This window comes from Ambystoma mexicanum, chromosome 8 (assembly GCF_040938575.1).
Source record: "Ambystoma mexicanum isolate Mex_15411 chromosome 8, UKY_AmexF1_1, whole genome shotgun sequence".
NCBI classification, from domain to species: Eukaryota; Metazoa; Chordata; class Amphibia; order Caudata; family Ambystomatidae; genus Ambystoma; species Ambystoma mexicanum.
The window spans coordinates 1,494,225,115-1,494,297,203 of record NC_090929.1 but is presented as its reverse complement, the minus strand read 5'-3'; the positions used below and the strand labels follow the sequence as shown (position 1 = coordinate 1,494,297,203).

The 72,089-nt window shown below is 46.9% G+C and overlaps 1 long non-coding RNA gene across 1 annotated transcript; it reads left to right on the top strand.

The window, feature by feature from the left end:
* The first annotated feature begins 26,982 nt into the window (after window positions 1-26,982).
* LOC138473803 (uncharacterized) lies at window positions 26,983-48,724 on the top strand. The gene is made up of 3 exons (XR_011268926.1): window positions 26,983-27,181; window positions 48,170-48,238; window positions 48,621-48,724. It is a non-coding gene; the product is annotated as an uncharacterized lncRNA (long non-coding RNA).
* The last annotated feature ends 23,365 nt before the right edge of the window (window positions 48,725-72,089 follow it).

The following is a 72,089-nucleotide window of genomic DNA, read 5'->3' as shown; positions in this document are numbered from 1 at the left end:
ACTGGGCCTTCTGGATTTTTCCAGCATTGAGCCAGGGTCATCCTAGCTGCCATTAATAGTTGTGTAACAAGGGCAGCGTTATTTCCTGTCCCTGCATATACTCATTCTACGACAGTTCCCAGTAGAAGTACCTTTGGATCCCATGGGAGTTGTCTCCCTGTAATTTCTTTTATATGTCCCAGTACTTCTTTCCAATACGTCACAGCCTTGGGACAGGACCGCCACATGTGGTACAAGTCTCCCCTGTACCTGCATTGTCTCCAGCAGTTGGAGGGGTATGAGGGATTCATTTTGTGGAGCCTGTGTGGGGTTAGGTACCACCTGGTGCATATCGTGTATGCCGTCTCTCTGACGGCTGTACATTGGGATGTCTTTTGTGCTCTTTTCCATATTTGTACACATTCCTCCTCTGTAATGGGGGTGCCTAAGTCCCGCTCCCACAAGTCTTTGTATGGGATGTTGTCCTCTACTTGTGCCTTATCTAGTAATCTGTACATTTTTGCTAGGGCTTTCGAGGGTACCCCTTCCTGGAGGGTGAGCTCCAGACCCACAGGGACTCTAGTGGCTGCCTTCATTACCTCTTTCTGAGAGATCCAGTGCCTTATTTGTATGTATGCATATCTCTCTTTTTCCCCAATTCCACATTTTTGCTTATGGTCTTCAAATACTAAGGGAGTTCCCTCTTGAAAGAAGTGTCCCAGATGGATCGGCTGTGCTTGTCCCCAGTTTTCCCAGAACCCGCCCTGTATGCCAGGGTGAAATCTAGGTTGTGCGCCATTGGGGTAAAGGGTCCCAGACCTGGGGTAATGTGACGCTTCTTGAGCGCTTTATCCCATACCCTCAGGGCCACTAGGGTAGCTTCCAGGAGCTGTACTTTTGCCCCCTGGCCCCGTTCGTAGTGCATGTAGTGTTCTTAGTGGAATGTTTGTCAGTCCCTGCTCTATTCCCATCCACCCAGTTAGTGTTCCCACCCATCCATTTCAGCATTGGTGCTATTTGGGTTGCGAGGATGTATCTTTCAAAGTCTGGGTTTGTGTCGCTTCTTTGTTCCGTCGGGGTTCCTCCTCTTCGATTTGTAGCAGGGACATTCCTTCATCACAGGTGGAAATCCTCTGGTGCCTGCCTTCCCACATGAACTGTAGGCCAAAGGGGTAAACCCATCTGTAAGTGATCCCTTTGTCTTTTAATGCCCTTGTGATTGGCTGCAGTAGTCTCCTTTTGTATAACGTGGAGCATGCCAGATCTTGGAACAGTTGGATCTGGTTTCCGTTAATAGTGATGGTTTGTGGTTTTTGTGCTGTTTGCAATATCTCCTGCTTCATTGAGTATGAGGTCATTGCTATCAGGACATCTCTTGGCCTGGTTCTGGGTTCATTTCTCTTGGGCCCCACTCTGTATATTCGGTCCATATGTATGTATTCTGGTGGGGTGCCATTGAGCATGCTACTGAAGCAGTGTTCAATTGTGTCCTTGAAGTCCTTATCCCCTATAGTTTCGTCCAGGCCTTTAACTCTTATATTAGACCTCTGCATCTGTTTTCGAGGGCTTCTGTTTGCAGTTCTAGATTATGAGTTGCTCTAGCAATCTGCTCAAGGAGGATACTATTCTGTTTCGCTTCTTCTGCAGTCTCCGAGAGTCCCCGTTCTGTGGTGTGCATTCTTTCCCCTAGTTCCGAGACGTCCTTCTTCACCTCCTGCAAGGAGGATCGTAGTTCCTCCTTTATTCTGCTCAGTTGATCGAGAAGGGATTCCATCCTCCTAGTTTCCATGCTTTTTAGGCATTCTAGTAATTCTTCCTTATTTAGTGTCATGTTGTGTAACAAGGGCAGCGTTATTTCCTGTCTCTGCATATACTCGAGGGCCCTCTTCCTGCTCCTACCTGCAAGGCAAAAAACCTTGGGGTTATCTTCGACTCCACACTCTCCTTCTCTCCTCATATATCTGACGTCTCTAAGAAGTCACACTACCAGCTGCACCTCCTCAGAGGTATTCTTCCCTTCCTCTCCTTCCCCCAGAAGCTCGCTGTCTCCCGAGCCCTGGTTCTCTCAAAGCTGGACTACTGTAACAGCCTCTATCTTAATCTGCCTGCCTCCACACTCCGCCCTCTGCAACTCATCCAGAACTCATCCAGAACAGAACTGCGAGACTTGTCCTTGGCCTCAAGCCCAGGGACTGTATCTCTCCAGGACTGAAATCTCTACACTGGCTCCCAGTGGCTGCGAGGATAAAGTTCAAAACCCTCTGCTTTGTCCACAAGGCCTTCTGGGGCCTGGGGCCCAAATACCTTCAACTCCCTCAGGGTCAGCCGCTTCTCGAAGCAACGAGCTGGGGGTAGATCTCTCTCCGCGGCAGGGGCCTCCCTCTGGAACAGCCTTCCTGCCCCCCTGAAACTTGAGGAGAACCATCTCCGGTTCCGGAAGCACCTCAAAACCTTCCTCTTTGCTTCTGCTTTCTCTCTCCCTCTCCCCTGCTAATTCTTCGCTGAAACTGCACTGAATCTGCAACTGGGCCACTCTCACCGACCTCAGTCCTGGGCCCAGCCACTCTCCACTTGCACTGCCTCCCTGGCAACCCCTGCACTGCGGGACTGTCTATGTATCCCTACAGCCCCCCCTTCCCAGCACTTGTTCTGCACTTACCTTGCACTTGCCACCAGCTGGCCCTTTTATTTATTATTCTATTTACCTTGTACTGCACTTCCCCCCTCCCCTTCCCCATGCACCTCTCCCTTCCCCCTACCCCTGCACTTGCGCGATCTGAATGACACCTGGCCTAGTAGGATCGTTGTCTGTCTTCCCCTTGTTCCCCCCTCCCTGCCTCGTCGCGCCTTGAAACACTTGTGTATAGGCGCGTTACAAATGCCTTATCATATCATATCATATCATGTTCGTAGTCTCTTCTGTGTCCTCTCTGCAATTCGGTTCTTCTGTATTACCCTTCTGTTGGCCACTTTCCCTGTGTTGTTTCCAGCAGAGTTCAAGTTGTCCGCCCCTTGACCTAGCTGTAGATTTGGTTCTTGCCGCACTGGCCTTGGCTTTTGCCTCTGGCATCTGTGTCCCAGGCCCGTTCAATGGGTTTCCAGATGTCCTGACTGAGTGTCTATGGGTACCTGGGGGGAGATTGTGAACCTTTATTCTCGGAGACCTCCAAGTGTGGTTGATGTGTGAGGCTCAATCAGCAGTTCTGTGAGGTCTTGTTGCTTGCGGGGCGCTTAAGGATTGTCAGTAGGCTGGGAGGCCCCAGTCCAGGATGTTCCAGTCATTTATCCAGGATACTGTGTGGTTTCAGTGCAGCAGTATATATTTCCCCTCTATGAGAAGGTTACGTTGCCTGTCCGAACACCAAGAGGGTTTTGCAGTTCAGGGCCGATGGATCGGATATATAGCACCCGGTTTCTAGGTCCGTATGACATGCTAATTCGGGGCTCTTAACGACCTTGCTTCTGAGGTGGGCCCCCTCAGGGTTCGTTATAGGGCCTGTCTGTGCCCTCAGTGCATCCGTGGGGGTCCCTTTGCTGCAGTCTCTAATTGTTCTCCATGGAGATGGTTCTTTTGCTTTTTAGCCCGCCGCTCCTAAACACCAACTTGGAGGAGGGCTTCTGCACCCTCTTACCCCAGTACCTCTATTTCAGTCGTCCGGATCCTCCAGCCGAGTTGGGGCAACGGGGGCTTCAGGGCCTCTTTGTTTCCTACTTCGGGTCAGGTGTTTTGAGTCCTGGTTCCGAGCAGTTTGGCGGGCGGTGAACCGAACCTTTAGCGCTGGAGTGCAGTCTCTTTGCAGCTTCGGTTAGTGTCCCTGATGGTTGCCGCACCTCCCGGTCGTCGCTGCGGGTCCAGATTGGGCTTCCAGATTGATGGGCGGAGGCATCGGCTTCGATTCGCAGGGCTGGTGCGGCACTGAGGCTGGATGTTCCCCCCCATCAGGTGCCGTTTCAGTCGCTGGAGTGGTTTCTCCCTTGGTTGTTCACTCTCAGGGCCAAGGTCTAAACAGTTTCGGATTTGCCCGAATTTGGCGTTTCTTCTGAACCGGAGCAGGACTGTGAAGTCTCCTGGCTGGGCGCTCCCTTTTGGAATGATTTCAGGGTTTTTTAGGCATTTGTATGCAATTTTGGGGCTCTTATCAACCTCGCTTCTCAGACGGGCCCCCTCGGGGTTCGTTTTAGGGCTTGTCTGCGCCCTCAGTGTGTCTGTGGGGGTCCCTTTGTGCAGTCTCTATTTGTTCTCCAGGGGGATGGTGCTTTTGCTTTTTAGCCCCCTCGCTCCCCAACACCGACTTGCAGGAGGGCTTCTACACCCTCGTACCACAGTACCTCTATTTCGGGTCATCCGAATCCTCCAGCTGAGTCGGGGCAGCGGGGCCTTCAGGGCCTCTATGTTTCCTACTTCGGGTCGCATGTTTTGAGTCCTGGTTCCCAGCAATTTGGCGTGCTGTTAACGGGACCTTTAGCGCTGGAGTGCAGACTCTCTCCAGCTTCGGTTAGTGTCCCTGGTGGTTGCTCCACCTCCCGGTCCTCGCTGGGGTCCAGATCAGGCTTCCAGCTTGATGGGCGGAGGCATCGGCTTCGATTCGCAAGGCTGGTGCGGTACTGCGGCTGGACATTTCAGGGCCAAGGTCTACGCAGTTTTGGGTTCACCCGAATTTGCCGTTTCTTCCAAACCGGAGCAGGACTGTGAAGTCTCCTGGCTGGGCGCTCCCTTTTGGAATGATTTCAGGGTTTTTTAGGCGTTTGTATGCAATTTTGGGGCTCTTATCAACCTCGCTTCTCAGACGGGCCCCCTCGGGGTTCGTTTTAGGGCTTGTCTGCGCCCTCAGTGTGTCTGTGGGGGTCCCTTTGTGCAGTCTCTATTTGTTCTCCAGGGGGATGGTGCTTTTGCTTTTTAGCCCCCTCGCTCCCCAACACCGACTTGCAGGAGGGCTTCTACACCCTCGTACCACAGTACCTCTATTTCGGGTCATCCGAATCCTCCAGCTGAGTCGGGGCAGCGGGGCCTTCAGGGCCTCTATGTTTCCTACTTCGGGTCGCATGTTTTGAGTCCTGGTTCCCAGCAATTTGGCGTGCTGTTAACGGGACCTTTAGCGCTGGAGTGCAGACTCTCTCCAGCTTCGGTTAGTGTCCCTGGTGGTTGCTCCACCTCCCGGTCCTCGCTGGGGTCCAGATCAGGCTTCCAGCTTGATGGGCGGAGGCATCGGCTTCGATTCGCAAGGCTGGTGCGGTACTGCGGCTGGACATTTCAGGGCCAAGGTCTACGCAGTTTTGGGTTCACCCGAATTTGCCGTTTCTTCCAAACCGGAGCAGGACTGTGAAGTCTCCTGGCTGGGCGCTCCCTTTTGGAATGATTTTGGGGGTTTTTAGGCGTTTGTATTCTATTTTATTCACCTTTTGTTGCGCTGCCTGGGCGGAGCTCGGGGTCGCGCGATTCCACTAGGCGGCGGCTTTCTTGAACCTTTAAACACCCCCTTTACACCACATGTATATGTGGGGGGGTATGGGATATTATATTAATATGGCGGTGCTGTGGTGGGGTCCCCCCCACACATATCTATGTGGTATAAAGGGGGTTTAATGAAAAATTAAAAAAAAGGCATTTTCGGCCGTCGCAATTGTGTGTGGGCGCAGTGATCACATAGATCACAGTGAAACCACCACGTCTCGTCCCCAAAAATATTCATTATCTACAAACCTCTTAAAAATTGTCTTTCTCATCTTGGTAATCATGGCCCTAGGGGTTGGTAGCTGGGGTCACTGACCAATCATTAGGTCCGCACACTGTCACAATTAGTAAGTAGCAATTTTCAGGGATAGTCCAGGCCTGACACCTGACATCGCCTTGTCCAATCAACTAACCTCTATATGGGCTCCTATAGGGGAACTACCACTGAATAGCCAACCCAGAGTGGAGTTAGGTTTTCTGGAGAAGGCCCTGAGTGTGACAAAGTTGTGACGCAATTCATCACCAAAATTGGTGTGCGAGCCAAACGTCATTGAGATGTGCCTGGACTCACCCCCGTGCCTTTGATCCCTGTGGTTTGTTGGCTGTAATAAACCCCAGTTGAACTTGCTAATTGTCTGGACCTTGCGTTCTTTTCGGATGGGAAGGAGTTAGGCCTTCCATGGGTTCAGCATCCGCAAACTCCTAGCAAACCACTCTGCTGGCCTGGGAGTTCCCTCCTAACAAGTTGGTAGCAGAGCTGATGGTTTGTGGCATCAGCCCGGCCAGAAGCTGCCTTCTTCGCAGCTGTACCTGAGGGGCTGCAGGACCTCCGTGGGTATTGTGAGACAACCTGAAAAGCGCTAACAGGAGAACGGTCATCGGGAGCCGTTTTGTGAATTAACCAGCCCACAATTGGCGGGGAGTCCAAGGCAGGCCAGAAGCGCGAGGGAGCGGGTAACGGGGAGCCAGCGGCCAAGCAGTGTCAACGAATGTGGAACGTAAGTGGTGCTCCAAAAAATCTGCAACGGAGGGGGGTCTCACATGTGCGGGAGGAGGAAGGTATTGATTGTAATATATAGTAGTGAATAGTACTCAGTGAATAACGGTAACACGTGCATGATAATAGGGACTGGAGCAGAGGTAGAAGTCCCTTTTCTATGTCCAGGGAACATTCAGTCTTCGAGGTAAAAGGTTCCTGTGATTAACCAGGACTATAGACTTGATAGGCTAGGACTATAGAAGTATGTAAATAAAGTATCCCTATGAGTTGGGCGTTTTAGTTCGGAGAATAGATGACGGTATCCCTGTAGGGGGTAGCTATTCCAAATTGCGGAAGGAGCACTATCTGGTTAAGTCTCCTGGAGAGAGCTGTTTCACATGTTTGGCGACACAACAGGTGCAGTTAGTCACGAGAAATAAAAGCATACTCTGCCGTGGAGAGGCGGGAAGACAGTTGTAAGGTTTTGTGGGGTTATTTGTGGGACAGCGCAGCTAGGCTAGAACGTGAGGACAGGGAACGGAGAAGAGCAATAGAATTAGAAGTGGAACAGCGGGAGTGGAGAAGGGATAAAGAACTGGAGATGCTAGAGAAGGTGCAGAAGGATGGAGTGGAAAGGGAACGGTGGGAGAAGAAGAGGGTAGAGTGGGAAAAGAAGGGATAAGAGGAGAAAGAGGCAGAAATGGAAGCATGTAGGAAGAAGATATTACAGCAGGAAACACGCAAGTATGAGGAGAGAAGACTGAAGCTATTGCGATTGGAAAGGATGGTAAGGGAACGGGAATGAGAGGATGAGGATGCCTGGGTGATAAAGCGGGTAAGCGAACACATCACACTAGAATTGGATAGGAAAAGACGAGATGAGGAGAGGCAAAGGGAACAAGACAGCATAAATATGCCTAAGGAAGGTTCAGCAGGAAATGGCGCAGCACACCTAGGGGTACAGGAAAGGGAGAACAAATATAAATTGACAGACATTGATCTCAATGAAGAACACAACTCCAGCCCAATCACGTGAAAACTGAATCTTTCAGAGGGGTTCTGTCGCAACATGGACAAAGGGTCTGACAATGAAGACAAACACAGTGATGATGAGAGAGGGGGGACCAGCAAACTGTATCTCACAAAGTCGGGCGGGTGAAGGAACATCATGAGAGTGTAGGTTACTGAACCACAGGGAGGGAGGACAGCCCACAGAAAAGCAAACGCAACACACTACAAACGGGGATGGTGACACCATACCATACCTTAACAGAATTAGAGACCTCCCATGGCGCAGGAGAGACGAGGCCAGATTAGCCCAATCCAGAGGACGACTGTCTAGACCACATGACCTAATACAACAGAAACAACAGAAACCTACATTAGAACCAATAGACATATGCACAGATATTGAGGACGAAAGTGGGCCTATCCAGACAATATGGGTGGACACCAGAAGAACAAGCAACATACTTGCAGATGCCCCTAGAGAGAGAAGGGACAAGACCACAGTATGTGCCTTGGACGCACACAGACAAGGAAAACGTTAAATACAGACTGCCCTCACTAAGTGCAGGGGCTGGTAAATGGATATATGAAATGGAGAAGCTAACAGCAGGACAAAGGCTAGCAGTGGGTGCCATCAAGGGACTGCTGGTCTCCATATTGGTACAGCTGACGACATTTGGAAGTGGGCGGGGTTCCCACAAGTGACCATACAAAATACAGCCCATGACGGGTTACCATTCGTTAACTGTAGAGCCACAGTATGGCAAGCATTGCAGACACAATACCCAGACACGTCAGACATAGGAGCTATTATATCACGCAAGATGCGTGATGATGAGGATGCTGTTAATTACATCCAAGAGATTCAAGAGTTTTGGCACCTTGAAACTCGAGAGCTGCGGGACAAAACAATAGCAATATTTTATCACATATTGGTGCCGGGACTACCAGAGCCGGTGCACAAACATTTGAAGAAACTGGTGGGAAGGCAAGCAAAAGCCTGGCCAGGGATACAGCTCACCATAGTACATCATTGTAGGCTGTGGGCTGTGGCAGGAGAAAGCCAAACAGAAGGCAGAAGAGAGAAAGACAGATGAGGTGAAGTTAGTGCAAAAGAAATTTTCAAAATATGCACTGGAAGGGGCACTAATAACAAGCCCCACACCACAGACACAAGCATCGACAACACAGCCACAATTCCAGCCACAGATACCGTACCACCCCATTCAGCAATATGCACCACCCATGGGAGGGGGGTACATGGGAAGGGGTGGTTATCAGCAGAATTATTGAGGGAGGGGACATTTTCAAAGGGGCTGGGGTTTCAGACCACAATCACACCAACCCCGAGGGGGTTTACGGGGGTATAACCAACAAGTTCCACAAGCACCAGGAGAATTAGGGGAGGTTTCAAGGAACAGAGCCACCCCAGTGCTGGACCTGTGGGCAGCTCGGACACATCTCTTGTGCATGCAGGAATAGGGGTGTGCAACAAGGGTGAGGAGACCAGGGGCAGCAGTGCTACCAAGGAGGGCAGGATGTCGTTTACCCCGAAGACCTGCAGCAGCAAGGACAGTCGCAGAACACTGACCAACATATACCACATCCAGTGCAGACACAGCCTCAGGCTTCACCCATAACAACACCCATGACAGCACCCCAACAAGCAGCACCACAAAGGACAGCACCACTACCCCAAGCAGCACAACAGCTAACACAAATGCAGGACTGTCACTCCCCAGAACCCAGTGACACAATGGCAACAGTACTGGTCCGAAGAGTGGGAGGGGTCAGCACAGTGGGAAAGAACCCTTACACAGGGAACAGATTATCATTGTACCCTCAATAGGACAGCCCACAGACAAACTTGTTGTGTCCCATCCTGTCAGTCACACCCAATCCTGGGGAGGAACCTCGCATAAGTGTGGCGATAGGTGACAAAATATTTCCTGTCTTGTTGACACTGGGGCGGCTAGGTCATGTATTTGGGAAGGGACATTTGCATTGTCAGGTGATGCCATGAACACTCAGGGATTCTCTGGGGCTCAAGAAGTAGTTCCTTTTACTAATAACATCTCCCTATCTATAGGAGATTGCGACTTATATTTACCCTTGCTTTACTCCAAACAAGCACCTGTGAATATATTGGGATGCAACATAATGAATAGACTAAACATGAAAATCTCATTCACAGACAAGGGCATAGTATGCTCCACACCAGGGATACACATGCTTGCTTTAAGGCAAATTGTTCAAGCATATTGTGGGAACACAGTAAAGAGGGGGGTGCCTTTCAGACCCTGAGATGTTACAGTACGGGACAGACGTGGTCCTTACATGGATGCCAGGGATAGCAGGCAATGTATGGAGAATGCCAGGCGAGTACATGTTCAGACCAGAGATACCATTGGATGAGAAGGAGGGAACAATTGTGTCTATAGACATTGAGGCAGTGTGGCAAGGGAAGGTTGGATTGCAGTCCACACACCTGATGACCAAGAGAGGGCAATAATTGCAGTAGCAGAGGGATGCAGGCTGACACATGTAACAGATAAGGAGTTGTTTTCAGAGGAAAGAGAAGAGACAGAGATGATGTTGGAGATGAGTGTGCGGTTTTGGCGACACATCACATACAGAGAGGTTGCGCAGAAAATGGCAATGGCACTAGAAGCTCTGCCACCATTCTGGGAAGAGGACTTGGCCAAAGTACCCAACAGCTTATGGACCACATGTCCCTATGATGTAGGGTGCATAAAAAGCATAGGGGGTGAAGATCAAATTAAAACCTGGAGCGATACTGCCATGGGTGAAGCAATACCACCTAACCAAAGAAGCAGATGAGGGCATTTATGAAACTATCAATGCCCTCATTGAGAGGGGCAAACTGGTACCATCAGAATCTCTGTGCAACACCGCAATGTACCCTGTATACAAGGCAAATGGGGGTCATGGTGTTTTATACAAGATTTATTCCCTCTTAATCACATTGTGGAGGCAGAGTATCCAGTAGCAGCCAACCTTGCAACAATTCTGTGTGGCATTCTGGCGGAAGTCACCTGCTTCACTGTGATCGATCTCAAAAATGCATTCTTCTCAGTACTACTACACCCAGACTCACAATATTTGACAAGCTTTATGTACCGCAACCAGATGTGGAAACACACTAGACTACCACAAGGGTACTGTGAGTCACCATCTATCTTTAACAGAGTAATCCAGGTGGATTTGGGGAACATCCAGACGGAAAGCACAGTCTTACAGAATGTAGATGATATCCTCATTTGCAGCAAGACAGAAGAAGAATGCAGGATAGACTCAGTACGCATGCTCACAGTACTCGCAGACAAAGGGTACAAGGTAGACAAGGCCAAACTCCAGTACTGTCAAAAGGAAGTACTGTACATTGGACAGCTTATATCCAAAGACGGTAGGCACATTGCCCCAAAGAGAGCCCAGACAATACACAACACACCACAACCTAAAACAGTGAGGGAGCTGCAGCAGTTCCTCTGCCTGTGCAACTATTGCAGAGCATGGGGTTTTGACTACAGCACATACACAGGTCCACTTCTAACTGCCTTAAGGAAGCACAGAGAGGAGCAAAACCACTAGTTTGGGCACGAGAAATGACTGATGCATTCACTGAGGTGAAGGAAACAATATGCATGGCACCAGGGATAGGGACCAAAGACTATAAAACAGAATTCTTCTTGTTTTCACACACCATCAGTGTAGTAATGAAAGCAGTACTGACACAGAAAACAAGTATTGGCCATAAGCCAATTGCTTACTACAGTGGACAACTTGACCCAGTAATGAAAGGACACTATCCGTGCGAACAATCATTAGCTGCCTCAGCCTTCACAGTGGAATGGGCTTCAACAATAACCATGAAGTTTACAACCACCTTTCTTTTGTGGAACACACCCTGTTTGCGAAAGTGCACAAGCCAAAGAGCACCTTGACAACACAGGGAGCATCAGGTTATGAGATAATACTGTCAAAAGCAGAATTGAAGATAATAAGATGCAAAACTGTTAATCCAGCCTTATTCATGGCAGACATCTACCAACCAGGAGATTGGGCTCATGACTGTACCAAAAACATAGAGCAATGCACTGAGACACGCTAGGTGGAGGAAGATGCACTTGAGGGGGAGAGGTACTGTACATTGATGGGTCTTCAACTATCGACCAAAGTGATGGTATCAGAAGGACTGGGACTGCTGTAGTAAGATTGAAAGAGGACTTGACAAGTGAGGTAGCGGCAGGTGTTCGGTTACCACCTCATTACTCAGCCCAAGCAGCAGAACTAGTGGCACTAATACTGGCTCTACAGCACAGTGTAGAAAAGAGAGCGACAATCTACTCCGACAGTGCCTATGTCACTTTGACAGTACATTCAGGATTGGCCAGGTGGCTAAGGAGAGAGTTCAGGAGAGCTGATGGGACTCTAAGGCAGCATTACCTATTTTTGGGAGAACTGATGGAAGCAATAACATACCCACAGAAGTTAGCCTTAGTGAAGTGCCAAGCATATACTAAAGGGGAGGACGCTATCTCCAGGGGAAATTAAGCAGCAGACTATGAGGCAAAGTGTGCATCATATTTTGGTGCGATGTGGGAATTAAAGGAGAGGAAAAATGGATGCCGTCCTGGCTGGCACTGTCAAAGAAAGAGAGAGACTAAGAAAGAAGATAGCAGAATCTGACATATTCCCACCTGCAATGAAGGTAGAGAATCCATGCAACCCAAAGAAGTACGCAGGGAAATGGGTATGGTGCAAACCCAAAGGTGGGTGCGTCTACATATACTGGTCATTCAAAGATCACATAAACTACTATGGACACCTGGCAGGGATAACAAAGGTGTGGCGTGGTGTGGCGTTTAGTAGATGACAGAAGAGATTGTGGTGGTTTGGTTGACAAGTCGACCAGAGGGGGGACTGAAGAGGGAAGATGTCCTTTCCAGGTCCGGGTTCCGGTCCCGCGAGGGAACCTCGCAATAGGGCAGAATGGGTTTAACTGGCGCCGTTAAACCCATTCCGCCTGCCTCGTAATGAGGCCCATAGTTGCATATCACAGACACATAGTTCCACATAGCACCCTGAACAGATGCATTCTGAGTTGGGTATTGATTTTATCCCAGGCCTGGGGGCTCACGGCTCAGCCAATCACAAATCATGGCCTTAGGGGTGGGTAGCTGGGGTCACTGACCAATCATTTTGTCCCCACACTGTACCAATTAGTAAGTAGCAATTTTCGGGGATGGTCCAGGCCTGACACCTGACATCGCCTTTTCCAATCCACTAACCTCTATATGGGCTCCTATAGGGGAACTACCATTCAATAGCCAACCCAGAGTGGAATTAGGTTTTCTGGAGAAGGGCCCAGAGTGTGACGAAGTTGTGACGCAATTTATCACCAAAACTGGCCTGAGAGCCAGAAGTCGTTGAGATGTGCCTGGACTCACCTCTGTGCATTTGATCCCTGCAGTTTGTTGGCTGTAATAAACCCCAGTTGAACTTGCAAATTGTCTGGATCTTGCATTCTTTTGGGATGGGAAGGAGTTAGGCCTTCCATGAAGTTGGCATCAGCAAACTCCTAGCAAACCACTCTGCTTGCCTGGTAGTTCCCTCCTAACAATAGGATGGCCTCGGTGGGTGGTCCCATCGCTAAATGAATTCAGGCAGGCCGCCACACTATACCACTATCTCATGCCAGGGTACTTACCCTCTACTGCCATCTTAATTAATATCCATATATATATTTAACGTCCTACCCCTACTTAACTTTTAAACCTGCATAACCGGCCCCCCTAATACTTAACTCAACTCTACACTTCCCCATTACCCTGCATAGCAGTAATTAAATATATACACATAACTATACATACATATATATATTTACATAAACATTTAACACACATAAAACAAAATGCCACAATGGGGCAACTGCTGCAGACAGTCGCCCCCTTCACAGTACCTTCCATGGGTCTGTGTAACGCTCACCTGATTCCCGTAGAGGCGCCGGTCTTGACTGGGCGTATACCGTATCTTCAAAGGTGATGTGTAACACACGGCTGGCTCTTTGGGCTGGACCTCTGTGCACTGTATGTCTGACTCGAAGGGTAAGATGTCTGCAGATAGAAAATATGGGATTAAGGAACTGGGTTATTGAATGTCTCTCTCTTCTTCCCTTTCTCTTCTCCTGTAGAACCCCAAAGGTTAACGCTCTCACCTTAGGTAAGTGAACGCTGTGCTCTCCATCTGCCTCGGGGCAGGGTGCTGTAACCAGTTTCTTCACTGGATAAGGGGAGCAGGCCTCTTGACTTCAGAGGACTGCTGTCCGTCGTTTACTGCACGAACGGTAAGTTTCGAGTAATTCTAATGTCTTTAAAGTCTTTAGTAATGATGTCTCTTGTTTTGCAGGGTTCCGGCGATGGCGGATGACGGGCTGAAGTGAGTTGAAGATGGAGCCTGTGTGATGAATAGAAGCGCCTGGAAGCACGTAAGTAAGCGCTTGTTGCCTGCTTCACGATGCGCTCTAACTGTCTTTTTATTTTGCAGGTACAAGTTCGGAGCGGCTGCAGGGTGCCGGAATACCCACTGGGTTAGATGTGGAAAGGAGCAATGGCACGTGAGTTTTAAAGTTCCCCAATGTCTTTAAACGCACCTTGTTTTGTCTTTCAGATGCGGGATGCAGCGCCGAAGGCCTCCGGATCGTGCGAAGAGTTGGTAAGCTTTTGTCTTTCAGATGCCGGAATGCAGTGTGAAGACCTCCGGAGCGCACGAAGAGTAGGTAAGCCTTTGTCTTTCAGATGCCGGAATGCAGTGCGAGGCGTTGGTGACAGCCGATGGACCAGGTAAGTGAAGAGCTGTCACTGAAGACCGTAATGCTAACCTGTTCTTTCTTGTCTTTATAGGTGTTGCTGAAGACTGGATTCAGGATGGTAAGCCTTTTTCCTTAGGCCCAGGATCAGATGCAGAAGACACGATGAGCGTTCTGCTGCAGAGGATGCAGAATAACGCAAAGCAAGATTCATCCATCGGGTGTGGTTTAAATAGCCTCCTGTAGTGCTTAGGTGTCTCCTTCCACAGCCACGCCTAGGTAAGAAAAGAGTTCCTGCTTTCCAGAAGAGTTCCAGTGTTCTGAATCTAGGGAGTGGCTCCTGCCCCACCCAACAGGAAAAGTAGTTCCAAACAGAAGAGGATCAGAGGCTCAACTGGCAGGCAAGTAAGCAGCATGGTCTGCTGCAGGTAAGTCCACCCAAGCATTATGAGCCCGGCGCTTCCAGCGCTGGGACTGGGCATATTTATGAGCCTGGTGCCACTGGCGCCAGGACTGGGTCCAAAAGGTCCCAATTGGGACTGGTTGGCACTCGGAACCTGGGTTATGGATCTGCTTCCAAGGGAGTTGGGAAAACCCTGACCTTTTGGAAGCAGAGATCATGACAGTACCCCCCCTCAAGGCCCCTCCCAAACCGGGCTTCTCCGGGGGTTTTGGCTTGTCAGGAAATGTTCGGTGAAATCTTTTGATTAGACGAGGAGCGTGGACATATTCAGCAGGTTCCCAGGATCTCTCTTGGGGGCCGTAGCCTTTCCAGTCAATTAGGTAAAATAGTTTAGATTTGGAGATCTTGGAGTCCAGAATGCTTTTGACTTCAAACTCGAGTTCTCCATCAACTAGGATAGGTTTTGGAGATTTAGTTAGTCGGGTTTGAGGTTGCACGGGTTTTAATAGAGAGACGTGGAAGACCGGATGTATCTTCATGTGCGGGGGCAAGTCCAACTTGACCGCTACTGGGTTTACTATGGTAGTGATGGAATAGGGACCAAGGTATCTTGGGTTGAATGTGCGTGGCCCTTTTAGAGGTAGATATTTGGTGGATAACCAAACTTGATCCCCTACTTGATATTGAGGGGCTTCCTTCCGATGTTGATCTGCTCCTTTCTTGTATTGTTCTTTAGCCCTTTGAAGGTGAGAAACAGCTTCCTTAAAGGCTTGGGTGATTGTAGAATGCAGGTAGCCTACTGCTGGTGTTTCAAGATCTTGGAGGGGATCCAACTCCGAGGTTCGAGGGTGACTGCCGTACAAAAGAAAAAACGGGGTTTTCCCAGTTCCCGAATGGACAGAGTTATTGTAGGCATATTCGGCTATCCAAAGGATGTCTTTCCAAGTTTTTTCAGTTTGTTGCAGCATGCAGCGTAAATACTGTTCCAGAGTTTGATTGGTCCTCTCGGTTTGTCCGTCGGTCTGAGGGTGGTGACTGGTCGATAGTCTCACATCAATTTGAGCCGACCGACAGCAACTTCGCCAAAAATGAGAAATAAATTGACTACCTCGATCCGAAATTAGAACCGAAGGAAAACCGTGCAGTCGGACGATGTTTTCGAGAAATTCTCGGGCCAGAGTTGCTGCTGTTGGCAAGCCTTTGAGCGGAATGAAATGCGCCATCTTGGAGAATAAGTCCACGATTACTAGAATCGTATTGTATCCAGAGCATGGAGGTAGATCGGTGATGAAGTCCATAGAAAGCGTATGCCAAGGGCGAGGTGGGATGTCAATAGGGCGTAAGAGGCCTGCTGGTCTTTCCTTTTGACTCTTGTTTTGGGCGCATACTCCACAGGACATTATAAAGTCTCTGATATCTTTTTTCCAAGACGGCCACCAGAAGTAGCGCTTGATCTTTTCTGAGGTCTTGGCCATACCGGGATGTCCTTCCATTAAAGAATCGTGATAACAAGAGATTACTTTTTTCTGTAAATCTGTGCTGGGTAGGTATAATCGTTCTTGGATATACAATAAGTTGTCCTTTACTGCAAAGTCCTTTCCCTGCAGATGCCAATTCTGTATGTCTGCTGGAGTTACAAGTTGCCTGGCTTTATCCTTAACTTCCTCTATGGATTCTGTGGCGATTACACCCAGAATTCTTTGTTCGGGAATGATTGGTACAGGTTTAGGGTTGATCAAGTGTTCTTCCACTCCCATCCGAGAAAGGGCATCAGCTTTACCGTTCTTTGTACCAGGTCGATAGGTAATTATGAAGTCAAACTCGGCAAAGAATAATGCCCAACGGAGTTGTCTAGAGGATTGGGCTTTTGCGGTTTTCAAATATTGCAGGTTTCGGTGATCCGTAATCACAGTAACGGTGTGTCGGGCCCCCAGCAGATAATGCCGCCAAGCCTTAAAGGCAGACTTGATAGCCAGAAGTTCCTTGTCAGTAATCGTGTAATTGATTTCAGGAGGCGAGAATTTGCGGGACCAAAATGCCACGGGATGCAACTGATTGGTTACCGGGTCCTTTTGTGATAGAACTGCCCCCATGGCAAGGCTTGAAGCATCAGTTTCCACGATGTAGGGGAGTTCGGGGCGAGGGTGTTTTAAGATTGGTGCAGAGATAAATTTAGTCTTCAAATCCTGGAAAGCTTGTTCCGCCTCGGTAGACCATTCAAAACTTTTGTTTTTCTTTAACAAGGCAGTGATGGGCTGGACTATTCGAGAGAATTCGGGGATAAACCTGCGGTAAAAGTTAGCGAAGCCTAACATGCTTTGCACACCTTTTACGGAGGATGGTGATGGCCATTTGAGAACTGCATCGACCTTCTTTGAATCCATACGCACTCCGCCAGGTGATAATATGAATCCCAAGAATTCAACTTCAGTCACGTTGAAAACACATTTTTCCAACTTAGCGAAAAGTTTGTGTTGACGCAATCTTTCGAGGACCATTTTCACGTGTTTCCGATGTTCAGATTCCGATGAAGAATAAACGAGGATGTCGTCAATGTAAACAACAACACACACATCTATGAGCTCTCTGAGGACATCGTTCATAAAATATTGAAAGGCGGCCGGGGCATTGCAAAGTCCGAAGGGCATGACCTGATATTCAAATAGCCCATACTTGGTGCGGAAGGCCGTCTTCCATTCATCGCCCTCTTTTACTCGTACCAAGTGGTAAGCTCCTCTAAGATCCAGCTTTGTATATATGCATGCTTTTCTGACTTGGTCCAGGAGTTCAGGGATCAAAGGTAACGGATATCTATTCTTAACGGTGATCTGGTTCAGGGAGCGATAATCTATACAAGTTCTAAGGTCTCCTTCCTTTTTTGGAACGAAGAACAAAGCTGAAGAAGCAGGGGACTTGGAAGGACGAATAAACCCATTTGCCAGGTATTGATCCAGGTATTGTCGAAGGTGAAGGGTCTCAGGTTCGGTGAGGGCCTAAATTCTACTACAAGGAGGAGTAGATCCAGGTATCAGGTCTATCTGGCAGTCATAAGACCTATGAGGAGGTAGAGAGTTAGCCTGATCCTTCCGGAAAACATCTTGGTATTCTAGGTATTCGGGAGGTAACTGGGGAGTCTCTGAAGAAATTGCTGCCAGTGCAACACCAGGTGGAGGGTGACAAGTAGAGACACATTCTGGAAACTGGACCGTTCTTGCTCGCCAATCGATCAGAGGATTGTGTTTCTCTAACCAAGGTATTCCTAGAATAATCTGAAACTGAGGGGCCTTGATCACATCGAACACGATCTTCTCATGGTGTCCATCTTGACTTACTAGCGTCACCTCTTGAGTGGTATGCGTTACTGGCCCGGAGGCTATCTCCGTACCATCCACCGTAGTAATGACGTCCTTTACAGCCTTGGGACAAAGAGTTAGATTCATCCTCAAAACCCACATAATTGCCGATGGCACCGCTGTCGACGTAAGCTTCAATTGCATGTAATCGATCCGGATTATCAGGGCTAATGAGGACCATAGGTATCACGAAATGCGAGGTCACGGAACTGGTTTTCACGCTCGGCAAGAGGACCTCTATTCTTGTCGGGCGAGGTCTTTTCCCTGCTCAGAGTTTGTAACTTTGGTAACTGCAGCTCCTACTGCCTTCTTGGCAGGTTTCACCGGACAGTCTCGAAGAAAGTGCCCTGAGTTTCCGCAATAGAGGCATAATTGCAACTGTTTTCTCCTTTCCCGCTCCTTTTGTGTTAGAGGACCTTTTAGGCCCCCTATTTGCATGGGTTCCCCGGAGTCTACTCCTTTGGAAGGAGTTGGCGGTTTGGAAAATACTCGAGCATCAAACTTGGAACGATCGGCCTTCCTGTTCTGCAGTCTGTGATCTATTTGAACGACTAAGTCTATATAGTCCGAACAATCTTGTGGGGGATTCACTACTTGGGCTAACACATCTTTGAGCTCTCCACGTAGACCTCTATAAAACAGCGTAATCCTTTTGTCCTCAGGCCATTGAGTTTCCACTATCAGTCTGTTGAAAGACGCAATATAAGCCAAAAGGTCTTGATTACCTTGTCGCAACGAAAGAAGCTCATTGTCCAAGGCCTGCCCCTGTGAATGTCTTGCGAACAGTTTTTCCATACTGAGCTGAAAAGCTTGAAAATCATGGAGGACCGGATCATCTTGATTTACTAGAGGGATCGACCAGTCTGCCACATTGCCACTAAGGTACGAAAGCACGAAAGCTACTTTAGCTTGATCAGTTGGAAAGGCTGCTGGCCGGCATAAGAAATGCAACCGGCACTGATTGATAAATACTGCAAACCTCTTTGGGTCACCAGAAAATCGTTCGGGCGGAGCCAGAGGTACATTCCCAGGTAGGTTGATCTGCACTGGATTCATAGAGGATGTAGAAGGAAGATTTCCCCCAGATGCGGGTAACGGGGTCTGTCCGGCTTGTGACTGTAGCAATTGTCTAGCGAGATCATCTGTTCGCTCCTTGGAAATAATCAGTTCCCTTCTTAGAGCGTTCGTTTCCTGACGGGCTGCATGCACTTCTGCCCTTAGTTCCCCAAGTAACTGGGCTAGCTGGTCGGTATCCGAGGTTTCCATAGCGCCTGGACGGGAGTTTTGTGGTAGGCTTTGCGTTCTGTAACGCTCACCTGATTCCCGTAGAGGCGCCGGTCTTGACTGGGCGTATACCGTATCTTCAAAGGTGATGTGTAACACACGGCTGGCTCTTTGGGCTGGACCTCTGTGCACTGTATGTCTGACTCGAAGGGTAAGATGTCTGCAGATAGAAAATATGGGATTAAGGAACTGGGTTATTGAATGTCTCTCTCTTCTTCCCTTTCTCTTCTCCTGTAGAACCCCAAAGGTTAACGCTCTCACCTTAGGTAAGTGAACGCTGTGCTCTCCGTCTGCCTCGGGGCAGGGTGCTGTAACTAGTTTCTTCACTGGATAAGGGGAGCAGGCCTCTTGACTTCAGAGGACTGCTGTCCGTCGTTTACTGCACGAACGGTAAGTTTCGAGTAATTCTAATGTCTTTAAAGTCTTTAGTAATGATGTCTCTTGTTTTGCAGGGTTCCGGCGATGGCGGATGACGGGCTGAAGTGAGTTGAAGATGGAGCCCGTGTGATGAATAGAAGCGCCTGGAAGCACGTAAGTAAGCGCTTGTTGCCTGCTTCACGATGCGCTCTAACTGTCTTTTTATTTTGCAGGTACAAGTTCGGAGCAGCTGCAGGGTGCCGGAATACCCATTGGGTTAGATGTGGAAAGGAGCAATGGCACGTGAGTATTAAAGTTCCCCAATGTCTTTAAACGCACCTTGTTTTGTCTTTCAGATGCGGGATGCAGCGCCGAAGGCCTCCGGAGCGTGCGAAGAGTTGGTAAGCTTTTGTCTTTCAGATGCCGGAATGCAGTGTGAAGACCTCCGGAGCGCACGAAGAGTAGGTAAGCCTTTGTCTTTCAGATGCCGGAATGCAGTGCGAGGCGTTGGTGACAGCCGATGGACCAGGTAAGTGAAGAGCTGTCACTGAAGACCGTAATGCTAACCTGTTCTTTCTTGTCTTTATAGGTGTTGCTGAAGACTGGATTCAGGATGGTAAGCCTTTTTCCTTAGGCCCAGGATCAGATGCAGAAGACACGATGAGCGTTCTGCTGCAGAGGATGCAGAATAACGCAAAGCAAGATTCATCCATCGGGTGTGGTTTAAATAGCCTCCTGTAGTGCTTAGGTGTCTCCTTCCACAGCCACGCCTAGGTAAGAAAAGAGTTCCTGCTTTCCAGAAGAGTTCCAGTGTTCTGAATCTAGGGAGTGGCTCCTGCCCCACCCAACAGGAAAAGTAGTTCCAAACAGAAGAGGATCAGAGGCTCAACTGGCAGGCAAGTAAGCAGCATGGTCTGCTGCAGGTAAGTCCACCCAAGCATTATGAGCCCGGCGCTTCCAGCGCTGGGACTGGGCATATTTATGAGCCTGGTGCCACTGGCGCCAGGACTGGGTCCAAAAGGTCCCAATTGGGACTGGTTGGCACTCGGAACCTGGGTTATGGATCTGCTTCCAAGGGAGTTGGGAAAACCCTGACCTTTTGGAAGCAGAGATCATGACAGTCTGTCCCTTGGTGACTCAGTAAGGATGAATTCAGAGCTGATTGCAGAGCTGGCTGTGTGCCAGCGGTAAAGCTGGTTGGATGCATGGCTGGCTGGTTGCTGTGCTGGCTGGGGCTTGTCCTCTGAGAATACATGATGGGGCCTGGCTCATCTTCTTTCTTCAGGGTGGCTCTGACCACCACATTGGGCCACCCACACTCATCGGATTGCCCACAGCATAGTGGTTACATAAAAGCACGCATATTTTCAGTAGGTTTATACGATTTATCTGCTGTGTTAAGTTTTAAGTTTTCTGATCAAGATAATTTGCTGAATAGTCAATAATTTGGGTATTGTTACTGTTCAGGTTGTGCCATTTTGGGAAAACAAGGACCCATACAGTAATATGGACTGATGCCAACATCTGAACCATCTGCGCCGATTGACAAGTGCAGGTGAGTCAGATCATGACTGGTGATGAGTCAGTGCTGAAATGAATTATATTATGAATTAACGAGAGGGGTGACACAGAATTGAGAGTGTTTTTAATTGTTTTGTAGGGACCTGGGATCACCCTACCTTAAAAAGGCAGCACATAAAAGGTCTGCTGTCGGTTCGTCCTGAAGAAGGTTGCTATATGAAGAAGACCCGAATAGTGGTTATGGGAACAACCGAAAGACGTGTAGACATTTGGAATCTGTGAGATTAACATCTACACAGATGGGTTGATTGCACAACAGACCTGAACCCAGAAAAACTATAACAGATAAACTGTCATATCTAACCAAAGAGGGTTAGAGAAAGAAGATTGGAAGTATGAATGGAATGGAGAATGAGAATGAATGAGTGGCTGTATATTTTGATAGGCGAGCTTTGTTTCTCTTAGAATTAATTTGAATTAACCTGGATGCAACACAGGCTATTTGATAAAATTGTTAAACATGTGTTTGAAAAATGTTGTAGAATGTATTTTGGTATTGTTTAAACAAAAATGTGTATGACACAATAAAACTGATTTCATTGACTGAATTAAGTGAATCATTGGTCGATATTTTTTAAAATACTGTATATTAGTACAAGAGGTCACCCCTCTCTTCGATTGGTCCAATATATAGTGTTTCACTGTTTACAGCCTGAGGGACCAGTTGCAAAATAAGGCATCCCCATTGTTTTTTTGTTTTGTTTGCCTTCTTGAGATAGTGACATATTCCAGACCTCAGAATTCCAATACCATGCCCCATCGTTGTATTGATGCACCCATTCCAGATATCACAGGGCTTTCAGTGCAACTATGCCTTGACTCATAGGGCCGGGAGAATAGCTCAGGGGAAAATTGCTCACCTTGGGAACAAGACAATGCAGTTCAACACAGGTGCAATCCCCAGTCCCGTGCCTAGAAGTTGGAAGAGTCTGGCATTAAGCGCAACCTAATTGACCAATAATAATTGGGGTATTGATGCCTCTATTACAGCCATCAGAGCAGTTTTGCCTCATTGTGGTATTAATGCACCCATTCCAGACCACAGATGGCTTTTGGTGTTGCTCTATCATGCCTCGTTTGGGTATTAATGCACCCAGTTCAGCGCACATCGCAGTTTTGGGGCACCTGTAGCTCGCTGCATTTGTGTGTTGCTCTAACCATTCTAGACCTGGAGGGTTTGTGGTGCACCAGTACCTATTCTAATCGGGGTATAGACTAATTCCATACCTCAGAGCAGTTTCTGAGTATTTATAACTTGTCTCGTTGGGGTACTGATGCGCCCGTTCCAGACCTCAGAGGGCTTTTGGTGCACTTATACCTTGCCTTATTGGGGCACTAATGCGCTCTTTCTAGACCGCAGAGTAGTTTTAGTGCACATATACCATGACTCATTGAGGTATTGATGCATCCATTTCAGAACTCAGTGCAGTTTTGAGGCAACTGTAACTTGTCTCATTGTGGTACTGATGCACCTATTCTACGCCTCAAACGGCTTTTGGTATTCCTGCACCATGCCTCATTGCAGTACTGATACACCCATTCCAGAGCTCAGGTATTGGCGCACATATGCCTTCCCTCATTGGAGTATTCACGCACCATTCCACACCTAAGAGCAGTTCACAAGCATCTATAGCTTACCTTGTTGGGGTATTGATGCACACTTTTCAGGGTTCTTTTTACTGTGAAAAAGGTGCGGGAGCTCCTCTATCGAGAACAAACATGGCTCAAATATCCTGTTCTATGCAATGTCTTCCTCTTAAGAAGGTCTACAACCACGTTTTAGCTCACTGCACCATTCACAGAGGAGAAATAAATGTACAAAAGGTGTGGCAGCCCCTCTACTGAGATGGATCATGGCCCAAATAGACTGTTCTATGGAGTTTCCTCCAATCAGGAGGGTCTACAACCACGTTTTAGCACACTGCACCCTTCACTGAGGAGAAATATCCATTTGCATATCAGTCTGGTCCCACCCACAAGAGCAGTCCAGCACCGAAATGCTAGGCAAATGTCCTCTGAACAAGAGTACCCTCATCAACCACAAACACGTGGTTCGGCCTGGTTGGACCACATCAGTGAGGTGAAACAGGGCCTCTCTAAAACGTAGTGAGCAAGCGGTCCATGTCTGGATTACCCTTAGTAATTTAGGGTAAAACCCCAAGTGTTACAACATTGAAAAGGAGTGTGGGGGCCCCTCTACTGAGAACGAACATGGGTCAAATACCCAGTTCTATGGAATTTCTTCCTTTCAGGAGGGTCTACAACCATGTTTTAGCTCATTGCACCCTTCACAAAGGAGAAATATATGCGTGTGTGTAAGTGCATCTGTGTGCATTTCTGTGTGTGTGTGTGTTTGTGTGTGTATTTGGCTATGGCATGTTTCGCTTTCTGTCTGCACTCTGCTATATTGTCTTTGCTCTGCCCTACTTTGAAATTCTACGCTCGCTTCGGTTTGGTATGCTACACTGTGCTGTTATGCTACGCCATGTCATGTTTTTAAACTGCTGGAACACGGTGTGTAATGTCTGTAATGATTTTCTTCTGCTGGGATAAATATGTTTAATTCCCAAAACTAAATACATGTTAACTTGAATCTACATGTGTTGCTTGTTCTGACTTGCATGTTTGGGTACTTATTCACCCCTTCTTTTTAAAAACTTTTTGGGGACATGATGCTGTTTCCTTTTATTGTAGCTGGTTAGGTCATATAATGCCAGGGTAGGTTATGTGATGTTTCAATATGTAATTTTGCATTGTCTTATGTTTAAGCGCCTTGAAGCAACCATAAAGCGGCAGTTAGCATTCCTCTAAACATGCAACACACAAAAGAACATGGAATGCAAGGTAGACCTGAAATCTAATCTGCAAACCAGACTCTAGACCCCTGTTGCGACTTAAGGTTTGTATGCACACCCACTATTTACTGGACACTGTAACTGCAGCCCAGGTTGAGAAGGCTATTCAAAGTCTGGATTATGCAGATTAATTCCCATAAATCCCCGCTCAGCCTAAGAGGATCCCTACCTCGCTCACTGCTGCAACCATTCCCATAAAGATCCTAGCAGGTCTTAGTACCCTCCAGGAAACCCAATCCAGGGCCTTTGCTAAATGGGCAGCCGTGGCTGAAGTGCTGCCCTTGTTTAAATGTGCCCAGATTTCCTTCTAACTTTCCTGTCTATGGAACCTGGCAGCTCGGGGCCTAGGAAGAGCAAGTACAAAGGCTTTGCCATCTGTGTTGTTTTTGGGCAGTGTTTGAACATGCTCAGGTACACCTTGTCACTGTGGAATGCACACAAGTCTAACTAGTATTGAGTCAAAGGCAGTCTTTGTGTCCTTAGGGACTTTGCAAAAACACCCAAGCCAAGCATAGGGGGTTTGTGAGAGAGACTACTGTGATAGTGACTTAGTCACATATATAATCCCTGTTGAACCCAGGACATTAATGAGGAAACTAAAGAAAAGGTTGTTCTGCTCGCTTTTCAGGGATTTGCAAAAATGGCAATTTGACATTTCTAATATAAAATCCCTCCCAAATGTTGCTATTCAAATAATTTCCCGGTGAACAAGGTGCCTGTGTCCCACTTTCTCTTGACTGCGAGTCCGTCTTGGGGCGCATCCACTTCTGTTTCATGCCCATTCTCTCCACTTTAGATGGCTGTTGGGCTGGTTTAGGGGCCCTGCTGATCGTTGGGTGCACTGGTTTTCAGCTTTGTGGGCGTGGACTGCTTCCCACCCTGCCCCTCAGTCCTGTGAGGTAGCCATGCAGTAGCAAAAAGCACTGTACGGAGGTTGGCGTAGCCTTATGCTAACAAAGCATAGTAACGTGACATGAAAGAAGGGTGCCAGTCTGTCACTGCATGCTAGTACCCTCATTCGCGTGGTGCATACCATCGGAGCCATGTGTTATTCTTTCTTGTGAAGCTTTCTGTGCATGCATGATTACCCCACGTGCTGATACATTCATCTGAGTAGATTTGGAATATGTTAAAGGTAAATCTTTGGCACAGGCAGACATAGGAAGACCATAATTGCGCATGTAATTTGCATGTTACTGTGCATGTGTTCTGCATGTAAATTATAGCTGAACCCCTAACCTTCGACAGTTTGGGGTTTATACACTGATTTATACTGGCCCACCTTCCTCCCTTTTCAGTGTAGGTGTCATATAGTCGGATATAGCAATCCACAGCAAACCTCAACACACTCTACACTTCAGCTTTTACAGCATCACTTCACTAGTCATCTCTGCTAATCATTGAACAGTTGCTTAAGTTACAATGTACTTACTATTTGCAAAGCAGTCCTCCTTATCTAAAGCCTGTTCAAGCTATGGTCTTCCGAAGGGCCATTCTATCTGCAGCACTTCAAAGCCATAACAAATGGAGGAGGCACAATACAAGTATCAAGTAGCCTCATATACAGAAGGACATGCATCGGGCCCTTCTCTCCCCACCTACCCTGTTTGGTCGCACATCCATCCCCACAATTCTTGCAGTCAAATGAACGCATTCGGCATAGGATTTGCAGGCTATATTTCATCTGTATTTTAGGGGCGGTATTAGCCTTCTGTCATGGCCTACTTCCGAGTAAGCCACAATCCTATCTCACCTTGAACTAAATGAAAGTCTAGCATGACATGACTTGGAAAACATTCTCGATTAATAATCTTTCTGACATCAGAGTGCCAGGCCTTTCCCAGTGTGACCACTCCATTCCCTTACTTGCTGTCACCAACAACATTTACCTTTATGCACAGTCTATCCTTTGGCTCTGCCACTCATGGTTTAGTCTTGGCAGTCACAGTATTAAGATTCTGGAGTTTGACCTGGGCTACACAGTATAGAGACGCCCAAGCAAATAAGCAGCCACAAATCCAGCATTGGCCGAGCACACTCTCAAGCTCCTCATGCATCCAGCATTACAGTGTGTACTGAACGTGCAGTTCCCCAAATCTGCATTAAAAACACAACCCAATTGTCACACTACGTTTGGGCTTATCTGTCTCCCTCCTTTTGCAGAATCATTGTCTACCTAACATCTCTGACTTGCACCCATGCTGCCGCAACATGTCCGTCCTCCATTACACCCCTTCCTTCCTCTCTGGGTTTATAGCATCCATTTCCTGCTTTCTCATCCTCTTATCTTCCACCCACTCATTTCCTTTCACGCAGCAGACCCAGGTCTGGATGCCCCTGGCTGGGGAGAGTATGCCACTCCACGGACTAGCTTGGGTGCTGTCAGACTACAGTGGTGGTGATTTGCTGCAGTATAAAAGCCTATTAACATACTATAAGGTTCGACACAGTACAAAAGGTGGCTAACATAACCTATCACATTTCACTTCATTGCATTGCATCCTATTGCATTCTGTTCCTTGAAAGAATCTTCGGGGCAACCCAGGTAGCTGGTCCATTGAGAGGGTGTCTTAAGTGCATTGCTCCTTCTCAGGGCCCTAGGATGCGGACACAGTGAGGTGGTGCTCTAAATCCTCTTTGTTTGATACAGCTTTATTAATTTATTTCTCTTTCAGGGGCTTTGCAACACACTGCAGTGCCTCAAACTGCTAGGAAGCTAAGGCAAGGCAGCATGTTAGCGCTGGAAATGACACAAAGCAAATACGAAATAAGAAAAAAGAAACTCCATTTATGGAAGCCAACAGTTGCGTAAAATAGTGAGCCATGACTCACTTGCAAAAAAAGCCCCAAATGCTCCTTCCTCTGGCCAGAAGAGAGATAACATGTCTTAATGAAAAGAGGAATGGCACTTCTCAATAAAAGGAAAACAGCCATGTTCCCTGGGGCAGAAGGAAGGAAGGGTGCGAGGGGTGGAGTCCTCTTTCCTTTGAGCCCAGGAACTTGGCCTACAAAAGAGCATTCCATTCACATCATGAAAGCAGGCAACCCTGCAGCAGCGGCAGCAGACTTCAAGACCAGGCACTGAGAGTCTGGAGCAGATGGTAGGGGTGGGGATGTGTGAGCGTGCATGTGTGCCTGTATGCATCTGTGTGCATGTGTGTGTGCGCATGCAAGCACTCCAATATCTGTAATATGTTAGTAGGGAAACACTAATTTTGCTGAGCTGTTTCTTGTGGGCTGCATCATTATTTGTTTGGAATGTTTAGCAATGTGTCTCCAGTATGCTATGTTCTCAATGTACTGCCCTGCTTTAAAATGCTATGCTTACTTTGGTACGCTACACTGTGTTATGTTATGTTATGCTATGCTTTGCCATGGGTTCAAGATGGAATCCGAGTGATTTGCCCGCGGCTGAAAGTACTGCGGGCAAATCGTTTGCACGAGAAAGGTGCGAACTACCAAAAGTTTGCACCTTTCTCATGCGAACACACATACATTCTCCCCCACACACAGCACACCCACAACACACCCCCCACCCACACCCTCAGCACACCCCCACCCATACCCCCAACATAAGCAAACCCCACTTACCTTCATCTTCACGCTGGTTCCTGCAGCGCCAGTTCCCTTTCGCTTCCGTGATCGGGGACCGGCGCTGCAGGGTCCTTGTCTTTTCTTTTTTTTTTTTAAACAGAAGGCTGCGGGGGTGCCCTCCGCAACCCCCACTCACTATACCATGAAGTATAGTGAGCGGGGCGATGCGGGGGACACCCCTGCGGCCACCGTTTATTTTTTCAATGCTACCACCAAAGGTTCGAACTTTTGGTGTTCGAACCTTTGGTGGTAGCATTTTTAGAACTTTTGGTCAATGAGACCATTTTTTTTTTAGATAATTTCAACCTAAACCTTCAAGATGTAGTATTATGTTTACAATGTTTTATTCTGCTGGGATCATTGTGTTTTGTTCCCAAAATTAAATGCACAATTAACTGGAATCTACTTAGTGCTGCATTTACATTCACCCCTTCTTTTTGTAACTATTTTGGAGGGCATGGTGCCGATTTCCTTTTATACTAGCTGATTAGGTCATGTTATTCCAGGTTATGTTATGTGATATTTCATTATGTCATTTTGCTTTAAATATCTCATTTTTAAGCACTTTGAAGCAGCGATAAGGCGGGAGGTAGCACATCCCAGAACACACAAAACAAAAAAATCATAGGAATGTAAGGTAAACCTGCCAATCTAATCTGGTAATCAGACTCTACATCCCTGTTATGACCAGTTTGGGACAGCTATCTATTCAAAGGCTGGATTATGCAGATTAACTCCCATCAACGCCCAGGCTGGATCATGCGGATTAACTCCCATAAACACCCAACCTCCGTCTAGGTTTTACTTCCTCACACACCCTATAACATTTCCATAAACGTCCTTGAAGGCCTCAAGAACCTTCAGGAGGACAGTCCAAGTCTTTTTCACACAGGGCAGCTGTGGTGGAAATCCTACCCTCATTTAAATAATGGGCCAATATCTCTTTCCAGCTTTTCCATCTAAAGAACCTGGCTGCTCATATCTCTTTGGGGCCTTCTGGGAGCAAGAGGCCTTCACTCTCTGTGGTTTCTTGGGCAGGGTTTCAACATGTTCTGGCTCTCCATGACACTGTGTAAGGCTTAAAAGTCTGATCACTGCTGAGCCAAAGACAACCTTTGTGTCCTTAAGCATTTTACACAAACACACACGCCTTGGGGGTTCCGGGAAAGACTACTGAGGTGGTTACCATGACATAAACGAGGAAACTAAGAAATATTTGTTTTGCTCCCTTTTCAGGGATTTGCAAACATGACAAATTTGCATTTCTGACATAACCGCTCCAAAATGATGTTGTTAAAGGGAGTTCCCGTGTGTACAATGAGGCTGTCTCACAATTTCTCTTGCCTAGGGGCACATTTGCTTTTGTTTGACACCCATTCTCTCCCCTTTGGTTCCACAGTCTTAAATGTGGATACCTACTCACCTTTCCTGACTTACACTTCATGCTGCTCATTGGAGGTGGCTGCCTAGGTTTTACAACTCCCCCCATTGGAACAATCCAATTTCTACACCTTCACAATACTGATTCTATGTTAGTTCCTATTGCAACCGCTATCTGGAGCAAAGTAGGACCTGGTGTGCTACAAAATAAAGTACATATAAATGCAGGTTTATCAACTTCAGATGCAGGAAAGGCTGAGGAACCACCCCCCCCCGTCCCTCCCCCTGCTGATCATTGCACACACTGGTATTCAGCTTTGTTGTCATGGATCACGGAGGCTTACCTCTCCGCTACTCAGTCCTGTGAGCTGGCATAACGATGGCATAAAGGGCTGTTCAGAGCATAGCAGCGCCTTATGGCAACAGTCAAAGTATAGAAACATAACATCAAAGAAGGGTGCCACTGCATGCTGGTTATCAAGGTGCTCTGGGGCTGCATGTCTGATAGGAAGACAAACTCTGTGGGTCCATGTTGGAGTCCAACAGAGTCCCAGAGGTGAATTGGAAGTGCATGGATCCGGTACAGTGCCTATAGCACAAAGGTGGTACGTGGAAGAGGCCTGCCCCTGCCTCCTTGCACCATGGAATGGTACCCTGGGATTTACATGGGGCAGGAACCGTGCTAGGGACTAGCCCGTTGCCGGGGATACCACAGATGGTATGGCTTCAAGAAGCTGGGGTTCGAGGAGACGCCAAAGAGGTCCAGTAAAAGCTGAGAGCAGCAACAGGAATGGACTAAAGGAACGAGGCAGGAGGCAAAGGCAAGATGCTTAAAGAATGGAGAATGCAGGGCAAGACGGGAACCAGGCAGAAGAACAGAGGCCAAGCAGTGCAGAAGAAGAGGGAACTCCTGAGCAGAACGGGCAGAAAGCAAGAAATCGCACGAGAGCGCTGAGACGCGCTCAGCGCAGAGTCTAATGACCTAATGTAGGCCTGAGGCAGAATGAGGCTCGGGGAACCACTGAACAGCACTCATGGCCTCCCTGGCATGCGCGCTGATTGCAAAATGGCAGCGGCCATATGAGCGGGTGCCAACGTCACGAACGGCCGTTGGGGGTGAAGGAGAACCCAACCAAGACAGCATTCACTCCTCAAAGGCGGGTGCCCTAGCGGCAATAGTACCCTCACTCAAGTGGTGCATATGATGGGGGCAATGCCTTCTTGCTCATGGCGTTTCCCCTTCCTCATACATGGCAGGTTACCTAACTTTACGTGCATGATGACCCAAGTGCTAGTCCATTTGTCTGAGTAGATCTGGAGTGTGTGAAAGGTAAGGCTCAGGCATAAACCAGCACAGGAAGACCATCATTGTGCATGTCATTTGCATGTGGTTGCATTCTGTTCATTGTGCATGCGTTCTGCATGCAAATTATAGCACAGCCCTCCTCAACGGTAGACAGTTGACCTTCGGGTTTATACAGTGACGTATACTAGACCCTTTTCATCACGCAGCGCTGCACACATAGTATGACATAGCAATCCACACTGCATGTCAACACTCTTTCAGTCTTCGGCTTCTGCAATGTGCCTTCACTAGTCATCTCTGCTAATTATTAAACAGTTGCTGTAATTACAATTGCACTATTTGCACACAAAGCAACACTCCTTTTCTCGTGTCTACTCAGGCTACTGTGTGCCGAAGGGCCATTCAATCTACAATGCTCCAAAGCCATAGCAAATGGCAGGAGGCGTTATACAAATATCAAGGAACATAGCACAGCATGTGGTGAAAATGGCAACAATGAATGAATGAATGAATGCAGATAGAGAGATCGCATGGCATGGATAGCAGCCACTGTAGATCGTTGCGGTTCCGTTTCAAAAGGGTTCAAGGGTCCAGGAATTGCAGATTGAGAGCCTGGCACAGGGTTGGGGGGAAGAGAGAGGGGGGGAGAGAACTAGAGAGCGTGAGTGAAAGCTGGGTGGTGAGCTTATAATGAGTCTACGAGCAGGAGTTGAGGAGGAGCACTCATGGAGTAAGTGAGGAAAACACTAGCAGGAGCACAGGGTGTTGGGAGAGCTTGAAAACTGAATGGAGCATATTGAAGAAGGAAGGTCTAAAACCGGTGGAAGGGCACAAAGAAAAAGGGGATCTGGTAACAAAAGGAACATGGAGAAAAGGAGAACTAGGGTTGAACTGGGAATCGAAAGTGGCCATGGAAATATGTTTCTAAAGTGACCCCATGATCCCACTGTTCAAGTTAATACAGTGAGCAAGACCAACCCTTCTAAGTAGGGTTTTCAGGGGTACACCCCCAAGAAAATCTGGAAAAATTGGGTCCAAATGTTGAATTTCAAAGAGCATGTGTCCCTATTTAAAGGTCAAATAGTAGGTAAACTTGACATACACCTGACACATAAGATGTGTCAAGGGAGGAATAACCTACTGGACATTTTATGCCAAACTCCTTGGCTGAGAAAGATGTGGGGGAGGAGAAGAGATACAAGGAAGTGGTAGTGTGGTTGGGAGGGAGGGGAAGAGGAGCAGAAAACCAATGTACCAACACAAAAGTGGTCCAGTGTACGCAAGTTACCGGGAACATTCCAGAGCTCTTGGTATACCAGCCCATCACCGAGAAGAACGTAGAAAATGTAACACAATGTACTTTTCAATATCGTTCAATGTATGATATGATATGATATGATATTTTATTTCTATCGCGCTCATACACAGGTGTTTCAGAGCACGACAAGGCTAGGGGGGAACAGGGGAGAACAAAAAACGATCTTACTAGGCCCAATGACATTGAGAACGTGCAAGTGCATCGGAGAGGGGGTGGGGGGAAGTGTATGGAGGGGTGGGAGAAATTGGAAAGTGCAGAGCAAAAGAGAAACTGGATAAATAGTAATAAAATAAATAAATAATAAAATCAGCACAAAGTGGTAGTGCAGCTAAATTTCAAGTGCTAGGTTTAAGGCACTAAGGATAAGGTGGGTCTGATAAGTGCAGGAGGTAAAAAAGGGGGGGGCTGTATGGGTACAGATACAAACCCCAGTGCATGGTGCCAAGAGAGAACAGATCAGCAGGGGAGAGGAGGGAGGGGAGGCGAAGGCAGAAGGAAAGAGGAAGGTCTTGAGGTGCTTCCGGAACCTGAGATGGTTTTCCTCATGTTTTAGAGTGGCAGGGAGGCTGTTGCAGAGGGAGGCCCCTGCTGAGGAAAGAGATCTACCCCCAGCTTGTTTCTTAGAAAAACGACTGACCCTGAGGGAGTTAGAGGAGGAGGAGCGAAGAGCTCGAGAGGGGAGGTATTTATGGAGGGATAGCTGAAGATATTTTGGACTATGTGTATTTTATAATAAAAATGCAAAAAGTTTGAGCAATGGAAGGGTTTAAATAAGGAGCAAGTCATGCTTGCCGTATTTCTTTTCTTTAGTTTGGGTAATTAGGTGACACTTGGCATATGGGGAGGGGTACCCACCTTGTAGGTGTTGTTTGGTTTATTTGCCCACCTATTCCTGCCCCTCCCTGCCAAAAACCTCCTCATGGAAACTCTTTGAGCTTCCTTTATTCAAGCCTTACCATCAAAGTTTCTCCTATCTTTTCCAACTGCTTCTCCATTGACTAGCCTTCCCTTCTCACTAAGTCTGGTAGGAAGAAGTTCAAAAAGGATATCTTGGTCTCTAACCCAGATCTTCCTATTGCCGACACCTACTCCAATGCCTCCGCCAGACAGACCCTCACCGACATCCTCTTTGTCGTTCCTTCGCCAGATCTATGGACTCCTCATATGGTCTCTGTGCTCTGCCCTATCTCCTCCTCTCCCATTAATGGTGGCACTCGCTGGGAAGTTCTCATGGCTTCCTTCGACTCCTCTAAAGTCTTCATTAATGTCTACCTAAATGGCACTGTCATGGTCCAAGGCCCTCAGGCAATCTCCTCCTCTTTGATAGGCGCTTCCCTCGCCTCATCAATTTCTTCTCATCTCCTGCTGCCCCCTCCTGTCCCCCCTTGGCTACCTTGCGCTCTCTGTCCTCCTCCTCCTCCTCTGCCCCTCCTAGGGCTCTTTCTCCTCCGCAGGGCGTACCTCTGATCTGTACCCCTCCCCGGAAGGTCTTTAAGTCTGGAAACCTTCTTCATATTGCCACTCTCAACTCTCACTCTGCTGTCAAACACTCCTCTGACATCTGCCACCTCCTTGAAGAACTAGACCTTGATGTCCTTGGTTTTACTGAGACATGGTTCAAGGCCAGCTCTGTCACGAGCTTTGACACTCTCCTCTCTGATGGCTACAAGATCCTCTCAGCACCCAGATCCTCCCGGTCCGGTGGGGGGGTAGCCCTGATCTTTCCTGAGTGGATTCCTACCTCTATCATTCCCACTCAGACCTACTCCTCTTTTGAATGCCTTGTCTGTAGGCTTTCTCTCTCGCCTACCCATTCTCTTACTGTGGTTACCATCTAGTGACCTCCTGGTCAAATCACCTAATTTCTCTCTGAGTGATCCAACCTCTCCTCCTCCCTCCTGGCCTCTACCACTCAACTCCTCCTCGGTGACCTCAATATACATTTACACTCTCCTTGCTCCTCCTCTGTATTCTTCCGTGACCTCTGCGACTCCCTCTCCCTGTCCTTCCTCCCCTCTGGCCCGACTCACTCTGCAGGGCACACACTCAATGTCTTGATCTCCTCTGACCTCTCCCTCTCCATCCCTCTGACCACTCCTCTCTCTTGGAGCGATCACTCCCTCCTCTCCTCTCATCTCTCCCTCTCTTCCCCCCAAGCCAAGCCTACCCCAACACTGCTACCTACCTTCTCAGACATCTGGCCCATGAAGCGTGTGTCAGTTGAGGCTTTTGCCGCCACTTTCTCCCCCCCCTCCACCTTTGGCTGTCTCACATCCTGACACAGCCCTGTCTCTGCTCTACTCTTCAATTTCTGATACCCTTCATGCTCTTGCCCCAGTCATGAGGATTCGTTTGAAGTCCAAAGCCAAGTGCAATTCCTGGTATGACTCTGACCTAGCTACACTTAAACTTAAGTGTAGGGCGGCTGAGAGGAAATGGAGGACTTCCTGTTCATCCTCTGACAAACTGGCCTGTCGCCTGCTACAAAGGCAATACCGACTCTTTGTCCTCACCAAGAAGAGAGTCCACATCCAAGCTTGTGTCTCTGCGGCATCTAACAACTCATCCGAACTCTTTAAAATCTGCAAGGAGCTGGCCAACCCTGCTGCACTCTCTACCCCTCCTGTTGCTTCCCAGGCTCTTTGCAATGCCCTTGCCTCTCACTTCATTTAAAAAACCCAGGACATCCTGTCCACCCTCTCCGCCCACACCCCTCCTCTCACCTCTCCATCTGTGCTTGCTGACCCTCCTTTAGCCACCCCCACCATCCTTCTCGTTCTTTCCTCTTTTCTCCTCTCACGAGGTCGCTAGACAAGTCTGATCTATGAAAGCCTCGTCAAAGCAGGTTCATCCCTGTTCCTCTAAAACCATCAAGGACCACATTGACACCCTCGCTCCACCCCTTGCTGATTTTTGCAACCACTCCTTTGCCTCGGGATTCTTCCCCTCCCCTCTGAAGCACTCCTTTGTGCATCCTCTTCTCAAGAAACCCACAGCTGATCCTTCTTGTCCATCTAACTATCGCCCAATTTCCATTACTCTCTTTCTGGGCAAACTCCTGGAAAAGTTGGCCATCTCTCAGCTTAACCTTAATTCCAATTCTGTTGGCGGTCTCCATGACCACCAGTCTGGCTTCAGAGCTGCCAGAAGCACGGAAACTGCTCTCCTGAACATCCATGAAGATCTGCTCTCCAACCTTGACTCTAACATTCCCTCTGTCCTCATCCTCTTCGATCTCTCTTCTGCCTTCGACAGGGTCAGCCATAACATCCTGCTGAACCGTCTCCGTGAAAACCTGGGTATCACTGATCAGGCTCTGGCCAGGCTGACCTCTTTCCTCTCAGACTGACCCCCCCAGGTCCAACTTGGGTCTTTCCTTTCATCTATCTTCCTCTCTACCTGTGGTGTTCCCCAGGAGTCTAACCTCTCGCCCTGGCTTTTCAACCAATACCTGGCAACTCTCGCCCACTGCATTGCCACTTTCTTCTCAAATTTCCAGTGCTACGCTGACGACACTCAACGCATTTTCAGGCTGCCCTCTGCCACCTCCTCTCCCTCTCTCATCTCTGATTGCCTAACTGCCATTCAAGATTGGTGTTCCGCCAATGATCTTTGTCTGAATGCCAGCAAGATGGAGGTCCTCCTCATCAGCACACCTTCACCGTCCTTTCCCCTCACTCTCTGACCAGCCTCCCTTGGCCCTCCTCCTAACCCCCACCTGCAAGGCTAAGAACCTCGGGCCATCTTTGATTCCACCCTTTCCTTCTCCATCCATACCTCTGAGGTCTCTAAAAAGTCACATTTCCTACTGAACCTCCTCAGAGGTACTCTGCCTTTCCTCTCCTTCCCCTAGAAGCTCATGGTATCCCAAGCTCTGGTTCTCTCTAGGTTGGACTATTGTAACAGACTCTTTCTAAATCTACCTGCCTCTACTCTCCGCCCTCTGCAACTAATCCAGAACAGGACTGCAAGACTTGTCCTTGGCCTTGAGCCCTGGGATAGTATCTCTCCAGCCTTGAAATCTCTCCATTGGCTCCCAGTGGATGCAAGGATTAAATTAAAAACCCTCTGCATTGTTAACAAGGCTTTCTGGGGCCTGGGTCCATAATACCTTCAGCTATACCTCCGCAAATACCTCCCCTCTCGAGCTCTTCACTCCTATACCTCCAATTCCCTCAGAGTCAGACGTTTTTCAAAGAAATGAGCTGGGGGTAGATCTCTGTCTTCAGCTGGGGCCTCCCTCTGGAACAGCCTCCCTGCCACTCTAAAACTTGAGGAGAACCATCTCTGGTTCCGGAAGCACCCCGAGACCTTCCTCTTTTCTTCTGCCTTCTCTCCCCCTCTCCCCTGCTGATCTGTTCTCTCTTGGCACCGTGCACCTGGCCACCCTCTGTCCTCCGGGCCCAGGTACCTGCTCACCCAGCCACCCTCCCGCACTGCCTCCGGGCCACCCCTTGCACTGGGGTCTGTATCTGTACCCTTACAGCCCACCCTTTTCTTCCTGCACTTATCAGACCTACCCTGTCTGCTGCCTTAAACCTAGCACTTGCAAATTGCTGGCTGCACTACCACTGTTTGTTGCCTTTATTATTTAGTTATTGTTATTTATCTGTTTCTCCTCTGCTTCGCACTTTCCACTTCTCCCCCCTTCCATGCACTTTTCCCCTCCCCCTCTGCCATGCACTATTGTGTTCTCAATGTCACTGGGCCTAGTAAGATGCTGTTTTGTTCTCCCCTGATCCCCTCCCTTGCCTTGTCGCGCTCTGAAACACTTCTGTATGAGCGCGATAGAAATCAAAAATAAAAGATATCAATACTCAAAGTGCCTGCTAGGGTTTCTTCAAAGAAAGTCTTCTGAGAGTTTATTACTTAATTGCAGCTGTAAACTCTCTACTGATGTAAAATAAAAATGTCATAACCAGGTCTGCCTTCAGCCACTCCATTTATAAGCACTGTGCATGTCCTTCACTGAAGTACTGTTAAAAAAAAAGCATTGGCAAAGCCAACAGCTTTGGCTTGTGTATAGGTATTAGGCATATGCCAGGCACTGCTATTACATGCCCAGGTACTCGCACCATTTTGCACCTGCTACTATCATTGCCCAGTTAATACCACTATGGCAGTGCCTGGCAGGGGCCCTTCCCATGCCTACACAAAAGCACAAACTATTGGCATTGTCAATGCTTGTTTTCTTTCTGACGGGCATTTGTGAAGTTGGAAAATTTTCTTTAAAAACCCCTGACACTTTCCGGGCCTCAGAGGGTTTTTGATGCACATGCAGTATACCAGGGGAAGAGGAAAGCTAAAGCAGGGATGGAGATAAGATGGCTGACTTTTTTTAATGTATTCCACACCATTGGTCTGTTGCTGCCACCATTTGTCTGCTGCAGATTTATGGCATACAAAAACATTAAATTAGTTTCGCTATTAGGTGGCGCTGTGCCACCAATAATCCAAAACTATTGCATTAGAGAACAGATAGGGGAAAATGGCATACAAGGAGGGACACACAGCTTGTAGGTGTTGTTTGGTTATTTGCCCACCCATTGATTGCCCATGGCCCTGCTAATCCCTATGGTCATTCCCACCCATTTCCTGCCCCTCCTGCCCAAAAACATTCCTCATGGGAACTCTTTGAGCTCTGAGAGTGGATGCCTTAATTGGAGCTGTAAACACGCTATTGGTGTAATAAAAATGTGTAAACCAACTCCATTTATGAGCACTATTCATGTTCTTCACTGAAGACCTGTTAAAAACAAGCATTGTTTCGGCTTGTGTATAAGTTTCAGGCATTTGTCAGGCAATACTATTAGGTGCCTAGCTACTCCCACCATTTTGCACTTGCTACAATCAATGGCCAGTTAATATCACTTCTGCAGTGCCTAGCAAGTGCCTTTCCCATGCCTGCGCAAAAGCCCAAACTGTTGCCATTGTCAATGCTTGTTTTTTCAACGTGAGCTGCACAGGAGCAAAAGCTGCACACAACACACAAAAGCTACAAGTGACCTGTTCTCCCGGGCAAGGTGATGTGGAAGTGTCACTTATGAAAAGATCCCTTGTCACTGAGATCTACTCATTTCCGGTCACTGGAAGCAATATCGCGTTACCTGCGTCACACCGACGAGAAAAGCCTCGCTGTGGCACAGTTACAATGCGTATTTCCTTTAAAAGAGTGTAATGACAATCTTTGAGAAATAGGATCTCGGCCATGTTTTGGTTGGGCCTGGTGATCGACAAGGTTGCTAAGCAAAGGATTTTGCGAGCACAGCCTCTTAAGGAGTTATTTCCAGTATCCCACATCACACTTTGTCTACTGTTACACGTGGGCGGGGTTGACTCATCCTTCCCATGATGGTGCCATGAGAATCAGTTTCCTCTTGGATTTGAAAGCAGCTAGCAGAGCTGTTCAGAGGATATTATGGTATGTCCCGGGACACCTGTGCTTTCAAATTGGAAATATGGGCTGGTATGTATACCTCCCGAAGGCAGTGAAAGGGTTAATATGCTTTTCAAATCATTATTTTATGTTATACTGTGGACGAACCTGAGTATAAACATGCCAATAGTGTCTTACACTTACACAACAACTGCATAGAGAGCTCTCAAGTTCCCCACTATGATAGGTGAGTAAGCCATCCAATCACTCTTTGTTCTTGGGATTCTGGAATTGGCAGTTCTACATTTAAAACGCAAAAGACGGAGCTACCAGTACCAGAATTCCAAGAAAAAACCGGACTGGAGGGCTTTCTCATGGAATCGGGTAAATTGAGAGCTCTCTCATAGCTGTGAAACAGCTGTGTTTCGCACTTATTCTTAGTTTGTTTCCTCATTGTAAATGTGGGCCTACAAATTCCAGCATACTAGCGGGACGTCATTTCACCAAAATGCCTGGAGTAGCGGAAGTGACTTCACATGACCTTTGACCCCCAATGACATCACAGGAAGTGATATAATTTGACCCCACCCACAGGTGACATCACAGGAAGTGGTGGCAAACGACCTTCAGATTTTTGTAGATGCATCTAGCACCCGTGTTTCCAGGTGCTCTTATTTCAGCCAGATATAAGAACCGAGGCACAGAGGGAGGCATGATTTGTCCACGATTACTCATTTGCGGAATGCCATTTTCCAGATTCGACGTGCAGTCTAAATGTAAAACATACATAATGCAGTGTTGCGAACAGGGTAACAGAAATCGGTTATGCAGGCTACAGCTAGTTTATGAAACATCTATAGATCAATGGACACAGAAGCACGTGTTATATGTGGCGTTGCTGTGTTAAACAAGCCAAAAAACACTGATCTGGGGATGCATGCGCTGCTGTTTAACCAGGAGAAAAATGCTGCACGAGCAAGGCCTAAAAATGTAATCAGTGACCAGGATGTAGTATCAACAAAATTCCCTGGTTATAAATGTATATATGATTCAGCTACCACTACGACAGAACAAACCTATTAGACTGGTCTGCGTGCACACAAGGGAGCGCACCTGATAATGTTATCTTTGCTGGAGTATAGTAGCTGGGAATGTTTTTTTCAAAATACCCAAGACACCCCCATAGTTTTTATTATCTAAGCGTAATGCTGGGTGCTGGAGGACATTTTAAAAAACACCATTTAATGCAATATCATTGTTGCACACATAAATTCATAGCACCAGAGTTATTTAAAATTGAACACACCCACGAGTTGCTTCTCACCCGGGGACTCACTGGCAGACTACAAGGCACACACTGCACACTACCCCTTTGTCAGACCCAGTGGTGCCCAATGGAGTAGCACAACATTTGGCAGCTCCCCTGTGAGCCATGCTGTGGGGGCCCCCCCAAGCTCTTTAGGAAAGCACAGGGCACGCCACACCCCAGGTAGGTCCGGACCACCACGTGTGCGGAATGCCCATGATGATTATGCCGCTGCAGAGGCATGCACTACTGCAAGAAAAAGAAGTAAATATGCTTTTCAATCAAAGCTTAAATCTTAAACGTAGCATAGAGAGAAGGGGGCGGTGCCTGGTCCACAAATATACCAGCCACCAGTTGTGGTGAGTTGTGTTTTTGGAGTGTGTAAATATTTTCCACAAGTATGTGATTGCGACTGAACATAGCGAGGGAGCCTGAACTAACGAAAATGAGTTGGGGGATGGGGGGCGGAGGGATTCTTCTCTCTCCCCAGAGTAAATGTTTTGAATAATGGGTTAAAATGGTGCATTACAAAGCACACTTTCTGGGAAAATTTAGGTAAAAGGCCAACAATGTGGGTAAAAGGCCAACAATTGGTTTTGTAGGGTGTGGGGTTAGTGAAAAAAAAAACAATAGATGCGAGTCACAAAAGGTGCAAAGGGCATTTCCCAATGCATTGTCATGTCGGTCCCTGCAATATATGCAAGTATAAAAAACATTTGTATGCTGGCTGTGCCCATACATTTCCATGCTGGCTCCACCAACATATGCTAGTATTCCCATATAAGACCATACTTATGTTTGGTTTAAGACTTTTTTTATAGTATTATTACTGGCACTGGGCGCAAAACTGGCTCTGCCAATATATGTCAGTACTCCTATGTAAGTACATACTCCCATTGGTTTGCCCATTAAAAGTGACATGTAACAATAGGAAAACATGTCCAAACTAGTTCCAATGAAAGCCAGTCTAGACCCATAAGAACATTTATCTTGCTTGATTCATCATAGATGGTCAGTTAATAAAAAGTCATGCCACAGTGAAGAATATACAGACCGCTACGCCAAAACATCAGTCTAGCGAGGTAACACTACTTATCATGCAGGCTTTTTTAAAGATGACGCGTAAGAAATGTCATGCCACAGTAAGCAATGGCTAGACTGACTGCACCAAAATGCCAGTCTAGCTAGGGAATGTCATCATGCATTTGCCTTTGCCCAAAAATAGCAGTACAACATGCAAAGTCAGTAAAGGATGTGGCAAAAAATGATCCAGTGATCGCCAGTGTCCCAGGGCCTTACTCACACATGCATCCCCTTTCACACACCTGGTCACTCACACTCTCTTCTCGCACTCGTTCACACTGGATTCAACACACAGGCACACACTAAACCCAATCCAGAACATTCAAACAAACACTACCACATGTATGCTCATTCACCCACCAGTCACTCACACCTTCTTTTACATACATTCTCTACACAGGCACACACCCACCCACCCAGAACATTAAAAAACATTCATACTGATTCACCCACTAGTCACTTAATTATACACCTTTCGTACCTCCACCCATTGCATTTTCTACACAGGCACCGCACACACCCACTCACCCACCCAGAACATTAAAAAACACACCATCACATTCATACTCATTCACGCACACACACATTCTCTTACATCAATTCATTGCATTCTCTAGACAGGCACACACCCATCCACTCATTGCAATCTCTACACAGGCACACACCCACCGGCCCAGAACATTCAAAAACACACATCACTTCTCATTCACCCACCATTCACATACATACATCTGACAAACACTTCACACATGCAAAATGCACATCATGTTACAACAAAAAAAGCTTTCCTACCTTTTTTTTGCAGTTTCGGTCCCTCCTTCTAGGCCCCCTCGGCTCCATCGTGCTGCTCACACACAGGAACTGGGAAGCTGCAAGTGCTTCCTGGTTCCTGTATGTGAGCTGCAAGAAACCAGCAAGGGATAAGCAGTGCACCAAGCCCTTGCGGCGTGAAGCCCAGCTGCGGAGTAAAGGGCAGTGAACTTTATGACTCCTGTGCAGTTTTGCTGCTGTGTCTCTGGTCTAGAAACGGTTGGAGCCTGCTTTGCTTATCTTTACCACGTGTTAGTGCCATAACACGCATTGTGCATGCGTGCGTCGAGCGCACTATCTATTGAACTTGGAACAGGTGCCTTTTCCATGAAGGCCATCGGAGGTGGAAGCCACGCCCCCTGAAAACCAGGAAGTGATACGCAGTGCCCCAAGCCCTTGCGGCTTGAAGCCCGCCCGCAGAGTAATGGGTGGTGCACTTTTGGACTCCTGTGCTGTTTTGCTGCTGTTTGGCTCTGGAGGCTGTGGAGACAAGGGGGCACAGGAGCACCCAGTCTCTATCATCGGATACTCCATTACAGGGGAGTGGATCCACACCACTTATGGTAAGCACACCAGATTCGTCTGGTGTTCTTAAGGCGCCGAAGGAAGGACAGAGCAGACATACTGTGCAGTAACTTTCATTGTTGAATTGGAGGTGTGTGACGGGATGCGGATTAAGAGGGTGGTTTCTAAATACAAGCAGCAGAATCTATTAGCACCAGAGAGTTGCAAAGAGGCCTCAGTGAAAACTCGGGAGACTGTTGGAGAATTTTTGCTCCTTTTGATCCCATGGGTAGTACCTCTCACGCGAAACTACACGTGTGCCACTGAGCTGCTGCAGCCGCCCCAAAAAAACATATAATAAATCCGGCGATTTCAGCCGTACTCATTGTGCAGTGCTGTGATAATCACGTGGATAACCTTCGTAGTAGCACTGTTAGTGACTGCATTTTGGCTTCCGACCTGAAGTTGCGCAGTAGTCTGTTTACAGATAAGGAGAGGGAGATGGAAGGAGATGGTTCCTACCTGCAAAAACTAGAGCAGGTGGGATCCACCTCCACCCAAGTGGTTGCTCAGACCGCATGTCTCAACAACCAATCAATAACTCATGCCCAAATCCATTCTGAGGCAAAAATTACCACACTGAAGGGCAGAGAAGGTGAACAAAATCATCAAACTACACTCTTCCAACAATGGCAACGATGCCTGGAGTATACACTAACAACTAAAAAGATCCATCAAAAGATTAAAACCCACTTTGGGAGGAAAAGACGCAAAAGCTACAACGATGCAGAGAGAGACTCTGTTATCCTATGGCCTGTGCCACAAACTTTGCAAATTCCATCCTCTAGCTCTGAAATACATTCTTCCACTGCTAATCTGGACATTGCCATGGATGCAGCATGCTTGGCAAGAGGCAGAGAATCTCCACCTCCCCTAACAAGAAATGCAAGAGAATGTAACTCTGCCAAGCCTGTCTATAGAAAAATCTGAGCCAAGTACAGATACGCTGATGGCTCTGAATTTTGTTCTGAACTCTTTAGTCTCGGTTTGTGAATTACTGAAAACAGAAGTTCATTCACAAGCGGGAACACTCCTGGAAATGACAAATGAAGTAGCATCTAGTAGATCTAAGTCTAGAAGTAGTCAAACAGAGTCTTGACATTTCCTCAATTCAGTCTATGCTAAACAATCGGAAGAAAATAGACGAGGAAAATAATAAACTGTTGGGAGAAATGACACAATATTTGAAAGAAAACATCCCATTACAAATTTCAAATGGAAAAGACAAAGCTACCCAAATTCTTCTCTTCAATGGTACACCTCTCTCAGAATCAGTGCTGGAGGAATTTCGGTGTTTGACAAGTGTAGCAGATGGGGAATTGGAAAATTCTGTGGCAACAGTGCAAACAAAAACCGCATCACAAACAGAAAAGCAGGCTGAGGCGGAGCCTGATTGGCGCCTGGCCTACTGCCAAAGGGCAAGAAGCAGAAGGAACATGAGAAAGCGCCAAGCAGGAAGGAAAAGATCAAAAACGATCCGATCAATTCTCAAGAAGAACAAGAAAAACGTGAAAAGTAAAGATGCATTAAATGCTATCACAATAGACAATCCTGCTCACCAACAGGAAACAATAACTCCTAAGCATGGAGATGATGTGCAACTGAAGGCAGTTGGACCTAGAGACAAGACCATTTACCCAGGAAAAAATGAAGACCCAGACAAAATAAGAACCAAGGGAACAATGAAAAATGGTGGGAAAAAAAATCCAAAAGCACTGTGCAAGCCATTATGGATGAGACTGTCAAAATAACGATTATAAGCATTGGTTCTCAAACAGGTCTAAGTCCAAAACAATGCAGCATCACAGGATGACCAGGACGAGAATAATACAGGAAGATTGTTAAAAGACACCAGAGCGCCAATCCCTTACCTGCAATTTGCCAAAAATCCAACCTAGTGAAAAAGGTCAAATGGTAACCTATCTTTCTACAGAAAAGCTCCCTCCTGAAGCAAGAGACTGCATCCTCAAGTGAGCTATTTCCAGCCCAAACTCAAAAAAATCTCAAGCTGGCCCCAATTTTCTTACCAGCTGAAAGAAGAAATGCGGTGGAATGCTCGGCAGCACAAACATCTTTACCAGCTGCCGTGGCTCAAGACTCATCCCAGACAAAATCTTTAATAGCTGATCGTATGTACAGTGGGAATGGGAAATCCGCGGCACTTACTATCCAATGCAATCATGAAAAACACAGGTCAGTGCTTCAGGTAGAAGCTCAAGCAAACAAGCTACAAAGACAAGAAAACTACAAGGACTATGCTATCCCAAGAGCATGGCTTAGACTCTGCAAAAAGGTGAAACAACACAAGTCATTAAGCCGCTCTGTGATCTTGGGAATAATTAAGAAAGTAAAAAATCTATATCTGTTTTCATCAGAGGATATTGAAAGTGTAACATTCCCCTTAGCACAAGATCGCAACTTAGTGGAAGTAGTATTTATGTCATCTAGCGCAAGAAATGCTATCCTGAATGATGCAGGGGAATTGGAGATACATGGTTTGGAAATCTCAATTAGCGAGTCCAAAGGGGACCCAGAAGATTGCGGGGGATCGTAGAGTCTACCATAAAAAGTCCAATAAAGGAAAGAGTGGAACAGGACCTTGGAAAAGAAGAGCACAGAAAATCAATAGATGAGCAGAATTTGCAGAGAAATGCATTATCCCTTTTGCCAGAGATCCAGCAAAAGTGGTGCAGGATGCAGCGCAAATGCTGAAATTAAACCAGAAGCTCTGCAAATTTTCTATTTCACCATTAATTAGATACTATTTGGCAAAAATAGTACCAGTCATTCTTTATAGCTTGGAGGCTAAGCCTCGACTTTGGTCCACCAATTGGGATATATTTGAAGGTCGGCTATGGAAGAGAGTACTAGGTCTCCCTGCCTGCATGCCCCGTTGGAGTCTTAGATATGAGCTCGGCCTAACATCCCTGGGTTGCATGGCGAGAAGAAATTAGGTTGCCTTTTAAAATATCTTATGAAGTCCCCAGGCAGTTCATTACGCAATAACTTCCTAAGAATCAGATTAAATCTGGTCCACTTTGGGGAAGTACTGGCAAGGCATAAGCAGGGAGACAGAGCAAAGCAACTATGCAAAATGTTCGTTAATCCAGCAAAGCAAATGCTCAGACACCTGCTTTTGTATTGTGAAGGGACACGGAGCCCACGCTTAGCACACTTCAAGTGTTTTGTGCAGCACGAAGAAAGTATTGTCTCAGACTTCTTCTGGGATAGGATAGTCTCGGGATGCAATACCACATTAACAGCAGCGGTGATATGTGTGCTAAAAACCTGTGATATCATTTTTTAGAAAACTACACGGCCTTAATGTTAGTAAAGGAAGAGAATCCAAAAACAAATGTTGGTAAATGTAGTAACATCAATTATCAAGTGAAAGGAATCAGCTATTGTGTTCTTTCTTTTTTTCTTGTTTGACTGTTATGTACTGGTGCAAAATTTTGATGTAATAACTCTACATGTTTTCATAATTTTGTAAAGACTTGCGAGTCATAAACAAATAAAAAACATGTGCCACATGTCACGGTCAGCTTCAACTGCTACTAAGTGCTTCCCCGGCCCAGCCGTCAGCCTGATGGGTGAGGACTGTGCTGTGGACCCACCAGACCTGGTGTGGCGGGTTCCCCTGTGCCGCGGGAGGGACCGCTACACCAAGAGCACCCGTTTTCTTTGGCCCAAGCAAAAAAAGTTTTAAAAAAAATGTTTTAAGGTTGGGTTCGCAAGGGAGTCCCAGGGGTTGCAACTGTGGCCCCTAGGGGTCGTAGTTGCGACAGCTGGTTACCCCCAAATGACGTTCCTTCATACCAGTAGCCTAAAGCTGATGCCATGGGGCCACTAAGCAGCTATGTAAGCGCTTTAGCATATTTGAAGGATGCAGATTGCCATGGGGTTAGAGAATGATGATGTGCAGCACCTCGCAAAGCCTCTGTATTTTCAGTGCAGTCCCATTCATCCATCTGTACATTTCCAAGTTTGAAAATCATGCCCCTCTGTGAAGCGGCATACACAGGGGTGGACTGGGTACCTAAAGTGGCCACTTGTTACACTGCCTGAAAAAATTTAGTCAGTGAGCCCGAACCCTCTTGCTAGAGTTTGGAGACAGGAGATACTGCCCATGAGAAAACTAGAAAAAAATTCGTCCAAATAGCGAATTATAAAGAAAATGTGTTCATTCATAGGGATTAAAAAGTACTATTTTGGTAATTCTCTATGAGAAGTGGGATAGAGCAGAGTTTGAGAGGCATCTGTGTGTGATGGACAGAATTTTGAAGTCAATCCGTTCTTGCATGGTTAGCCAGTGTGCAGATCATCTGTGGGCTGATACATGGTCCCGTTTTGCAAGGTTCATAGCGACACAAATTACATTGTTTTGAATTGTCTGGAGTTTAATGGGTAGGAAATGCACCACACTTAGATGTATTGTTGTGGGTAGGAAATGTATCACACTTAGATGGATTGTTGGGGGTAGGAAAGTTGTTGCGTGTAACCAACCATACTAAAAACTCAACATTCTGCATACCCTCAAACTCTGAACTAAACACAACCACACCTCTACCGCACCACAAACCGCATGCACTTAATGACACCCAACACGAAACCATATCATACACAATCATACCACAACACCACATGACGGCTACCAACCAAAACAAGCCTACACTCAGTGACCAGTTTCTCCCAACTGAAGCTGCCAACAGCACATCAAAGCTCTGTTGCTCTTCTCCCTCTCGATCCCACTAACATACCCCCAACGCGCCTTCCATTGCAGATCCACCAGGGCGCCAAGAGACCATGCAAGTGGCAAGAGTGCGCGATACAAGACCAATTAACATAATATAACAAGAAAACAAACACACACACCCATATTTGTTAAGACTGAAGAAATAGAAGAAGACATTTGAACCAAGTCAATCATGCAACAGCACCACCCAGTAGTGGAAGTTCACCTCCTGTTCAGAGCCAAATGAGCAAAGCATTATGGGTATGCAAATTAGCCCAACTGCTAGCCTTCAGCTCCCAAATATTGCCTTTGTCCTACAGGGTAGTGCTATTTTATACATAGCTTCTTCAACCCCAGGCAGATTGGTCCCAAGGCTGTAGACAACTGCATACCAGATAGCTTTATAACAAACTCTTTACTGCAAAGTGGTGGTGGTGGGGGGGGGCAGTCAGCCAGCAGCAGCAGCAGTTTTATTTTGCTGATTTTGCACTCAGGACAGCCTAGTCAACAAATAACACCACTATTATATATTGCTTTTTATTTTACTTAATAAACAGACTATTGTTTAGTATTTGTCTTAATAAACAAGCTACTTTCATGTATCCTATTTTCAGAACATCCTTGATTATTTCCAGAGGTTGCCTTATTCTATATCAAGACCGGAGGGGAGCATTATGCTTCACTTTCTTTAATTCCGCTCATCAGCAGCTTTTCAAAACGTCAAACTTTCTTTTTTTCATGAAACAAAGTAAGCACTCAAGGGACTACACATTTTCATAAGTCCCTTGGGTCTTCAATTATTCCAGTGGTTTTTAGGGATGGTTTTTTGTCTTATACATGGTTTCCGTTCTTTAGGTATAATGTAAATAAATCTTTTTCTCTCTACATTGATATCTTAGGATGTCATTCAAGCAATATATGTACTTAATAAAAGTAGTAATGCATTTCCCCAATTTTTCGAGCTGAAAGGCATTGAATGAATTTGTATGAAGGCATTTCTTCGTTGTCCAAACGCTTTAGGGTAACTTCCCCTTTAATTTGGGTCATTGCAAGGCACTGAGCCAGGTTGCCGCAGCAACGGGTGCTAACGTTGCCGTGACAACTATGATACTATTTAGATTTTTCAAAATGGCGCCGGCAACATCTAACATTCGAGCAGCCGACGCGAGAGACTACAGAGCAGAACAGTGAGTTTCTTTTTACCTTAAATCACTCGCGCATGCGAGGAGTGCTTTATAATGAGCACGGTTTCTTCGTGAGAATGCAGTGCGACTAAGCGGCACGCGTTCGTATTGTAATGAAATACTCGCGAAGGCGAGATTCATCTTCAATATATGTTTGTGCATGAATTAGATATAACGGCATAGTGTGATTTTAAATTTTTAACACCTGTGAAGGCGAGGTCTATTTTTTGGTAAAGGATACGAGTATACCATGGAATGTAACTTTATACTTTGGTAGTCATACACTCGCGAGGTCGGTTTTTGTTGTGATAGAAAGGCGCAATGCAGGTTGGAAAATTCATGAAAGCGCAACTAGATGTTGCTATGTAAGAACCTATAATGGCCTTCTCACAATCCCACTAATACAGGTCATGTTTAATTTTTGTGTTTACAGAATATCGACCTTGGGATTTGTCCCTATAACTGTTTCAGACAATGTTCGTACGGACCTTTCTGCTACTGGGTAAGCCCCAGGCATGTACTTTATTTGAAATACAGCATTATACTCAGTGATTCGTCTTTGTAGTAACTGGAACTAATGGGCTTTTCTTTTTGTTTTTTCCATTTCCCCTTTTTCTCGTTTTTTGAACAATTGTATTTTGTTTTTCTTATGATTATTAATTGAACACGATATGATTATGGTTGATATGATGACTTTGTTTTTGAATATTCTCAACCCACTCAATCCTCCCTTTCACCAACCCCTGTTTCTCTGTCGAATGACAATGTGCTATATGTTTTGTAACAAATTAATGTATATACAATGTGTGCAATTGAATCACACATTTGCCTATTATATTATGTGTTTTATGAACAAAAAATTTTGGTTTTAATAATGAATGTAGCCCTGATTTGATAAAGGCTCGTGGGAGCCGAAATGCGTAATCGAGTAGAGGGCTCGCACATTAGATTGTGCAAACAGATTGTGCCATTAAACAATCCAACTCCACACTGGTGCTGAGTCTTGGAGTTTTTTCATGTTTTCTGTTATTTGTGTGGACGGTATGGGCTTAGTATCCGTCCAAATCCAGTGACCTGCGACTATTTGGATGACAACAATATCCTAACTAATGCTTTTTCAATAATCAATTTACATAAGGGATTGGAAGGAGTCGCCTGCTGGAGCAACTTCAAACCAAATAAGCCCCATTTGTTTATTATAAATAGCAGCTTGCTCAGTTCAAGCTCACTGCAAGTTCTCTAACATTGTACCCTATACATACCTCATGGAATCTAGGAGCACTTCCCCAGAGTGGAGTGAGGAGGAGTGAATTGATAATATCCCTGATACAGACAGAGACTTGTCCCTGAGTTTTAAAAAGTTACTAGGTGACTACCTCGTTAAGGCAGTCTCTCAAGAAGTGAAGCCTATTTATGACCGGATGGAGGTTCTCGGGTCTATTTTAGCCACTAAGGGTACAGGAATGGAGGGAGTGCACAGGAAAAGGGGGGTGGCCAGCCCTGGTGAGGGTACATCTGCCGGACACCCCAAGTCTGGGGTTGATCAAGCAGGGTGTAAGAAAGCTCGGAAGAGGACACCCTCTGTAACCAGCCCCCCCACCAAGCCTTAGGGAAGGGGATAACAAAGGGCTCCGTGAGGTGGTGGATGCATAGAGTAAATTAAAGGATGCCTTTTTGAAAAAAATGACAGTAACACACCTCTCAACTCCTACCCCAGGGGCGATTAATAGAGGGGATGTTGACGGAGTTTACTCGCTGGATGGTGATGACGAGGATGATGAAGAGATTATTGTGGACGCACATCCCAGTGAGAGGGTTCCGCAGAAGCAGGCCATCCCAGAACAAGCGATGAAGAAGACAACACAGTTGATATGTTTGACCCAGAAGCCATCAGGCACCCCAAGTCAACAGAATGGGTGCCTTCACCCAAAGTAGCTTTGTATATTGCACAGCGCACAAGGAAGCCACTAGAACGTGTGGCGTGGTTCCACATGAGGGCGTAATGTCCAAGGCCTGACCTGCCAGGCAAAGACACGGACATTCCCAAGGTTGGATACCAAAATGGTGACCTTTGTCACGAAAATGTCTAGACACATAAGAAAGGTGTGGATCAAGCATAGAAGGGATGCCAGGACAAGGTCCTGGATTTAGCAGGGTCATTAGCAAAAATGACGGACCTAGCTGAACAGGCCAAAGATCCGGGAGAACCCGTGGATGCACAAACCCTCGCCAATTGGGTGCAGTGCACAGTTAGCCTTCTGGGTAACGCTAACTGCATGCTCTCTTCGGAGAGAAGGAGGAGTCTTCTGTTAAAGATAGACAGTAAACTCAGTGATTTAGCCTCTTACGAAGCAGGCGAGGTAGCACAGGGTATTCTATTCGGATACGCCTTTGCAAGAGAAATGTCTCGGTTTGTCTGGACTTATACACCCGTGGAAAAGGTGCAATCTTCAATAAGGAAGATCTTCCCGGGGACCGGTTGACATTGAGGCCGATTGCCTGGTCGTTTCGGCATGCAAAGAAGGCCTCAAGGTCCCCAAGCATAAATATTGGGAATCTAGGCAGCACAACGCCTTTTCCCCTTTAAGGAGCCACCACTTCAGAGGTCGCAGTCGCAGAGGGAGAGGCACCTACAGACAGCAGAGTGTCTCAGGCGGTAAATACACAATGCGAGCACCTTCCAGCAGTAGGGGGCAGGACAACGTTTTTTTAAATAATTTACAGAGATACCCACTCAGAGACAGTACCCCATCCCATTCATATGGCGCAGGGGGGAGGTGACTCTATTGTAAGCAGAGTTGCACAACCTGGCGAACAAGGGAGCGATAGAGCACAGTACATTGAAAGTACCAGAGTTTTACAGCAATATGTTTCTGGTGTACCAGAAAGGAAAGTCGAGACCAGTGATACATTTGTAAGAATTAGATGGATGGCTGGTTTACAGACATTTCAAGATGGATGGGATTCATTTCCTCCAGGATATTCTCTGACAGGGGGATTGGTTAGCGAGGTTGGATTTGAAGGATGCTCACCTCACAGTCCCAATAGCGACGGAGCACTGGAAATTCCTACGCTTGCGCTTCAATGGGGAGAGTTGGCAATTCAAGTGCCTACCTTTCGACCTAGCTTCAGCACCTTGGGCATTCACCAAAGTGATGAGGCAGGTAGCACCAGCCATCGGAGACAGGGAAATCCATGCATCGTATATCTGGACGACATTCTGATTCTAGCACAGGACAGCACGGCGCTCCAGGAGCAGGTGAACTGAGTATACGCTTTGATGGCCTCCCTGGGATTTCTTATTTCTTATCAATCTAGAGAAATCAGAGCTAAAGCCCAGGCAGAGGTTGGAATTCTTAGGTTTTGTGAGAGATACCAAGAAAGCATGCCTCGAGCCGACATCTCAGAAGATGAAGGGAATCAGGAAGGAGCTGAGATCAGTGCCCATGAAGCAGAGTATTTTGCTTCGCAATCTAGCCAGAGTAGTGGGTCTTCTAGCATCGCTGACACAGGTGATTTTCCTCGGGCCCCTGCATTACAGGGCTTTGCAAAGGTCAAAGATAAAGCATATTCAAGGGGGTGTAGCTCATCACCAACCAGTCCCATTAGACGAGGAAGCCCGAGCAGAGCTGACATGGTGGCTACAGCATATAGAAGTTTGGAATGGCTGAGCTATTTTCAGCGATGTTCCAGAGCTAGTGATAGTCAGATGGGAGCAGAGCCGGTTGAGGCACCAGGTGTGGAGACCTAGAAACAGGGGGCAAGTGGTCTGAAGAAGAGTTAAAGATGCACATAAATTGTATGGAGTTGCTAGCGGTCAGAGACCGGGTCAATTGTCAATTGCAGCGTGCTGCTAAAGATGGACAATATCTCGGCAGCCTGGTACATAAATCGGCTAGGGGGCACGAAGTCCAAGATGTTGACCCAATTAGCAAAGGACTTTTGGCACCACCGCCTAGAGAGGAACATAGAAGTGACAGCAGAGTACCTGGCATGAGAGCAGAACAAGGTGGCGGACTAGAACTCACGCTACTTGGTGGATTAAAGTGACTGGAGGTTGCATCCAGCAGTCTTTACGAAACAGCGGGATATATGGGGGCCTTTCGACATCAATCTTTTCGCCTACAGATTGAACACACAGACTCCCAGGTATTTCAGTTGGAGACTGGATCCGGGACTGGACAGGAGCAGTCCACTATGAGTTTCCGCCATTCATCATGCTGACAAGAGTTTTAGCGAAGATTCAGAGGGAATCAGCAGAAGTAGTCGTGGTAGTGCCGTTGTGAAAGTCCCAAGCTTTGTTTCCAGTAGCGATGGAATTTTCCTCTGATTTTCCGAGACTGATTACGTGCAGGCCAGAATTACTGCAGGACTCAGTAGGTCAGACACACCCATTAGTCGACTCGGGGAGTCTGCAATTGTTAGCGTGCAGGGTTTCAGACAGAGATGTGAATTGCCATGAATTTTGCAGTTCGCTGCTGAATTCATCAGAGATTCATGGACTTCTTTTACACTTTGGAGCTACAGCACCGCATGGCACAGATCGGACAATTGGTGCAGTCAACAGGGGTTTCATCCTTTTTCGGCTCGTGTAGTTCAGGTTCTCAATTTTCAATCGGACCTGTCGTGGGGAGGGGTGTGCGTTCAGGACCTTCTGGCTTTATAGATCAGCCATATCAGCCGGGCACGAGAAAGTAGATGGTCTGCCGGTAGGGGAACACCCAGCAGTGGTACGTCTTTTGTAAAGTGTGAAATTACACAACTCCCCGACATCCAAATACGCAGTGATCTGCAATGTGGAGGAAGTGTTTCGGTCGTTTCTGGGTTGGCCGGACAACAGTCAGTTGCCTATCTCGAAGTTATCAGGGAAACTAGTAATGTTGCTCTGTCTAGTAGGCCTGTAGGAGGCTGTAGGACAAGAAGGCGGAGTTAGACAGAAAGATTTTCTATCCAGAGGGTGTAGCATTCAGCATAGCCAAGCACACAAAGAATGCATCCAAAGTGACATCATATCCTTATTTTCCATATAACCCTAAGCTCTGTATAGCACAGTGTATCAAAGATTATGAGAAGTCGACACCAAGCGTTAGGCTGGCAGGGGTGACCCAGTTGCTAATAGCGCGTAGGAAGCCCTAGCATGCGGTTGCTTCAGCCACTATAGCTAGATGCGTCTGAGAGATCATGCAGCTGTCAGGTATTGATTTGAGCGTGTTCCGTGTGCATTCAGCTAAAGGCGCAGTGACATCCAGGGCCTTTGCAGCAAGAGTGTCTTTCCAGGATATTATGAAATCAGCTGACCAGTCGTCAGATACGTTTAAGATATTTTATTTTAAGCCTGTGTCAGAGATTGCTGCAACAGTCATAAATTCTTGGAACAAGCATAATGCTCGCCTCCGGTCTTAACATAGAATGAAGATTACCCAAACGCACAGCTCAGGGGAGTCTTGATTCTTTTAAAGACACAGAGGCAAGCATTATTCCCACCCTTGATATGGTGGGTGGTGTAATGTTTATTGATATAACACATGTGGATGTATTGGAAGTTTGTTTCCGTTTCCCGACCCCAATGGTGTGAATTTGTCCTTGCCTTGTAGGGGATGACCAGAAAAGGTCATGAGAGTTCAATTGGACCCGGATGAAGAGCGTCTGGATTTTGTTCTGGAGTGTATGCGGTGGAAGCTCTGGTGTTGGAAGAGCAGTGGTTTGGTTCAGGTTTTGGTTGGAGTTGCCGTTGTATGCAGCTTTGAGTGTCTTCTCAAGTGTTGGACGTTTGTTCGTAGTCAAAAGAAAGAGGAAGGGACCCAGGCAGGATGTGGGTCAGAGGAGAACCTGAGCCATCATTGGTGGACTTTTGTGCTTTCAGGACTACAGTGAACAAGGGACATATGGGGATTTGTAATCCCTTGAGTGTTTGCTTCATGAAAACACAAATTAAAGTTTTAAGGTTTTAAGTTTTGAAAAGCTGCTGACGAGCCGAATTAACGAAAGTTAAACATAATGCTTGCCTCTATATCTTTAATAGAATCAAGACTCCCCTGAGCTGTAAGCCTGGGTAATCTTCATTCTCGAGCAAAAAGGCATCAATTTGCAAAAATCAGCTAGCTTTCTGTTCATGTGTTACTTAGGGGTTAGCTCTTGCTTGTATAGTAGCAGCGTATGAATAACTCAAATAGCCGAATACAGGTAACTGTTTTGGGCCATACAATTGTTCCATGCCAGTATTGCAATTCCCATTTCCACTCAAACCTCTAAAAAATACAAATCCCGAAATCCTGCCTCAGAAACCTCCATGGACAGGATTTCTCCATCTAAGGGAGCTCCTGTAGGAGCCCCTGCGGGCAGCTGGCTTCCTCCTTGCACCCGCCCTTGCCAGATGCATATAATGGGAGGGTCCAGGATTGCACAGTGTGAGGCAGCGTCTGCACCTCCAATCTCCCATCTAGAAGAAACAAGCAGAAATGAGTGTATGCCAGCCTCTGTCTTGTAGGCTAAATTCTGTTTCTCTTTTTCACGTCGTGTGTGCACCATGCAGCAATGTACCCACGCAAAAGAGCCACCTGGTGCAGGTGCCCACTGGGAAACCTCCAGGCGTCCCTGTAGGCCAGGCCACTGCTGGGCATACATCCCGCCATGAGGGGAGTGGATGGGGGAGCAGATGGACGCAGTAGCAGGCTTGTTGGATGGGTGAATGCGTTTGCAGTCCTAATCTTGCTCTCAAATCATCCGATATCGGGTGTTAATAGCAGCTCCTTGCCCGGATTGATTATGTGCATTCTAGTGCTGGTAGGGCCACTTTTCTCATTATGAATACAGGACTACAAGTCCCAGAATGCAAAGGTCACATAAGTGGATGAACTACTGACACCTGGCGGGGGATTATCTGCGACATATGTAACTCAGGAGTCCTATGAATTGTATGTGTCCTGGCATTGATATGTTGCTTGTAACTGCTGGGAGAAGGGGCAATGGTGCGGTCAAGATTCCCACTACAAGGGGCTGTAGAGTTGTGGGGAGAGTGAGTCACTTTCCAACTGAGTATGCGAATGGCAACCCAGTCCTAGGGCCCTTTCAGAGGCCTCTGCCCAGGAAATTCCCTAAGCCTGGTGCTATGAGTCACTGCTTCGTCTTTCTTCTTTACAGCCATAAAAAGGAAACTGCGCCCTAAAGAGAGTCCTGAAGCAGTCATAGGCGCTGTCAGCGAGTGATTCAGAGCCAGTTTACAAGGAAGGGCTGTTGGGTCCCCTGATAACACATTCCTCGGCAGCATCTGCAGCCGGAGGCGTCAGGCCCCGACCCAGTCAGCTGCTATTAATGCCCCCTGGGGTTTGTGCCCCAGGTGAATCACCATCTGACCCTAGAACTCTAGCCACAAAGCACATGGGGCCTCCCTCATACTTCCCCACCCACCGCTCTGGAGTGTTCAATGACTTGAGTGCGGAATTAAGCAGGGGAGAAGGGTGTGGCTGGGTTTGTAAAAGATCCGGGGCTACACTACTATCAGGACTGTCGGGCTTGGGGCTAGCTAGCCTTTTGGCTGGCGCACCTGAGCTTCTATCTGGGGTTACAACCAAAAGACAAGGGGCTTTTTAAACTATGTCAAAAGTCCATTTGTGCTGTGGGCCACAATAAAATAAATAATTAAAATAAAAGATAAGGGGCTATAGCGCTCCCCCCCCCCCCCCCAGCGACGCCTCTCCTTCCTGTCCACAGCAAGGGTTGGGAGGTCAGTGCTTGATCAGCTGGTGCACAAACACCGGGGGGACTTCGTTGGTACCATTCCCACATCAGGGCGCAGTATAGACATATTACTCAAAGTGCTCGAGGGTCCAACTTTGAAGAAGGCGGAAACTGCATCTCTGCCTTGTGTCCCCGTGACGTGTGTAGCTCCTTCAGCCGGTCTTAAGGTTTTAGCTAACATCGCGGGAGCCTTCTCGCCCTTGTAGTTTTATTGGTTCTATTTATAACAGTGGGTCTACAAGTCTTCGCACGCAGAGTGCTGTATGCCGACGTCCACAGCAGCTGTGGATATGTGGTGGTCAGCAACTGAATGCAGTCCTTGTAGTGTTTCGGTCACTTCTATCCCCTCCTCACACGCTCACAGGCAGGCCCAGCAGGGCCGGTGATTAATGCAGGCAACACTTCATCCAGAGCTCTCAAGTTGTCCCAGATCGCACACAAGTGAATCCAGTCCTGGATTTATTCTTTGCAAGGTGGTATTTATGGTTGTGTGTTTATTGCATTTCAAAAGCAGGGCTGCAAATACTAGAAGGCACAGAAAAAACAGGACTGCGTTACGTGTTCATGCACGATCTCCATACATGCCAGCATGCCCCATTCCAGCCGGGAGATGCTAAACTGGTCTCGTTTTTAACTTTGCCTCTGGGACTAGTAGTTGCTACTTTCCCCATTATAAGCCCAGGACTACAGGTCACAGAATGGAAAGTTAAAACCAGGACTGAACTAGCATCTACTGACTGGACAGGACATCATGGCATGTATGGATCTCAGTTTATCTCCTAATGCAGGGTGGGCGTGCCCTAAGCCCTTTCTGCTCAGGGCGACATTAAACATATGGACTGTTTTCTCCCTGATTTACCACCCCCAGCTTTCTCCTCCTTCTTGCCACCTTTCCCACTCAAACCCTCTTCACCTTGCTGGCAACCTTGCCAATCTTGCTCCTCTTTACTTTCCTATGATTCTTTGAAGTAGCTTCATGTTCTTATTATATGGTAGTTATATTAGCAACGCAATCTATTTAATAATATACCCTTATAACTGAGGAAGCGGTCATTATCGCAGGATAATGAGCCAGTGGAGTGTCCAGACTCTTCTGACTTGGGTGGCCCAAGTGGGGAACTGACTTATGCAGGGGTGGCATGAAGTACGAGCGCGCGCACACATAATGATCATAGTTTAGGCTAAAGGGGTGGCACATGGGGTGGCCAATCAGATTCCAGGGGAAGCACATGCCACCCCAGGCCACTCCCTGGAAATACCGCTGAAAGACCCGCCACCAGGTTATGCCCGCGGCAAAGCAGAGGGCGATAAGTTGTGAAAGTGCCCACATGCCAAGCAATACTGATCCCTCCAGAGGTCTACAAGGCTATTAGTACACGGTGGTAGTAGCAATGCATGTTTTGGAGTTTTGGTGTTGAAGTGAAGAGGGTACTTACTAAAGTAGCGGGCAAAGTAAATAGTTGAGTTAGTAAATAAATTTGGTTTTTATTTTGTAGTATTTAAATAACATAGTCATTTTCATAAATTAAGCGTTTTATTGCAACTTTGAACTGGAACAGGTTTAACAAATGTAGTAGGTGTCACGTAAAAGTTTCTTTGTATCAAAGGGAAAGCCTTTTCCAATGTTTTATCTGTCTCTTTCGTGTGTTAAATATTATGTGTTGCATGTTGCAGAAAACAAACGTCCGCCCAGAGAGGAAATAATTCTTGCTCAGAAATTGAGTTCTGAAGACAGAAGGTTCAGAATGCAGTCAATACCAGTAGATATTGACTGTACTCTAAAAATTCTGATTGGTTGAGATGGGTGATTTTTCCTTTCCCTTTCTTAAATGCTTGCCTTATAGCAATATAGCGCTTTGATTCGGGTGATTGTTAAGCAACTTAAAAAACATTTCTATGTTTTTTAAAATTATATTGGTATTTATTTTTCTTAGCGATCACCGTTCTTTACAGAGTACAAAACCGAGATCCGAGCAATCTTTTTACCAGGTGCCTTCCAATAGTGGGGTATTTTGCTTTGATTACTTCCCGGCAATCTCCATTATATCAAGTCCTACTCCTTATTACAATTCAGATATTAGTATGCACTGCTACGAGGAAGAATGGATGTGAGGATAACGCAGAGATTACTTGCTGGTAATATTAATTGCACCTAGTACCACTGTTCCTTGTCACAGTCCAGACATTAGTATGTGCTGGGACAAGCAGGAGTGAGCACTGAGGTAATGCTCAGAGTACTTGCCAGTAATATTCATTACACCATCTCCTGCTGATCCTCGTCACAGGCCAGACATTAGCATGTACTGTGAAGAGAGCGATATGAATGTGGCCCTCGTTGCGCCAGTCCCTCCCTAATCTTGATGTGACAGAAATGAAAGTTCCTGGCCCCCTCCTCCCCACTGTACCGCAGATGCGAGAAACACTATTCACTCAGACAACCATGTAGAACCTATCCTGATGACATAGTAGAGGAGATAAACCTGCAACCAATGGAGCAAGTGGACTGACTGTGACCATGCAGAGAGCCAGTGGCGTCATGACTAAAACCACAGGGACATAGATGCATTAGACATGAAGCACATATGCATCCCTGCATGAAGCTACGCAGACACATTAGTTAAACTGCTTTAAGACACGAAGAACATACTTTTGACCCACTTAAAGAGACGATGTATACTCTTTTTGCTATGCCGAAATGCAAGTCGCATAAGAATACATATGCCTGCTTGCCTGACGCCGAACACAACTAACATGAGTAGCCATAAAAATCACAATGAAAGATTCAGCCACATTGAAGTGAATGGAAAGCACTGAGAATGTTCGAGAATGCAGGGAGAGGCTCGACTCGCTGAATTCACAGGAATGCGCAGACCAGACTGTTCTTGCAGCCAGTGAACTTATTTCAGCCAGTGCCGATAAGGAGGGAGAGTTTCACATCGGCGCCAGGAAGCACAAACAAAGGCAGACATAAGAAACAGTCTTCTTAGATTAGGTGAGCAATACATTTTACTGGAAGGACAGAGACACGCCACAGTATTGTAAATATTGAGCAGGAAAATCAAGCCAGTGGTCCCTACACTCGTGATCAGAGACTTGAGGACAAAACCTATTAATTCGAGCCAGACACAGGCCATCATTCCCAGAACAGACGATACAAAAGTAATACTAGGTTGAACGCTAAATATTATGGGCCTCATTACACGGAAGGCGGTAAGGGTTAACGGTCACCGGTAATGGTACCGGTGACCGTTAACCCTTACCGCCTTATTACGAGGTCCCTTTGCGGGTAGGTACTTTAACGCCTGCTTTTTGCAGGCGTTAAAAACCAACCCGCAAAGGGACCTCGGTGCTAATTACGGCACCGCAAATTTGCGGTACCTTAATTAGCACCTTCCCCATTCCCATTATGCCCTATAGGGCAAAAATGGGAATTGGGGAAGGGCAATGGTGGAAGGGGGAATTACCGCCCCGCAAACCTTGGAATAGGGCGGTAATTCCCCTTTCCACCAAGGCGGTGCCAGTATTTTACTGGCATGAACCATAGCGCCATGGTTCACCGCCTACCGTGTAATGAGGCCCTATGTCTCGAGGCCAAGAGGATCAGAGATGGTTACCTTATTGGTACAGACAGCACCATTGGGGTTTTTCTCATCACCTTGAATTGTTGCTCATGGGCTGGTAAGCATCCAAAGAACCAAGGCTGAGAAGACCCTCACTGACCAATACCTGCTTGCCGTTCGCACCAGTTCACACTTTGTTGCACTGTCCAATTATAATGCACTAACCTGACATGCCTTTATTTGCAGAATTTAGGAGGTGGTTGCAGGTCAAGCTACCAGATAATGTGTAGCCAATGAAAACACTAACCCCATATGTAGTTTACCTCGCTAACCAACCCCAGTCTACCTTAGGTTTTTGTGACATGGCGTGTCATCTCTGATGTCATCAACTGTTAAAAATTGTTGACAAGCCTATAATCGGTTCAGAGTGCATTGAAAATGTTCAGATGTTCATGACTGTCCCTGTTTGTGAGATCGCTTAATAAACAGTGGTTTTTGTCATATTTTAGACTGTTCTGTTTCTTGGGCGTGGGGATTTCCCATGAACCAGACCTCTTGTTTATAGAATGGGGAATAGCACACCCCGCCACTTGGTTTGCCAATACCCCCGGCAAATACTGTTTTTCCTGCCGCAAGCCTGAAGGGATGTGTCACGACATGTGACGACCGGATTGTTAATCACGCGTGAACTGAGACGGTTGTCAGGAGCCCCATTGGTGAAATCCCTGCCCGCTACCCGTGGGACACCCAGCAGACCAGAAGGTGGAGTGGCAGATAGTGGGAGTGATGGTGTCCGAGGACTTCGCCAAATCCACATAGTGTAAGTATGAGTCCAGCAATCTCACACATTCAGTCAGGAGGGAATTGTTGGGTAGAAGTGCATGGGAAATGTGTTGTTTTTATTGTTATTTTTGAGAGTATCCCTATTTCCAAGCTTTAGCGAGGTTATGGATGAAGAAAGTATCCCTGTTTCCAAATGTTAGCAAGGGTACAGATGATGAGAGTATCCGTGTTCCTAGGTGTTAGCTGAGGTTACAGAAGGTGGCAACTTGTTGAATATTACAGAAAATACAAAAGAAGAAAAAAAACAAAGAAGAAAAGGTTATCCTATGCTACCGTATGGAAGAAGGGCCATGCCCCTGAGTGGGCACTTAAAGAGATGTATCCCCTGTGAGTGAAGTAGGAAGACGGTTGTAGGGTATTTATTGGGGTATTTTTAAATATTGTGGTGGTATGAGAGTACACTGATATGTTTTGTATCCATAGTGGTTGGTAACTTCACAAGGAGGTTGTGGATAGGAAATAACTCGTTAGCAGTAGGTTGTTGGCCTGCAGTGGGGCACAGAGATGTTGGTGGTGAAAAGGTGAAAAGGCGTTGTATTGTAGCGGTGCAAGCTGATGGTTGAAGAGTGAAGAGCTGGCTAGCCCAAGAGTTTGAGGTTGTGAAACAAAAGGATTTTACTATTGGGTTGGGCTCTGAGAGCACATGGAGGTTTGGACTGGCCTTTAATGGTGGAAGTTAAAATGTGGGTGGTGTGTGGCACACGCCCCCGGTGGTGAAGGTGAAGCCAGAGAGGCTGGTGGAAAAGATAAGACATTGTTGGAACATACAAAAATTCTGCTTTGAGGTCACGTAAGTATCAGCAGTCAGAAGGTGACGTGTCATCATGGAGGACGCTCCCCTTAGACATTTGTGCAAGTCCCTCCTGTGATATAAGGACAAGATATGCAAGTATAGCGCGAATGGACTCACAATACAGAGGGCCAAATGACAAGGCAGATCCATCCAAGAGAGAGGGTATCCGTAAAAATGACTGAATGCCAAAAAAATGAGGTAGAAATGACAGAGTTTTTTTGATCGATTTGGTAGGGATTTTTGCATATTTTAAGTAAATAATAGGTAGGGGTGGGATAAGGGTATTAGTTACGGTAAGGAGGGTTCGGGGAGGAGGTTCACAGGGCCTCCCCCCGCATTATCCAAAAAGAAAAGTGCCAAAAGTAAAAAGTAATTTTTGGGTTTTTTCGATCAAACAAAATTGGGTAATTTCTCCTTTTTGTTTTTTTTTTATTTTTGGTTATTTCATGGACAACCAAGAGAGAGTGTATGCTTAGCCAGCTTGATGTGGGGGTAAAGCACCCACGGCTCCTCCTCCTCAGATGACTAGCCCACCAACAGGAGGCCAGGGATTTTACCCCTTGAAGGAATTAAAAGCAGCGCCAGGTTATACCAATCCCGTGTATGCACCTCCAGCGTACAGTAGTGAAGACACACTTGGTGGAGCTAAACTGGTGAATCAGAAAGGGGGGACCATGACTGATAAGTGCACAGAGCGCAGCGAGCAGCAGGCAATGTTTAAGGGGGGGGCAAGGAAGTGACCCAAAGATGTAAGATGGATGAAGATATGGCAGTCCCACCGAATGAGTGGGTACTTGGACAAATATTGCTTAAACTAGATGCAAGTGGAGGACATCATGAGTATTTCCAGATTTTCAGCCAAACATGGGGAAGGAGGAATATGGAGGAGGATTAGGAGACTATTGAAGCAGCAGAGATAGCGCTGTAGCCCTTAAGGCAAGCAGAACAACATAACTTGAGAGTAGACCAACCCTACATACACCTTGATATGATATGATATGATATTTTATTTGTATCGCGCTCGTACACAAGTGTTTCAGAGCGCGACTAGGCAAGGGAGGGGAACAAGGGAGAACACAGCACAACATAAAAACGATCTTTCTAGGCCCAGTGACATTGAGAACGCGCAAGTGCATGGGAAAGTGAAAAGGGAAAAAGTGCATGGAAGGGGGAGAGTGGAAAGTGCAGAAGCCAAGGAGCGCAGATAAATAAAATAAATAGAAAATTGAGGCAAACTGTGGTAGTGCAGTCAGCAAGTGGCAAGTGCTGTGGTTAAGGCAGCAGACTGGGTAAGTCTGAATAAGTGCAGAAAAAGAAGAAAAAAATGGGGGGGGGCTGTATGGGTACAGATACAGTCCCCAGTGCAAGGGGTGGTCAGGAGGCAGTGCAGGAAGGTGGCAGGTTGAGCAGGTACCTGGGCCCAGGGGACAGAGGGTGGCCAGGTGCACAGTGCCAAGAGAGCAGATCAGCAGGGGAGAAGGGGAGCGAAGGCAGAAGCAAAGAGAAAGGTTTTGAGGTGCTTCTGGAACCGGAGATGGTTCTCCCCAAGTTTTAGAGTGGCAGGGAGGCTGTTCCAGAGGGAGGCCCCAGTCGAAGATAGAGATCTACCCCCAGCTCGTTTCTTTGAAAAACGACTGACCCTGAGGGAGTTAGAGGTAGAGGAGCGAAGAGCTCGAGAGGGGAGGTATTTGCGGAGGGATAGCTGAAGGTATTTTGGACCCGGGCCCCAGAAAGCCTTGTGGACAATGCAGAGGGTTTTGAATTTAATCCTTGCATCCACTGGGATCCAATGGAGAGATTTCAAAGCTGGAGAGATACGATTCCAGGGCTTGAGGCCAAGGACAAGTCTCGCAGTCCTGTTCTGGATAAGTTGTAGAGGGCGGAGCGTAGAGGCAGGTAGATTTAGAAAGAGGCTGTTACAATAGTCCAAGCTAGAGAGAACCAGAGCTTGGGATACCATGAGCTTCTCGGGGAAGGAGAGGAAAGGCAGAATACCTCTGAGGAGGTGCAGTCGGAAGTTTGACTTTTTAGAGACATCAGAGATATGGGCCGAGAAGGAAAGTGTGGAGACAAAGATGACACCAAGGTTCTTAGCCTCGCAGGTAGGGGTAGGAGGAGGGCCAAGGGAGGCCGGCCAGAGAGTGAGGGAAAAGGATCGAGATGGTGTGCCGATGAGGAGGATTTCCGTCTTGCTGGCATTCAGACAAAGATCATTGGCGGCACACCAATTTTGAATGGCAGTTGGGCAGTCAGAGATGAGAGACGGAGAGGAGGTGGCAGAGGGCAGCCGGAAAATGAGTTGAGTGTCAGCGTAGCACTGGAAATTTGAGCAGAAAATGGCAATGAAGTGAGCGAGAGTTGCCAGGCATTTTGGTTGAAAAGCCAGGTTGAGAGGTTAGACCCCTGGGGATGCCCACAGGTGGAGAGGAAGCTAGATGATAGGAAAGACCCCAGTTGGACCTGGGAGGGTCGATCAGAGAGGAAAGAGGTCAGCCAGGCCAGAGCCTGATCAGTGATACCCAGATTATCACGGAGACAGTTGAGCAGGATGGTGTGGTTGACCGTGTCGAAGGCAGAAGAGAGATCAAGAAGGATGAGGACAGAGGGAATATTAGAATCAAGGTTGAAGAGCAGATCTTCACGGATATTGAGGAGAGCAGTTTCTGTGCTTCTGGCCTCTCTGAAGCCAGACTGGTGGTCATGGAGACAACCAACAGAATCTGAATGAAGGTTAAGCTGGGAAATGGCCAGCTTTTCCAGGAGTTTGCCCAGAAAGGGGGTAATGGAAATTGGGCGATAGTTTGCCGGACAGGAAGGATCATCTGTGGGTTTCTTGAGAAGAGGATGCACAAGGGAATGCTTCAGAGGGGAGGGGAAGGATACTGAGGCAAACGAGTGGTTGCAAAAATCAGCAAGAGCAGGAGCGAGGGTGTCAATGTGGTCCTTGATGGTTTTGGAGGAACAGGGATGAACCTGTTTTGATGAGGCTTTCATAGATCGGACTTGTCTAGCGACCTCATCAGGGGAGAAAATAGGAAAGGAAGAGAAGGATGGTGGGGCGTGCTTAAAGGGGGGGACTCCAAGCACAGAGTGAGAGGGAATAGGAGGGGGAGGGAAGACGAGGGTGGACAGGATGTCCTGGGTTTTAGAGATAAAGTGCGAGGCAAGGGCATTGCAGAGAGCCTGGGAGGCAAGAGGAGGGGAGGAGACTGCTGCACGGTTGTCAAGCTCCTTGCAGATTTTAAAGAGTTCGGCCGAGTTGTTGGTTGCCGCAGAGACACAGGCTTGAATGTGGGCTCTCTTCTTAGTGCGGACAGAGAGTAGGTATTACCTTTGGAGCAGGCGACAGGCCAGTTTGTCAGAGGGTGAGCAAGAAGACCTCCATTTCCTCTCAGCCGCCCTACACTTACGTTTAAGTGTAGCTAGGTCTGAATCATACCAGGAATTGCACTTGGCTTTGGACTTCAAGCGGATCCTCATGACAGGGGCAAGAGCATCAAGAGTATCAGAGATGTAAGAGTAGAGAAGGGACAGGGTTGTGTCGGGGTGTGAGTCAGCCAGGGGAGGAGGAGGGGGAGAGAATGTGGCAGCGAAAGCCTCAGCTGACACACGCTTCATAGGTCGGATGTCTGAGAAGGTAAGTGGAAGTGTTGGGGTGTGGTTGGCTTGGGGAGAAGAGAGTGAGAGATGGGAGGAGAGAAGGCAGTGGTCACTCCAGGAGAGAGGAGTGGTCAGGGGAATAGAGAGGGGGAGGCCAGGGTAGATCAAGACATCAAGTGTGTGTCCTGCAGAGTGCGTCGGGCCAGAGGGGAGGATAGAGAGGGAGAGGGTATTGCAGAGGTTGCAAAAGAGCAGCGATGAGGGACAGTGAGAATCGAGGTGAATGTTGAGGTCACCAAGGAGGAGGAGTTGAGTGGTTGAGGCCAGGAGGGAGGAGGAGAGGTCGACCCACTCAGAGAGAAAAGAGGTGATTTGCCCGGGGGGGGCCGGTAACGAGTAGCAACAGTAAGAGAGTGGCTAGGAGAGAGTGAGAGCCTGCAGACAAGGCATTAAAAAGAGGAGTAAATCTGAATGGGAATGATAGTGGCAGGAATCCACTCAGGAAAGATCAGGGCTACACCCCCTCCAGGTCGAGTGGATCTGGGTGCGGAGAGGATCTTGTAGCCCTCATGGAGTAGAGTGTCAAAGCTTGTGACAGAGCTAGCCGTGAACCATGTCTCCGTAACACCGAGGACATCAAGGTCCAGTCCTTAGAAAGAACTTTATCAAACACATCATCTCTAATGACCCCTAGTCACCCTATCATCTGTGTTGCCCTTGCCCGCCTGCTCCATTTACATCAACTGCACACAACCCGCATTCCTAGAATTTTATTTGAACTATGTTACATTGCCTGTAATTTTATGTGTAAGCTATTCTGCTATTCTGTGTTTCTGCGCACTATATTGTAACCTGCACAAATGTGTAACTTTGTTAGCCTTGCATCATCTTACTGCTGCGCCCTGTTACCTACGGGTTTGGTGCGCATTAGAAGTGAATAAACAAACAAACAAACAAACAAACAAACAGAAGTTTAGTGGGATCCCTGCCAAGAGAGGGAAGCGACCTATTGGACAGAGCAGTGAAGGAACGACTGAGAAAAGTATGCTAAGACAACTCAGTTTATTGGACGAAGGAGACAAATAGAGTGATGACGGTTTAGGGACAATGAAGTCAGACAAGGAACAAGTGGAATGCCATGATGAATAAGGGCGAAGGTCGCGCTGATCCTCCAAGGGAGAGAGCCCTTGTGCGGAATACATAATGGGATTAAGAGGAGGATATAGAAACAGGGAAGCCAGAACCAAGCAACCAAAGAGCGGATCACATAGCACAGACAAGTTTACGCACTACGCACAAAGGCTGAGGGTGTTACCAGGATGGAAGAGAGCTAGCATGACTGTAGCATTCACAATAACGAAAGACGTAAGTAAACCAGAGAGAAGTCTGGGGCTGGCACAATTTTTGCTGCTAGAAAAGGGTGTAGGACAACCACAACATATACCATGGCAACAAATGGACAAGGATAATTTGAGATGTAAATTGCCCTCGTTGACTGCAGGGGCAGGAACATTGATGTATAAGTTAGAAAGATTGGCAGCAGGGACAACATTAGCAGTGGGCAACATGAAGAGTTTCCTCAACGCCATTCTTGGGGTGGTAGCTGACGATGTTTGGAAACAAGCAGGGTATACTGGAGTGACGGCACAAAACACAGCACATGATGGAGTGCCTTTTAACAACTGTAGGGCAGCCGTATGGCAGGCCTTGAAAGTACAATACCCAGATACATAAGTGTGATTATGGCACACAAAATGTGTGAGGGCGAAGACCTGATTCAACATATACAGGAGATACAAGAACGCTGGCGTCTTGAGACTCGTGAACCATGTGACAAAACTGTGGGTCTGTTTTACCATATACAAAGTCAGGGGCTACCAGGTAAGTACAAAAGCAATTGAAGAAATTAGTGGGGATGGAGGCGAAGCCGTGGTCAGAAATTCAATTGACTATAGTAAATTATTGACGACTAATGCAAGAGAATGCGAGTAAGAAACGTGAGGAAAGGAAACAAGAAGAATCGAAGTTAGTTCCTAAAACACTATCAAAGTATTCAGTGGAAGGGGCAAAGTTGACAAGTGGAATGGGAGTGGTTACCTAAAATACACAGAACCAGCAGCAAATGGCAGGGGGAGGTTTTGGAGGAAAGGGTGATGCTAACTATTGGTCACAGGGAAGGGGAGCAGTGACCAGGGGGAGAGCAGCGGGAAACCATGCGCAGCAAGGATCTGAATGATTCAATGGGGGATAACCGGGGCCCGTGGGACCCCCACCACAATATTGGACATTCCAGAAGTCTGGCCACATAGCCCAGGTGTGTAGAGGAAGGGAAAGAATGCAACAGAATTGACAAAACCCAAGAGGGGGGATTACACATCAACCAGTATATACCACAGAGCAACCCGACTATTATGCCCAAGATTACACTTAGACACAGATTTATGTGCCGCAAAAGGCACCAGCACAACACACACTGGTGCAGCCACAACAACCCATGATGCAAACACTGCAAGCACAGGTACACATACAGCAACTGCAGGTAGCACCATGAGCACCGACACAGCAGAACACTGTAGACATGAGGAATTGGGATACCACAGTACAGACTCCTGCACCAAGGCTAGGGAACATGGCCATAGTTGGAGGGAATCCTTTCACAGGGACAGGGATGAGCATATCCCCACAATAGAATAGCCCACAGACTGACTTGATGTGTTCACTCCTATCTGTAACACCCGACCCGAATAAGGAACCACAGGTGGGGGTAACCATAGGTGACAAGACTTTTTCTTTTCTCGTAGACACCTAAGCTTCCAAGTCCTGTGTTAGGGAGGGGAGATACCCCATGACAGGCATTGCCATGACTGCTCAAGTTTTTTCTGGGGCCACAGATATGGTTCCATTCACTGACAAATTGCCATTTTCAGTTTAAAAGCACAACCTTACTATGCCACTATTATATTCCTGCCAGACATCAGTTACCATAATGAGAAGGGACATGATGAGTAAAGTTAATATGACCATCTCCTTTACCGATCAGGGAATAGTGTGCTCTACCCCAGGGATTCACTATGTGAATGCACGAGAATGTATTCTAGCATTCTGCAGCCAGAGAGGAGGGTCCGTAGATCATGAGGTATTCCAGTATGGGGTGGACGTAATGCTAGCATGGCTCCCAGGAATACAGGGCAAACTACTTTGCTTGCCCAACAAGATTTTGTTCAGACCAAAAATTCCCCTGGATGAGGAAGAAGGACGTGTGATCCCACTAGAATTGGAAAAGTATTAGCAAGGGATGAGAGAATAGTCATTCACGGGACTGATGATGCAGGAAAAGTTTGGAGAGCAGTAATCGCAGTAGGCGAAGGGCACAGACTGATGACTTGACAGCCAAAGAACTGTTTCGGGATGACTATTCAGACACTGAGACAACTTTTTTCATGAGCATTACTTATTGGGTGAGGATTAAGTACAGGGAAGTCCCACAAAGTATGTCCCTGATGTAAAAGACACTATCCTTTCTTGAGGAAGGCCTAGAACAGCTGCGAGGCATATTTTGGACCAACAGCCCACAGGGACATAATTTCACCAAAATGCCAGGGGTAGCGGAAGTGACATTACATGACCCTTGACCTCTGATGACATCACAGGAAGTGATGTAATCTAACCCCACCCCGAAGTGACATCACAGGAAGCGATTGAACACACAGAGCATTGTTTCTAAGTACACTATGAAAAATATGGTTACAATATCAATGTAACGTGGTATGGATTGATATGCACCACTTACTTCACACCCGTCAGTATTAAACGAAGAAACTGGATGGTATCGGCTGATTGCAGGTGACTCTGCTAGATGGACCAGGATTGCAGGCAAATTTATGGTCGTAGCCTTGAAAAGAGCTAATTCAGCAGACATTAGCCTGCATCCCGTAAATTGTTCCTGAGAAATCTTTTGCCCATAAGTGGTGTCCTAAGTAGTTTTACAAACGGCACAAAAATAGGAGAATGTAGAACTGTTAACATTGTAAAAACCTATACGGTTAAACACAATAAAAAAAATATATATATACATTTCATACAAGAATGGATCAACATATGTATCGGCAGAAAAACACATGCTATAACTGCAATTTACATAGTCCGAAATGGATGCTTGTTTTACTCTAAATGCTTTTTGGAGGATTTTGTCTGCATTGTGAATTTGAGGTGTTTAAGAACAGACTCAATAAGGGTGCCTGAAATAAACGTTTAATGAGTCTAGCAATTATTGTTTAGAATTCCAGAAAGTCAAATAATGTGGTATTCCTATTCTTTCTTATTTAGGGTCACTACTCAAAGTGTTACACTTGTGGAACCCCCTGTTTTTTAAAGAAGCCTGAACAAGAAAGCCAGCCACACTAGAAACAAAGAGGCACATGGCATTGGCCATAGCCCGGGAGCTTCAATTTGAGAAAAAACAAAACTAGCAAGGGAGACTTCAGGGACCGGCACCCATAATTCTGGACCGCCACACTTGTACTGAGGCCCACTGTATTTTCTTACACACATCAACCATTGTGCCTGTATGAACTGAGTTTGTACAAGTGTTTTTCTACTTGCACAATACAAATGAATAGCACTTTTGAATTTACAGGGACACAGATCAGATGTTGCCTGCAAAACTTTGTTTATGCTTTCCTTATCTACATTTTAAGCAGCTATCCCATACTGAAAAGAAGTAAAGTGCTTATTATCGCCTTGATTAGTAACCCTAAAGTTCAGATCATTTTTGAGAGACTCTTTGCTGCCATATTAGTACGATACTTCCACAGGAGAGTTTGGCCACCTATATTAATAATGATACAGAAGGTTTTGAATTTTGGTAAGCATCTATTTTGAGCTCATGGGAAACACCAAGAGTGTACATACCTGCAACGCATGGACATTGCTGCGAGAGCTATTGTATTGGTATTCTTTGCATTCTGCAGTCTCTACCTCTTTACCCTCTTTGCTCTACAGAGAGCTACGTTGCTTTACACACACACTGAAGCATATGCCAACACAACCCCATTCCATTGACAACCAACACTGTAACTGAGCTGGTCACCAGTGCTGCCCAAGAAGCAAAATTGTTCAAGTTAAGCGCTAACACTAATTTTGAGCATGTAATCATTTATATGACCAAATGGGCTCGCATCCCCAATAACATGTGGTATTTATTTTTTATTTATTTAACATTTGTATGGCGCCTATACAGCAGAAAGTGTTTCCAGGTGCCACAAGACAAAAGAGGGGGTGTGGGGGAACATAGGAGAAAACAGTAACAGTCCTACTAGGCCTTGTGACAATCGGATTGTGCAAGAGCGGTATCAAGAAGTGCTGGGGGGAGGGGGCAGGTCAGGGAACGGATGGGCCAGTGAGAGGGAGAAGGGGAAAGTGCTGGAGGGAGGGGGCCCAGGCAGCTGTGCAAGTGCCGAAGGGTGCCCATGTGGGCTAGTGCCAGGGAGGCAAGGGGTAGGATTAAATTGCAAGGGCAAGGGATTACCAGCACATGACCAAGGTGGGGAGAGAAACCTCAAGTGTGAGCTGCTACATGTGCTGTTTCATCTACTACGCAATGAGTGCCTCCAAGACATTCATAGCAACAGAAATTCCAGCAGCCAGAGCACAGTACCTTATGCACTAGGGGCTGTGCATTACAAGGGGCCGGTTTCATGTGAAATGAGCCACACAGCGGTGGATGTTACAAAAGATGTCCCTATATGAGTACAGCTATATAAAGACTCAAGCAATGATAGAAGACTATTGGAGCTCATATAACATATATTGGATGGCCCAAACTGAGAGGAAGCTAGAGTAGTAACACAAAAGGAATTTCAATGCCCCAAAACAGGGAAACAGGAAATAAGGGGAATGCCGAGGTGCTGAGAGAGACCTCAACTGTTGATGTATGGACATGAATTCACAGGAGAAGAATGGGAAGAAGGAATGGTAGGATGTAAAGCACAAGCGGTCCTGACAGCTTCAGTGGAAATGGTACAGAAGGAGAACGATGAATGTCTCAGGAATGTACGGCAAGTGCTACACTGCTCACGTGGGTCAAAAAAGAATCAGGCCCACTGCCAATAATATCACTCGAGAATGCTTCACTGGGTTTCCAGAATGATGGTCCAGTAAAGGTTGGGGTAAACAGAGAATGCAAATGAACATCGAAAATACCAGGTATGAAGGTCGGCACAGCAGTAATAATGGACCACTATTGGGCCTGTGGTTCCAAGGCATACATGCAGCTACCACCAAACCGGGGAGTGATATGCTCTCTGGTCCAGCTGAGGTCTTGGTAGTGCCTCAGTAAGACATGAAGGTAGATGGATTCCCCAAGATGGATACACAAAAAAGGAAAATAAGATGAGTGGAATCGACTAGAGTGAAGAGAGGGAATTACATTTAGAGCAAGATGGAATACGCCCTGGATGCTACACCACAGGAGCATAGACAGTTCAGCAGGACTGAAATGTTCTTTGCTTTGATTGTTACCAGGGTACAAGCAAACGTGAATGCCAAGTGGCTCCAGATTACCAGATGGGAGCTGTTGCAGACAATAAATTCAACGGTTAAAGGGTTCAACGCAATAAAAGAAGAACTCAGAGCTGTGAGACTCATGATTTTTCAAAATAGATACACCTTAGATCTCCTTCCAGCTATGGAGGGCGGCGTGTGCAAAAAGATCAGCCCGTACTGCTGTACATTCGCATCCACACATGATGAAGATAATGGGACCCTTACAGAGGCCATAATGCAGCTGTCAGGCCTACATGCCAAGATGGAAGAAATAAACTCAGCAGGGGATGATGATGATTGGCTGGTGTGCATCTTTTCCTGGATTCCGTCATGGATGGCCAATGGACTGAGGGGGGATTCAAGAGAGAGAGATGAATGTGGCCCTTGTTGCACCGGTCCCGCCCTCATCTCAACGTCAACAAAATTAAAGGTGTACATCATTCCTGGCACCCTCCTTCCCATCAACACTGTACCGCAGAAGGGAGAAACGCTGTGCACTTCGACCGCCATATAGATCCTATCCTGATGACGTAGTAGACGAGATAAACCTGCAACCAATGGAGCAAGTGGACTGACTGTGACCATGCAGAGAGACAGTTACGCCACAACTAAAACCACGACAACAATGCATTAGACATGAAGCACATATGCAGACACATAAGTTAAACTGCTTTTAGACACGAAGAACATGCTTTTGACCACTGAGAGGACATATACTCTTTTTTCTATGCCAAGATTCGAGTCGCATAAGAATACATATAACTGGTTTTCTGATGCTGGACGCAACTAACATGAGTAGCCATAAAAATGACAATGAATGGAAGATGCAGCCACATTGAAGTGAATGGAAAGCACTGAGACATTTCTAGAAAGCAGGGAGAGGCACGACTCGCTGAATTGCTGAACAAGACTGTTCATGCAGCCGGTGTACATATTTCATCCAAGGCCGATAAGGGAGGGAGAGATTCACATTAGAGCGCCAGGGGACCACTCCGGTGGTGATAGTGTGCGGTACAAATGTCCTTTAACATTAACATTAACATCAGTACCTGGAAGCACAGACAAAGGCAGACATAAGAAACAGTCTTCTTAGATTAGGAGAGAAACCAATTTTACTGGAAGGATAGACACACACCACATTAGCTAAAACTCCTCATAAATAATTAGCAGGAAAATCAAGCCAGTGGTCTCTACACATGTGATCAGGGACTTATTCGAGCCAGGCGGAGGCCACCGTTCCCAGGACAGACGATACAAACATAATACTAGGTTGAAAG